The following is a 72089-nucleotide window of genomic DNA, read 5'->3' on the forward strand; positions in this document are numbered from 1 at the left end:
CATTTAGCTATGCGTATGGGGCTGCTGGTCGCATGTGTATGGGGCTGCACGCTGCTGGTCGCAGTTATCATGCAATAATGGTTTCGTACAATACGTGTACTACCTCGCCGCCGTACGGCGGCGGCTCTGGTATGAAACCATTATTGCATGATTACTATTAAAGACATGAGAGCACTTTGGAGCGAGTAAGTCTCACAGTGTTAGTTATATGAAAGGTACTTTAACCTGAAACACAAACTAAGACAAGAAAATTCAGGGAAACTTTTGAGGTAATACCAAAACTTTATATTATCTTTAAAAAAGTACTCCATATTCAAGATGTGATCACTCATTTTGTGAAAGTGTACGCAAAGTGTAATGTTTACAGTTTGAAGATAAAAAGACAATCACAAATAGTATCACTGCCTGATATCCTTTGCAAAAACTGTTAACTTCTCTCTAAATTCTACAGTAAGAAATGAAAATATTTCAACTCCCATTATATAAAGCATGTTTGATCTTATAGCAGCTACACCTTGTTTTGCAATAAATTTAAGTCTACTAATGAGTGCTAAGAATTAACTTCCACTGGATTTTGAATGCTCAGTGTACCTAAAGAGGCAAACCTTCTCATTCACTGACATGTGTATCTCCCTGGGGAAAAATAACTCTGAATTCATGGACGCCGTTGTTATGGACATGATGGGATATTTAAGAACTCGGTCAGGTAGCCTCCTGTTGAATCAGGGAGACTTTACTGCTCCGCATGCTGGTTCATCGTTACAGAGTACCGAAGCGTGATGTCACAGCCATTCATCGCCATGGAAACTGGTTCTAAACGACCTCACCTGACCGGAATATCTGCGAACACTATTGTCGTAATCAAAACCATGCTTGCACCTACGTAATTCCAAACCAAGCTACAATAAAAGATTGTGACATCATCACATAGGTATTCTACATTCTTTGATTTTGTTTACTCTTTCGGGGGGGGGGGGGGGGGAAGGAGAAACAGTCTTGGTCCTCTTCTTGGGCTTGGACTTGCTCTATTTATATTTAATATTAATTAATACGTGTGAAATCATAAATTTTGCTCTAATTCAGAAAATAAAGCTAATGACATCCTAATTTTTGGTGACATTATTCCTTGTAGCAATCCTAACAATGTATTTGAAAAAAAAAATTGGTATCAAAGTTAATTTCTCATGTATTCTATTGTTTTATGAATTTCTTATGTATATCTTTGTTTTTCAACATTTTTTTTCCGTTTTTTTTTCCACAAAATTTATTACAGAACCTATTTTAAGCATAATTATGCTAAAAATGCTAAAAAAAAAAAAAAAAAAGATGCTAAAAATCCCCAAACTTACGACGGTCTTGGTCCTCTTCTTGGGCTTGGACTTGGTCTTCTCCTTCTCCTTCCTCTCCTTCCTCTCCTTCCTGGCCCTCCTCTCCTGGTTCTCCTCCTTCATCTTCCGGTACTCGTAGTCGTCGTCGTCCTCCCCGCCGCTCCCCGCCGTGTAGTCCGAGTCGGAGTCGGAGCTGCTCGGCTCGACGTTGCTGTCGTACCTGTCGGTGTGATTGCAGAGTACACAATTTTTATCCGGAGGTTGATCTAGGCTTAAAAGGGATTTAACCCCAAGCATGTATGTCCATTCAGTGAATGCAGAAATATTGGTTTACAAAAAAAAAAACAGTGATGAAGTTAGAAGTAAATTTGACAATCCATTCAAAATTTATGAATTATAGCATTAAAAAAAAAAAAAAAATCTGTGTTGCCATTATTGCTGCATTAGAAGGCTGCAGTAATTTGTGATGTGACGCTAGTGGAGTAACATAATGGAAATACATGTATGTTGAAAATTCCACAAAATTTCATCTTTAGGAAAAATACACATTTTGTTGATTTGCTCCTGATATGCTGAGTCAGTCATATTAAAGGCATAATTTACCATTTGCAGATGAAACAGAATTCCAGCATTAGTGCTTTAAAATAGTTCTAAAATGTGAGTTAGGGATAGAAACAACCACTGTAAAAATTTGAATCCGTATAATCGATGTTAAGCATTGTCAAATACACAAAATGTGAACAATAGTTATAATAAGAATGCTTCCAGACTAAACCGTCTACAGTTATGGTTTGTTGAGAAAAATGCTAATATCTCCTCATATTTTAGTCTTTATTGCGAAAATTTTATATGGTAGGATGTTTTGTGATACAACAGATCTACACATATGTATCAAAGATGATATCTTGAAAATTTTTGAAATCACTGCTCCCAAAGGTAAACTGGACCTTTAATGTTATTTCCCCCTGCCTCCTGTAAGAGGCAACTTTCATTATGTCAGAAAAATTAAAAAAGAAACACGAAAGTTCATCTCCATGAAAAGTACACATTTTGTTGATTTGCTCCTGACATGCTAAGTCAGTCATGTTAATGATAATTCCCCATGCCTCCTGTAAGAGGCAACTTTCATTATGTCAGAAAAATGAAAATAGAAATACAAATTATTTGTCCAACATGACAAAGTTAAGATTCCAAATTTGGGGTCAAAGCTGAGGACTGCAATCGTTACAAGTTAATGGTGACTATCTGACTTTAAAAAGATTTATCAGGTAATTAACAATAAGTAAATAGAGCGGGTGTACAGGGTTTTACACTAATACCTGCATTGTCTACGTGGTATCATAAAGCTAACCCATGGCTGGGGGAAAAGATATGTGAAAAGAAGATTTTAGAATCGAGTGGCCAGTACACAGGGACTGCTATTCTTTTCCTCCATATGGTTCTGCCATGTATATGACATAATAATAACATAATAATATATCAATTTATAAAACGCAAAACCTACAGACATATATTTTTCTGCGTTGCAAAAGCTTCTGATGAACTTGATGGTAATAGACAGTAAAATGAAAAGATGTGTTTTGAGTCGTGATTTAAAGACTGCTACAGTTGGGGATTTCCTGACTTCTAATGGTAGGTAATTCCACAGTTTGGGAGCTAAAAGATGCAAGAACAGTATAGGTCCATTTAGGAAAAACGGGACAAGGTAACTCACTCCTCTGCGACATCGCTGGCGCTTTCCAGGGGGTTGAAATCCTCATCTGATGATGAAAATAAGGTGGAGTCACATGACCATAAAATACCAATGAGACAAGATATACAGGTGGTCTCAATTCAATCAAAGCAGTATAGAAGGAACACTAAAAGATCACAATAAATATGAACTCTTCGAGACAACAGGAATAAAGTGAAATCAACCATCCTTGTGCGGTCCATGTTCATGTATTCTTAAGCACATAGAATAACTGGCGAACACTTGAGGTGACTGATTATTGAAAAGTGTGGTAAATACTAAAAAGAAGAGAGTACAAAAAAAATGACTAAGAAATCTCTGAGGTAAAGACTGTCTGGTTGAAAAATGAGTACATTCAGTTTTATGATATTTCTTCTCCTCCACTAATGTGTATAATCAGTATCATGCAATAAACAGCCAATGGCCCAATTTGAAATAAATACAATCTGTTAAAAGGACACACTGTCCCTGGGGTGACAAGGCCTCATATCTCAAAATGACAAATTTTCAGGAGGGGGGGGGGGAATTCCTTGTTGCAACCAGAGTTTTTGCAAAATAGCACAATTATGTTGACATTAAAAAAATGTAGAAAACACTGTTTTAGATTACATTAAACAATGGTTCTGTTTAAAATCTAAATGGATACTTATGCTATTCAAAATTGAGTTAAATAAAAAAAAAAAAAATATACCAATTGAGATATGAGGTCCTGTCACCCCATGAATGATATGACAAAGAGTGAAATAAAAGTTTTCATCTGTTGGAACCTCCTTGTCTATAGACAGGTCCACTCACCGGATTCCGAATCGGAGTCGTCGTTTTCGTCGATCTCGCCCTCCTCCTTCTCGCGTCCCTCGGCCTTCATCTGCTCCAAGTAGGCATCGTGCGTGTTGTCGTCGTCGCTGTCACCGAACTCGTCATACTTCACCGTGTCCTGTGGGAAAGGTCATACGGGGATCAAGCATCGTCAAGAACAAGTGATGACCGAAAATGGACCATGTTCAATGTCAGAGACCACTGCTCTCCTTGAGTCCAAAAGAGTCAATAAAAACCAAGCAAATCCAATGGACGAGTATAAGACAGCCCATCTATTCCACTGGGTCGCCCAGCAATATATGCAAATGATCTAGATATTGAATTATTTGGAAAAGCTAGTTTTTGTCTTTGTTTCACAAATATCCCAATGTTGAGCTTGACACTACTTGCATCATTCAACAAATGTGCACATCACATTGACATAATACCTTCTCGGAAGGTAAGTGATGTCAAAATCAGTTTCAGGGATACAGCATATAATTATAAAAAAAGGTGTAATGCATTGCTTGTTGCCAGAAGAAATCAGTAGAAATAGAACAAGGAGCAGACATCCATTACAGGCAGTACATCCAAAAGTCTACTTACACTCTTCATGCCTCTGTTCTTAACCCTTAGCTTCTTGCCTGTCACAAATTCAAAGAGAGGTTTGTAGTCATCCCTGCAAAGAAAAAAACAAACAATGAGAATACATGCATACATATATTTAGATACTGTGAAGCAAGATTCTTCATGCCATGAGATTTTCATGAATTGGAGCTAAAAGCCTTATTTGTGAAATTTACAAAATAAAAATGCATGTGAACATTTCTGGTTTACAGTATATATATCTATATAATAAACATAATTATACATTTTTAAAATAATCCACATAAATACTGGTCTATGATTGGTCATAATGCAATCAAATGTAACCATGATCAGGATCATTATATTGTGAGCAGTGATGCCAAACCAGGTAATATAATAAGTGCTACTACTGCTTCTGTACTCCCTTAACACTTTATGTGCCACGTTCGCACGTCCGACTCAGTCGACGGCGTGCCAACTTCGCATATTCTGCTCAACAAGCAAAGCCGCCAAAACCGATCGATAAATCGCTAATCACTACTAATCCCGCGGCACAATGAAAGTGCCTATCATGCTTTTTTTCCTCTCTTATACGGTTTGCATTCTATGTGGTGATTGACTATCAAGCGGTGTTCCAAACTAGATTTGCACGTACATTCTAATTTTCTGTTACGGCTTTATGTGCAAAAATCATGCCTTTAGAGTAATGTAGCAAATAGTCATTCAAAAGAAACATTGAAAATAGATTCGTCATACAATTTATATCGAAATAATGGTTGGCAGTCATCTTTAACTTTGCCTACTATTATGCCCATCTTAACAGAAGTTTGTAGAAGTTATACAAATTGGATAAACATAATCCTCTCAAAGCATGACTACCTTCGAGTCTCGGAATAATGTGGCACACAGGGGGTTTCCACCATGGCACATAAAGAGTTAAAAAATAGTAGCAGTAAAAGATATGCAGTGAAAAGAACCAAAACTTAACAAACAAACTGGCCAAGAAACAGATGGAAAGGAAAGAGAAAAGTTGCCATGCCATGGCATTACAGTATTTCAAACTGCAAAATACTGGACTTACTTCTCTATGCTGCTGAATACAAAGATGGTGGTGGTCCGCGTCTCGATCTCGAAGTCGAAGTACCGCAGGCTGCCCGTGCCGGCGAAGTTCACGCACTGGATCTCGTCGAAGCGGATGTGCATGGGCGGTTTGTGGACGAACATGAAGCCCCTCTCGAGGGGGTAGAGGAACCCACTGTTGGACTTGTAGGAGCAGTTGATGGCATGAGCCCCCTTGTGTCTGTATCGTCAGCAGGTAGAGAGAAAAATTGCCTCATTGTCATCATATCAGAACACCTTAGCGATTACCATCAACATTGATAATGACAATAATATTTACCTATCATCATTGCTACCATAATCATCATCATCATCATCATCATCAATACTTTCTGCATTTATTCAGAGCGGCTTTTTTAGTATTCACGCCGTTTTTTTTCACAGGGCCCTGCTATCAACAACATCATTATTCATCACTGCTGGTGCGCCATTACATATACCTGGGTCAAGAAGGATATGCCGGGTTATCATTTTGGCTGTACACACTGGCTGAGACATGAACCACGCATCTTCTATTCAATAAAACATACTTTTTTTTTTCGATCTAGCTAAAAGTAGCGCAAAATACGCAGAAATTAATGTACCGCAAAAGTTTCTGTGTTTACCACACAACTGTACAACCTTACAGCAAATTTAGGGCATTCATGCTCTAATCTAAAAGGCAAACTCACCCTTTGAATGTACCAGGGACTGTGATCTTACGCGCCACGAGACACTTCATGAGTCGGCTGACTATCTCAAACATCGGACCAGTCATTTCTTTGGTTAGTTTGCCCTCATACTTCTCCTCCAGCTCTTGCCTGCAAGAAAAAATCACAAGAAGCAAAACAAATGTATCATTCAGTCTCAGCTCCTCATTCCCAACAAATGCTAATATTAATTACATAAACCACAAACATACTTAAATGAAAGCATTCATTTCCTACAAAAGCTCGTCCTTTAACAAATATTCCTGCAAATTGATTTGACATTGCCATGAGTATCTCAATAAAATGTATTGGTATTTGTTTTTCATTTGATATTGAACAAATTATAAGACGAGCTTGACAAACAATTATCTAATAACAGTATGAGAGGAAAAGCATATAAGAAATATAATATGACGGAGCACGATATACTTCCAGAACCCTGTACTAAAGACGAAATATATTCTTCATAGTTAAAGACTAAAAAAAAAACACCCAAACAAACACACACAAACAAACAAACAAACAAAAAACTAAAAAAACAAACTTATGTTCCACATGAATTTTACTTGAAGATGCAGTGGAAGTTATTGTTGTGTCTGTTCTGAAACATTTTACACTTTAAAGGACAAGTTCACCTTCATTAACATAAGGATTGAGAGAATGTAGCAATATCAGTAGAATACATCATTGAAAGTTTGAGGAAAATCGGACAATCTGCTCAAAAGTTATGAATTTTTGAAGTCTTTGTGCAGTCACCGCTGGATGAGAAGACTACTGCAGTGTATGATGTCACATGTGTACAACAATATAAGGAAAATATAAAGAGAATTTCACAAAATTTCATCTTTTGAAAAAAGTACACATTCCCTTGACTCGTTACTGACATATGTTATGGGTAATATTATTCCCATTCCCTTTAGAAAGAGGCAAGTCAAGTGCTCTTTTATTATGCGAAAAAAGTGAAAATATGTTGAATTTTCTTTACATTTTCTATATACTGTTGTACTCATATGACATCACGAGCCTTAGCAGTAGTCTCCTCATCCAGCGGTTCCAAAACAAAAATTTTAAAAATTCATAACTTTTGCATCGATTGTCCAATTTTCCTCAAACTTTCACTGATGTGTTCTACTAATATTGCTGCATTCTCTCAATCCTTATGTTTATGAAGGTGAACTTGTCCTTTAATAACAAATGAGAATGCTTCACTTCTCCTCACAGTGTTAATCCAAGAGAATATGTTTGCAGAAAGCCAGATGAGATGCTCAGAACAGATTAAAAAAAAGTTGTATGATTATTCAAGAAGACCTTGTGTCGATTACAAAAAAAAAAAAAAGCAAACACAGTTTTAATAATGTTGACTTTGTGATATTATTTCACACAAAGACAACCGGAAGCTATCATTCCTTGGATATAGAATTTTCTCACCATACACACAGACACACACTCTTGCAGCAACAAAACAAATGCTTACAACTCTTAGGCCCTACATTTCCCCCTTTTTATTTATGTGTTGAAGTAGAAATCAATGTAGTTATCAGTATCACTGAATACACAAAAATTGATTGATAGACACTTGATGCTGATAATGGACGCAGATTGGTACTATGTGATAGAAAAATCTTCTATAAATTGTTAATGGAGGGTTTGAACCAGCGACTCACTCAGTGAGGTTCAGCTCCAGCGTGATGGTGTCCTCCTTGTTGAAGCTGAGAATGAGGAAGTGGTATCGGGTCTGCCCCTGGACGATGGGCGGGTCAAGGCTCATCTGTGGATATGAGAGGAGTCATCACAATGCCAAGAATTGTGGGATATATCTTGCAAGGACACAAGAGGAGTCATAATGAGGCAAAGGATTGTGGGATATATCTTGCAAGGACACAAGAGGAGTCATGACAACATAAAGGATTGTGGGATATATCTTCTATGGATTTGACCCAACTGAATCACATCCAATACGTCATCACATAAGCTGGATTGTCTACCACATTATTACTTTCATGAGGTGATGTGACCACAATGTAAAGATGTGACCACATAAAAGATGTAAAGATAATTTTGCTGATAATAATATGACTGAACTTATATCACTATAAGATGCTCCCTAGTACAATGCATGCAATGAATTCAATTGTCTATATACAGTTAAACTCGCCTAAGTCGATGTCGCATATGTCGAATAATCGCGTAAGTCGATGATTTTAAAAAGTCCCGATTTTTCCCCATTGACTTACGTGTATTAATTCACTCACAAGTCGAATTTTTTAAGTCGAATACTCGCCTAAGTCGATGAAATTCCAGAACACTTTCACGAAAAAACCATTGAATTCTCTTTGCCTAAGTCGAATAAGATTTTATTGTGCAATAAATCACTGTCAAAATCACAAGACGGCAGTTTTTGTTTACATACAGTTTATATATACCAAAAGAAACTTCGCGTTAATAAACATTAACGTTTCATTAACGCAAGCGGTTTCACCTGAATCGTTAGTAACGCAAACTAACGATCGGGAAAATTAACGTTCGTAGTAACGATGAGTAACGGTCCCTAGCGCAAATTAACGATGTTTCGTTAACATCAACGATAGGTAACGCAAGAACTCACGCGAGATTTTGGTTTTGTAACGAGACCTGGTAAAAGGACGACGTAGCCCCTGCCGAGTGTAGCGATCTATGCCTTATATTAGCGGAGTCTTTTCGCGAATCGAATCACGATTTCGCGAATGGTTAATTTGCGACCGGGATCACCAAAAACTCACGCCGGGCCACCAAAAAAAGCCGGATGTTTGCCTTCAGTTTTGGAAATGAACAGCGGTAACAATCGGCTCCATAGATGCTTTAAAGGTCCAGTTTACCTTTGGGAGCAGTGATTTCAAAAATGTTCAAGATATCACATTTGATGCATATGTGTAGGTCTGTTGTATCATAAAACATCCTACCATATGAAATATTTGCAATAAAACCTAAAATATAAAGAGATATCAGGGTTTTTCTCAATAAACCGTAACTGTATACGGTTTAGTCTGGAAACATTTCTTATTATAACTATTGTTCACATTTTGTGTATTTAACAACACTTAACATCAATTATATGGATTTAAATTTTGACAGAGGTTGTTTCTATCCGTAACTCACATTTTACAACTATTTAAAGCACTAATGCTGGGTTTTTGTTTCATCTGCAAATGGTAAATTATGCCTTTAATAAATATCAGATGTTTGCTCTTAATTTTGGAAATGAATAACGGTAATATTCGACTCCGTGTGATACTAAAATAAATATCGGATGTTTGCTTATACTTTTGGAAATGAATAATGGTAAGATTCAGTTCCGTACGGTGCTGAAATTAATGTCAGATATTTGATTTTACGTTCGGAAATGAATAAGGATAAAATACGGCTCCGGAAGATGCTGAAATAAATGTCGAATGTTTGCTTTGACGTTCGGATATGAATAATAATGATATTCAACTCCATATACGATGATAAAATAAATGCCGGATGTTTACTTTTACGTTCGAAAGTAAATAACAATAACATTCATCTCCGGAAGATGCTAAAGTAAATGTAGAATTATCCCTTTGACGTTCAGAAATGAGAAATAATAATAATCAACTTCATACGATGATGAAATAAATGCCGGATGTTTGCTTTTATTTTCGAAAGTAAATAGCAATAACATTCGTCTCCAGAAGATGCTAAAATAAATGTGAGATAATTGTTTTTACTTTCGGAAGTGAATACACGTAGTAGTAATATTCTTCTGCATACGATGCTTAATAACTGTCGGATGTTTGCTTTTAAATTTCGAAATGAATAACAGTAACATTTAGCTGCGTTTGATGGTAAAGTTAATGTTTGATATTTGCTTTGACGTTTGGAAATGAATAACAATAGTTGTCAGACGATTCATTTCACTTTCGGAAGTGGACAGCAGTAACATTCGGCTCCGTACAATCATAAAATAAATGTCGGGTGTTTGCTTTTAAATTTGGAGATCGAATAACGGTAATATTCTGCTCCGTACGATGCTCAAATTAGTAACAGATTGTTTCTTTTACATTTGGAAATGATTAACGGTATCAATCGGCTCAGTTAGATGACAAAATAAAAAGCGGGTGTTTGCTTTCACGTTCGGAAATGAATAAGGATGATATTCAGCTCCGTAAGATCCTAGAATGAATGTCGGTTACTTGTTTTTACATTTGAAAATGATTAACGGCAACATTCGGCTCCAGAAGGTGTTAAAATACTTGTATATGGTGGATGATTGCTTTTACAATCAGAAATAAATAACGGTAACTTTCGGCTCTTTACGATGCTAAAGCAAAATTATGTCGGATGTTTACAATGTCTGCAAATGCTCCCACTTTCTCATTTCAAACGTAAATTTTGACCACGTAAATAGGTATCAACTTTTATAATAATCTATAAGCCTATTTGCTAAATCTTAGAACTCAGAATAACGGTATAAGATGATTAAATTTCCTATTCATTTATTTTAGATGTGGGTACCGTCCTGTATCGCTTCAGTAATACGTAATATTTATTTTTCTATGTTTAGTAGGACCGATTTAGTTTGCTTGGTTTTTTTTTCGGGCCACCAAAAAATAAAAATCAATCATTTTGGTGGCCCGATCGGGCCATCAAGTGGAGCCCTGGCCTGCATCAATGTGGATAAAGTGTCTTGCTGATGGGCAAATATCGGGTACACCGCTCCAGCTCTCGGCTCCAGAGTAGACAACATACATGTACATTATACATATGTACGTGTGGTGTAACTGTAAGTCGATTTTTTTTCGACTTACGCACAAGTCGAAAATCACCTAAGTCGATGTGTTTTGCTCAGTCCCGAGAAGATCGACTTATGCGAGTTTAACTGTACTGCATCTTTAGTTTGTGTCATAATTCCTGTTCTATACAACATAAGAATGTTACTGAACTTTTCACTGTTATTTTTTCTAAATCAAAGAGGGCTTCCCCATAACAGGAGACGAATTGCTGAGAAGTTGCAGACGTAACAAAGTACTGTCCCTCCCACCTCCTAAGGGTGACAGCAATAGAACTGTCCTGAAGTGCACTAACAGTCTTGTACTCACCACAAAGTACATCTGTCGATTGTCTTTGTGTGGCAGGAGGAATAACCTCAGCACCGTCGTGAAAGGAATCTTGTAATCAAATGTCTTTCCGTGAAGCTGAAGGAATGTCGGGAATATTTTGATTTCATAGCGACCTCTGTAATGGAGAAAAGAGAGAATGGCATCTATGTAAGCACTGATATCAAGGAAACATGTACAATGCATCTACAATGTACACAATGTGCATGATATATTATATTGAACGTCTCATGCATAAATTCATGTTAAGCAATACACAATCCAAAGATATGCCTTTTATAGTCCGTAATACTGTCTGCAATGAATCCTACTTGCATACTGCATGTCATAGTAGTGTGAAAGTAAAAACAAGTGAATGTTTGATTTACTACATTATGTCAATGTCAATTCAACGTATTTACAATGTGTCCACAGCATGATTATGATTCACCTAATGAAATGCACCTATCTGCATGAAGTTGAAAAATAATTCACATAAAAAAGTCACTCCAGAGTATCATGAGATGAATATTGCACATGTTAATCATCACCCACATACATTTACAAGCTTACAGCTTCCTTTCACCCTTATCCCACTGTCACTGATCTGTAACGTTTTACTGCTTCAATTCAAACATTCTTTTTCAGAGTAAATAATACACGAATGTCCGCTGTAGCTGGCAACTGCCATAAGATGCATCATATTGCCCAATCAACCACTTTTTTTTTTCTTTTTGTGGCAATGGTACATTTGTATGTTAAGGATTCCTTGAGCCCCCTTCCATTCAATTTTTGAGGTCTTCTGACATCTGATTATTGCATGAAGACAATGCTGCAGCTGTCATTTTTACAACCCAAATGAACTATGACCTAGAACTGACCTAGAAATGCTTCATGTCAATGCTCAAGCTAGTGGTTGAAACTGTAATGAGGCCCTCTATGTATGTAGTCTCTTATAATGCCCGTTGGCCCGAATTCACGAAGGTGGTACAAATCAAATCATGGTTTAAACTATGGACAAAAACCATGGAGCGCCAAGTGTCGCACGGAATATTTCGTTACGAAATTGGTCATTTTGTCGACAAAATGACCGTTTCGTTAATGAAATTATCATTTAGTGGACGAAATGTTCATTTAGTTACAAAATGTTGTCATTTCGTTACAAAATAATCATTTCATTGACGAAATGACTGATTCCGTAACGAAATATTCCATGCGACACTTGGCGCTCCATGGTTTTTGTCCATGGTTTAAACCATGGTGTCATTTGTACCACCTTCGTGAATTCAGGCGGTTGTGTTTTAGCTCTGAGCTACATAATGATATTGATACTGATATTGATCATTACGAGCTTATATTAAATGTAAGTGTATGAAATACACTAAAGCCACACTGAATCTTAACCCTATTCTAACTGGGGGGGGGGTCAAATTGACCCCCCCCTCAACGTTTCGCGCCATGATTCCGCAACGCGCAAAGATTTTGCCGCGTCGTTTCATGACTTTTTTCATTGAAGTCTCCCGCATATTTTGAGACCAAATTTGCGACGTCCGGGTACACCGTTCTGAAGTTATGCAATGTTTTGCATATGCATGTCAACCCCAAAAAACCGCTCAAATTCATGATTTCGTGTGCAAATCCAATGCAAACTGTGTTTTTTTGTTTAATTGATATAAATTAGATTATTTCAACTTTAAACCATTGAAATAAATCAATTCTAATGTAGATAAGCTTGAAAAAGTGCCTCCAACAAATTTGGCAAAAAACAATAGAAAACGAAAGATCGAAAAAACAATAAAATACATAAGAAATTAACAAAACAATAAAAAACAAAAGAAAATGATTTTGATTGCGCTATTTTTTTTACAAGAAAATTGTTTGATGTGTCTTGAGGAACTCTGACACAAAAATGTAATAATCCTTCAGTCTTTTTGATGGAGTTATAGGTGAAAATATGATTTCATGCGTTAATTAGCATAATGAATTTATTAAAAAATATGAAATCAACATTTTTCTTTTGTACGACCATGTAATCTTGTAGTTGACATCCGGTTCTATGTTAAGGCAAAATTTTGCGGCGATGGCTTGATCGGCGGCCAAGATGTGAAGGGGGGGTCAAATTGACCCCCCAGTAAAAACTTGGTCTCAAATAGCCCAGTTAGAATAGGGTTAAATAATTATATTGGCTCTGCAGGTCAGTCATATCTAGACTATCCAAAGAAGGATGAAATGGTGATGTTACCTGGGTGTGATGCAGGGAATCTCTTCCAAGGAGCAGATGGCATCCCCTGTGGCCTGGATGATGTCTGCCTTAGCTATGACATTGTCCAGGAATGCCTGTATCAGGTGAAAGGAATTGAGTTGAGATTTAAAACAATTGGGATGAAAAAGAAAGGTCTCAACATCTAGCATGAAATTATCCAATCAAGTCAAATATGTCAGGCAAAATTTGTTAAAACTCTCGAGTCTTGTACAAATTGTAGCAATAGAATAGTCATGTTTAATTATACTCACCTTTGAATGCAAGATTCAAATGGACTAACAGCCCAATTGCAACTCCTGGGTACTATTAACTATTAATCTTGCTGTGATCATATATTTCCCCTGAAATCGACATTTGAATGGGATTTATGAGAAATTTAATCAGTATAATTTGCTTATAATGATTTGACACTTTAAACTTTTTTTGTTTGTTCTCTCTTGTCAATGTCTGACAGGACAAATAGGCACCACACATGCATTTCTTCTTTCCCCCCTCATGTTCCTCTCTTTGTAAATACCCCCCCCCCCCCAACTCATCATTTAAACATTTGCAAACATATAGATTGTGTGCACGGGGGATGCAACGATTTTCAAGCTTTAAGCTTATGTTGCAATTCCTTTGCGTGTTCGTTACCTTGAATAATGTAGCTCTCTTAGAGTTGTATACTATTTCTGTAACTGCTTTTTATCAATGTATACTTATCGTATATATTCTGTCTTGGCTATATGAGATGTACTTGCATACATTTTGTATGCACTATTTTGTGAACACGCATGAAATCTTGAATAAATAAATAAATAATTAAAAAAACCCGCATTGAATGTAATCAGGTGAATTTCAATCAAAGCCATAAAACTGATGTTCTTTTGGGTCAATAGAATGGTTGCAAGGTAATTTAAAAACATAACCCTAACCCTATATCTAATCCTCACGTCAAACTTAACCCAAAACCCTATCACAACCCAAAGCCTTATCCTGTAAGTCCTCAGAGAAAATAAGACGGGAGCAATTATTGCAGGAGCAAATGTCTTGTCACCAGGTTAAACACACTCACACTGGCTGCATCTGTCGTGTCTGTGGAGGGAACATAGAATCTCATCTCCATCAAGGAGACCTCTGCGTCGTCGTTCTGGTGGAATTCCAGGATGACCTCATTCTTGGTGCTTGTGGCATGCGACACGTTGCCTAGGGGAATTTGAAAGGCAGACTTCTTCTCCACGTAGAAGTCCAGCTCTGGTCCTGCATATGCAAGCAGTGACAAAGCACATGGGAATTATTGTCAACAGGTATAGGAGTATGAAATTTGTCCAGCTAGCTCAACTACATGTCCACATTGACACCCTGTTGTAATGTCACAAGTTTCCTCATGAGCAACTTATAAGAGGTATCACTGTTAACATACAATACCCACACTTGCATCATCTCGCATCTAAAGGTTTCTATCAAACCCCACTTAACAGTTCTTGCAGATAGACTAGTACATTTCAATCATGATTCAAGTTTCCTTCCTTATTCAGAGAAGCAGGAATATCATGATGAGGGTTCTACTTGGCAATATATAAGACATGGGCTGAATTAATTCAAAACATCAATTCACTTGGCTTAAATATCTTGCACAATAACTTTTTAAATAGTACTTTTACTTTTACTTGTGCAAAAGGTAAGCTTACAAGAATTTATTCAGTTACCTAGTACATGAAACATTGAAGGCTCTAGGAACATAAAAGGCTACATGACTACTTGCCCTGGAATCTGGCGGTCCCCCAGTTCCATCCCTTGAGGGAAAGTTCCTTGTCTTGCAGCTCGACGTTGTAATTTCTCTGGAGAAAATCTGCCACCTTCTCTCGATCCTGGGTGAAAGAAAAAAAATTAATACCTGTCATATTTACAGTCACTGGACTCTGAATTGCTTCAACATAATCAAATGGACAATGTTGGCTGGGTCTTTGAAAGCAGGAAAGCAGAGCAACTCATTGCCTCGTTTTGCCAGCTCATAACATTACAGCTATTCAGATTACACAGCCTGAGCATCATCACTTAAGTGCAGGTCTTGCATCAAGACATGCACTGTCCTGCATACAGGGGGCAAATAAATATTGATGTATGAAGAGAATATTAGAATACAAGAGGTATTTGGGTGTCTCAGTTCTAGGGTAAGGAGGCTTTCTGAATGAAATTATTACTGGAGTCTGAATTACATACAATCTTGTACATATATAACAACTATGCAAATTCCTAGTTTTTTTTTTTTTTAAATCAAATTGAACTCTACCATACCACCAATCCAGTATTCTAACATGACTTCCAAAATAAACCGTTTGGGCAAATTCCCAGTTTGTTTCATCAAATTGAGCTCCATCATACCACACATCCAGTATTCTAACATGACTTCCAAAATAAACCTTTCTTCAGGCAGGCCTTTCTGTAAAATAAAGTTTACACTTACAGACTCCTTGAAACCATCATATTTGAAGATAGACCCTGATTTCAGGTACAGCTTGAGCTCATGACCTCTGGCGACCCGGATCCAATTGGTTTTCTCCAAGTCATCTGACTGGATTTGGTCTACCTTGCCAGTCTTGTTGTTCTTGAAGGTGATGCCTTGTTCACTTAACCTCAGTCGACCTCCATTCTGGAATGGGCAGGGGCAAAACATGGAGAAGAGGAAAAAACAACAACAAAAAAACAATGAAGTATTTCCAGCAAACTTTCAACTGTGTTAACACCAATTCATCAAATCACAGTTGTTGTGCATTAGGACTGGATTTGCATGAAGAGAATTTGGGAATGTTGGAGTGATTACTAGCACTGCCTTGCTCAACACTACTTTCTACATACTTTGAAAACGAGAAATGAAGTAGAAATAGATATCTATACCAGGTGTCTATGGAAAGCACAGGATTTTAATCTTTTTCTTTTTTCTTTCTATCTTTCTTTTTTTTCTTTTTTTGGAGGGGGAAGGGGCTAAATAACCCATGCAAGATGAAAGACTGTCCAGATAGGTGTAGGTAGACCTATATATCCCACAAATCACCTAAATCAACTGCAGCTCCCCCCCCCCAAAAAAAAAAAAAAACAAAACACAAAAAAAAAAACAAAAAAAAAAAACCTGTGAGGACACCCAATAAGTCAATCACTTGCAATGAAAACATCTCGACAGAAGAATATCATGAATTTGAATAATTCACAGACTTGTAGACACAGCTAGATATCAGATTCTGAGGGCCATTCAACAGATCCAAAACTGAGCCTGAGAAGTTCAATGTAATGTATCCACAGGTACTACTTAGGTAGTCAATTTATTATGCAATCTGGATAAAATTTGTGCTTGTTTCCAATTCCAGTGATCTTTACTTTGAGCATAGACTTGAAGGTGTTAATCAGTTAACTGATGTTGCCTAGACAGTATCACTCATATCCATATCAACATTCACATTGATACTCTACTCTCTTGTTAGTCTCGTCTCTACTCTCTAGCTGTGTGGATGGACATGATGGAGTTGTACCGTAGACTGTTTTCTATCTAACTACGGTATACACAGCACAGCCGCAGCCCTGTCACTGTACACAAGTGCCGTCCTGGCGTATTCCCACAGAGCTGCAGAGATGCCGTGATTGCACAGCGTCTGGGCAGGCTAGGGATGGAGTCACCAAAAGACTCTCAGAATATGACAATAATTTATTCATTAACTTCAGATATGGTAAAAAAATGGTATAGTAAGGGTACTAGGTCTCGCGCAGGGACCTAATGATCGCGCATAGCGTAACTGCGTATAGCAAGCGATATTACGCGTAGGACTAAGCGCAAAATTTGCCGATACGCCCATGGAATAAACATACCTGACTTACCGCTCAACATGAGAAGGAAGCAGGTAAGAAATTTTGATTTCCAACAAATTTTCCACTAAATTTCCAATTTTTTACCTTGTACAAACCTACCTTCCCTTAAAATCTGTTCTAAGGATGTTGTAGCCTAGATGTGTCGTCTCGCTTGTCTCGTTCGTAGTCGATAGAATTCGTAATTTGTTCGATCGATCGTTTACCACGTGACGTCATCATACATAAGAACAATGTATGCTGCCAGCTACGCTGAAATACTGTTAATAAATGTTGTTTTAAGTCAAATTTATACACAACGATTATAATATTACAAAGGAATAAATATTTCAGTCTATCGAAGTTGAAGTGTGATTTCAATTTGAATTTGCTTGTGATTTCTTGCGCTAACTTGTGATATATTTGTGACAGGGGAGGGCCATAATGATACTGAAGAAAACAAATTAGATGAGAGTGTGACAAATGTGTGACGAACATTTTTTTTTTTTTTTGAGAGGGTGACGAATGGGTAAGCACACACACAAACACACACACACACACGCAAAATATATGTTCATATTTTACTTTTTTCCATTTTATATTACGTGTATATTATTGGTTAAAGTGATTAGAAATATTGTATGAAAACTTTATAAATGAAAATCATTAACGATTATGAAAATATCGATGATAAAAATAATGATAATAAGAATGATAAAATGATGATGGTGGTGGTTCCAAGTGATAATAATAATAATGAAAATGATAATGATGATGATTATGATGATCGATGATGGTGGTGGTGATAATAGTAATAATGATAATAATAATAATAATAACAATAATGATAATAATAATAATAATAACAATAATGATAATAATAATAATAATAATAATAACACATATAATGATAATAACAATAATATACACAAGTAATAGGTAAAACTGCTGTTGCTTAACAGGGACAAATTTAATATCAAGTGAAAAAATATTCTACCCCTACGAAAGCCGGAGCACGTTACAGCCGCAGAGGGGCAGACACTTTCACGCATGAAACTACAGAGGGCAGCTGCGCGATCTTTACATACCCCTAGAAATTGAACGCATAAAAAAAAGTCCGACATACAAACGGCGACAGCGCACTACTCCGTCATCGTATCATCAGGAGATTCTGGGAGGTGATTTTTCTGCATTTTCGTGATATTCATTGAGAAATTCAGGTACGATTATGGAATAACTTATCTATTATAAGAGCATTTCAAATTTTCGTGCGCGATATCTAGACCCCTCAACCATACATCTATGGTCCACGGATCTACCGTACCATGCAGATGCAACTTGGTAACTCTCATCCGAATCCATTCAAGCCTTTTTTGCATTCAACAATGTTCAATAAACTTACTCTTTAACGTTAGTCTTTATATTCAATTCATTCCACATACTATACAAGAGCAATAATATTGCAAGATACTGAAAGATTTGAAAGTGAAATTAACTCAACACTGACAACAGGGCAACGTTGTTCTTTCAAGGCAAAATAGGTGGCCTGTTTTACTTATCCAGGAACTGAATCATCATATGATGGGAATAGGTTTAACGTTAGGCAGGTTGATAATATTATCACTCACCATAGCACCTTTCACTTCTTGTGATATATCTGGGAAATCCAGTGTTTCCATTGCGGCACGAACTTACGAGCCTAATTTGAACGAAAGTTAAAATAAAACCTCTTCTCGCTTTGTTTCAGTGAGAGATTCTAGCTAAGCACAATTTAACAGCAAGCAGCACGCACTGCACTGGTTCCACGATCCACCGACCGCTTTGATGCGGACTAGTTTAATACACACAATAAAACATGCAGTGCACTATGCATCGAGCGTATCCGTGTCGCGGGAAAATTGGAGAGAACATGCGCCATGCACGGTGCAATCTTTCTCATCGCTGAATGAATAAACACCGATTTACAGCGCCAGCCTACTGACCACATTTTCTTTTTACACCGATGTTGGGGGTGAGGGCTGGGTACTGCAAAAGCGATTAGATTTCAATTCCTGAAAAAAAAAATAAAGATAAAATGATGATGATGATGATGATGATGATGATGATGATGATGATGACAATGATGATAATAATAATAATAATAATAATAACAATAACAACAACAACAACTACAATAATAATAATAATAATAATAATAATAATAATAATAATAATAATAATAATAATAATAATAATAATAATAAAACAAGCCAGCCCACAGCAACAAGCAACTACTAGCATCAACATCAACTACTAGCATCAGCATCAACTAGCAACAAGTTAACAAATTTGCTCTTTGTAGAAGAGCGCACATATTAAAGGCTAACGAATGACCCATTTCTGAAGGATTCTTTTTTTTTTGATACCTCATGTAACAAATATATAGGCCTAGCTCAGAAAAAAAAAAACAACAACAACATCAAAACAAGTCTTACCATGTATAGTCTGGACACTTGATTTTTTTTTTTTTTTTTACATAGGGCCTAATGCTTAATATTTTTCCATTTTGTAGTATGAGTGGCTGACTTTCAAAATCTTTCAAGAGTTGTAGCTATATACTAAATGACCCTCATATGCCTACCATTCATATCACATGGTACACATCAATTGCATAGATTGATATTGATATTGTGCAGAGCTACAGGTTTTTAGTAAACACACACAACATCTAACTTTCCTAGATGCTTAAATATGCAGCACATGCCATATATCGTTGATATCCATCATATTCTTAATAGTGAAATTGTAGCTCCCTAAATAAAAATAAATGATTATTGGTACTGGTATAGGTCCTACCATCGTAATTGTCTATAGGCCTACTGTATAAATGATTTATACTATGATTAGGCCAACTTATCACTGCCTGGCCTCTGCTTTCTTTCAATGTAGAATGTAACATAGATGTATAGGATCCGATATTGTTACTTCAAATGCAACTTGTCAATATGTTTTTCTGTGTTAGCGCTTAAGGAACATTATTTTGTCACCAGTGCTATAGAAGCTCAACTATCATTATGATCATGATCATATAATCATAATTGTCATTGTTATCATTATCATTATTAATATTTATCGTTATTATCGTTATTATTATTATTATTGTTATTATTATTATTATTATTATTGTTATTATTATTATTATTATCGTTATTATTATTATTATTATTATTATTATTATTATTGTTATTATTATTATTATTATCATTATTATAATTAACACTAATATTACCATTATCACATTTAATGGGTGATTATTATACAGCGCTGCCAACATTGGAAACTAATTGGTTGAGAGTGAGACTCCCATAGGCCAATGCTATAATTTAGGAGTCAAAATGAGTGAGATCAATAGAAATGCATGCAAATGAAATAAAGTTTTAGAGTGAGAAAAGGACCAAAATGAGTGACTCTCACTCTCAATGAGTGAGAGTTGGCAGCTATGTGATCAAAAAATGAACTTGAAATCAACCATTGTATTACTAGTATTTGCGTACTAGTATTTGTGTGCTTTCGGAGTGTACTAACATCTGGTGGGAAATGTAATTCAGACTGAGAACACATGGGTTAAAATGGCGACTGCCATGAGCTTATTTCGACAGCTGGGAGCAGGAGCAAAATTCGACTTGAAACGCTTCAGAAGTGATGCTGAGAAATTTCATGTGAGTTTTGTTTGCCCACAATATGGATGATACATCTGTGTATGTAATGTAGCATAACGGTTATCTGTTGCGTGTTATTGTTATCCATAAATCTACTCGCATTTGGTTCTCTCTCGATAATAGTCCCAGGTATTAGTGATTGTGTGACTATATTGCTTTACACAGCTCTGATGCTGCACAGCAAATGCCGCGCCGTCTGCGCACGGCGTCTGGTTGGCATGATGGTCGGGTTAGCGATTGTGGTGTTTGCGAATGCATGCGTACGTATCAGACTCTGATGTAGACTTAAGATCTGGAGCTAGAGAATTAGAAAGCTCACTCATCTCCGCTCAGCTCAGGTCAGCTCAGAAAATTTTGTCAGTGTAAATTTACAAGTGTGATGTTTACATTCAGCAAAAAAAAAAAAAGAAAAAAAAAGAAAGGAAGTGAACAATTTTTCGAGTTCATATTTTTCATTGAAGATTTTGATGAAAATCAATGTATTATATAACATAGTAAAGGTAATATTGGCTATCAACCTAGATCTAGTAACTACTAGTGGTCTAGTAAACGGTAAAACTACGTCAATATAAAGGGATTTTTGTGCATGAGTGAACACATTCGTTTTTGTCCTCCAAGGCTCTAAAGTAAAAATTGCAAAAATTGACATGTTCTATTTGCAAATGCCCTTCAAGATAACAGTGTGCTAGAAGACCAGTTTAACACAATGAGAAACATGAATTAAACAGCAAAAATAAGTTTTTGTACTCCTTTTCTCTGTATAACCAGAAACAAAATCAAAGTGGGAAACTAAAGGCAGAAAATAAGAATTTTCTGTCAACTCAAACTTCAAATGACACAGGGAGTAAGGGTACATCAATGATTAAATGAACAGAATATTTTTATTTCATTCTTTAACTTAGTAATTCAAGAATTAATGAAACAAATAAAAAAACCCCCAAATATTATAATTTTCCTCATTTGAGAAATCAATTCAAGTTCGTACAGTACCACTTTTTATTAATATTGCATCCTCTTTCATTTCATTTGAATTTGAATTTGACAGAAGATTCATCATTTTCCTCCATTTTTAGCCTTTACTGATCTTTTGGTCTTCAAAGATATAGAGATCAAAGTTTTTTTTTTTGCAACCTAATTCATGTTTTTTTTTTTTTCGTTGTGTTAACTTTGTCTATTGTTCTTATTGTTACATGGAAGAGCACTTACGCATGGATGACAACTTGTTTGATTTGCAATTTTTACTTTTGTGCCTTGGAAGAGAAAAACAAAGGTGTTAATTTTCCCTTTTAATTGACCTACTAGGTTGATAGCCAATTAAATTACCTTTCATATGATATATAATACATTAATTTTTAGCCAGATATTCTATGAGAAATATAAACTTGGAAAAGTGTTTACTTTCTTTTTGCCGAGTGTACATACATAGTAGCTGTATCACTGTAGTATCAGTCGCATCAATTGTATCAGTTTTCAATGTACCAGGCCTAAAGACTAAAGTGAATTAGCTGTACACAGTATATATTCAGTGAATAGCCTACAGTCAATAACATTAATCTTATTGAAAGAATTCTTCAGAAAAATACTAGGTAATTATACTCTAGTTTGTACGAAAGCACCAGTCAAACCCAAAGAACAAAATCAGTGAAACCAATTAAAGAAGCAAAAGATGCCGAAACCTGTTCATATTTATTAGATATCTACAGTATACATCACATGTATGTGTGTGCATGTGCAGAGCCTAGTGTAGGTGCCTACAATGAAAATCTGTACTACGCTGTACTTGTGTTCTGACATTTTGCTATATTTCTAATTTCATTATGATGTCAGTTTCATTTTAAATCTTATTGGTTTTTGCCCTGTTTTTGTTTTATCTCTCTTTTTTTCTCATGAACAGTTGGTCAGGGCAAGCAGCAAGCAACTGCCCCAGCAGGATATCGTCAAGGCATTGGACATCTTTGGACAGGACAAAGAGGGGCAGTCCAGCCAGAAGTTAGCAGAGGAACCCCATGGAGAGAAGAGAAAGGCTGATGATGTCCAACAAGAGAGAGACAAAAAGAAGAGGAAGAAACAAAGTATGCAAAGTTTATTCTGTCGATGCTATAGTCAGACCTGTCTTAGTGGCTAGCTGTGTCTCTATGGCCTCTATCCCCCCCCCCCCTGATCCTTTGCAAGAATACAAATACAAATCTTTTTGTATGTTCTAGTTTGAGAGTAAGTGCATTGTTTGCTAATCTATATCAAAATGTACTTTTTTCTTCTTTTTTTTTTCAGAAGCTCAGGAGAAGATACCAGAAACATCTGATGGTGAGGAAAAGCTATCCGAAGAAAAAGTGAAACAAAGAAGAGTTGAAAAGGTATATTTTGGCACTCTAGGGGAGGGGAGGGGGTGTGTGAATAGGCATCTTAAATTTGCTTGATGTGTACATGACTGAAAGAAATAGGATTGTTCCCAAATTATAGGGCAATCATAAACAACAACAGCAAATTATCCCCTGTTTTATCAGAGAATTTGTTGATATCTCATTGTCACAAATGGGGATTGATTTTGCAATCGTGTGAAATCGTCTGAAGATCAAATGGCAAAAATTCTCTGAACAATACTTTCATCTAGCGATCTAAATGAATTGAAAACAACTGAAATATGCAGATATATTATGTGCCATTGTGGTACACTTGCTTACAATTAATTTGATGAAGACAAAAAGCCTCGGGCAAATTTCTTCCATGTTGCTTCAGGTAATTGCTCTCAAGTTTTGGCTTCTCCTGTGGTGAAGGTGAAAATTTAACATAATCACAAAGTGCTAAGCATGTTTATTGCTCTTCAGTTCTTGTTGATTTCATTTTTAAGTTGCTTTCAAAATACCACATTGCCCTTTCTCTGAAAGTACAATTTACTGACAGAATACTCACTTTGCTATATAACTCTGAGAATTCAGCTGATGCATACTATGTGTAAGATTTAGGTACTGTATGCACCATATATTTAGGGAGTGTAACTTTTTGCAAATCAGGACTTCTGACAATTTTGCGAGTAATTAAATTTGAGATTGTGGAGTACAGCACTGAACGGAGAAATGTATCTGTGGAAGTCACATTCATGTAAGGATCAGAGTTAATGTTTTCTTGTGTTTTTAAATTAGGCAATAGCCCCTGACTTGCAAAAGTTGTGAAAATGAAAACCTCATGAAAACAGTTTATCAGTGCACCACTACCAAACAACAGAGGTTTCATATGTTTATATATCGCACTTGTATCTCCCCATGTGCTGCCATGTTGGTATGTAAGAACTGTTACATAATATCTTCCTGCACTCTGTGTTCCATTGGTCCATGCTAAAGGTCAAGTCTATTCGGAAGAGGAACAGGATCTACGTTCAGGGCGAGGACATTCCAGATCCCGTGGAGAGCTTTGAAGAACTTAGCAGTGAATATCAGCTTGACCCTTATGTCATCAACAACATAACCCGAGCAGGATATGAAAGCCCGACACCTGTTCAGATGCAGGCTGTACCAGTCATGATGCATGTATGCTATCACAACTGTCACAACTACAATGTAGCAATCATGCATGGCAGCATATTTAAATTCTCTTTGCTATTAGGTTGTGGAATGAAATGTCTTTGTTCCATTTTTTTCTTCAAAAACATTCCACAGAAATGGGGAGAAAGTTGGCTACTTGACAAGCTAGAGGTCAAGAAAATTGGCTTTAAAGTCTAGATACTGTGCAGGAGCTGTAGGAGACATGGCATTTCAACACTGTAGGTAAATTAAAAACAACTTAATAACATGCTTTTTTGAAAGCCCAACTGTTACAAATTTTAAGACACTCTTGGAATTTGAAGTTTCAACAAAGAAACTGTAAAAATGTATGCTATGATGATTTGCCAGCAGACATTTACATTGGGTGATGAGAAGAGAACGTTACCCCCTTGTGTGCTGTGCAATAGACCATTGTGCAACTCTTCCATCTCAAGAGATATGGCATTAAAGCCATGAGACTTGTCGAAAAGACTGATTTTAATTCATCAGCAATATCAAATCAGTCATTTAGTTGTTGTGGGATGTAGTCTGTGGCACAAAATTATTGACGAATTGTATCGTATTTCGTCCTGATTTCAGCGCCGTGAGCTCCTTGCCTGTGCACCGACGGGATCGGGCAAAACAGCTGCATTCCTGCTCCCTGTCATGCATCACTTGAAGGTTAGTCATGTCACAAATTCAAACTCTTTGTTCAGTAGTGATGAAACTCCTAATAAACAGAAGATAGGTGTTGATTTTCAATATGAATGACTTGAGAGTAGAAGGCCATTTGATATTAATAGATTCTGCTATTAGAAACAAGACCTCAACAGTATTAGATTTTCTATGATGCTATTAAAAGACAACAACATTTTTTTCTTGTAAAACAAAAAGAGCTTGTTAATTTTGAAATGACTCTTCATTCACTTTCTATTTGAAAATGGTAATAATAAATATAATAGTAATAGTATTAATAATGATAATAATAATAATGATAATGATAGCAATAATGATAAAGTACATTTATAATAAGTACACTTTGCTGAAAAAAAAAAAATGCTCTGTTTCTGTCTTGCTACTATGTCATCACTGTATTTATGATGGGAAGTTAGACGTAGGAGGAGTAGATGTTTGTAAATAAATGTAGTGATCTAGTGACTTATTATTTTATTGTGCAGGGACCAAAGAAGAAAGGCTTTCGTGCCGTCATCGTGTCGCCGACACGAGAGCTCGCCCAGCAGACGTATCGCGAGCTGATGAGACTGTCTGAGGGCAGCGGACTGAGAATTCACACCATCGAGCATGGGGCGAAAGCAATGCAGAAATTTGGCCCTAAGACCGCCCAGAAATTTGGTAAGTTGTTCTGAGTGGCTGTCTCTGAAAATCAATTTCCCAAATAGCTTAAATACTATGAGCTTCAAATGTCTCATCCACATCTCATATGACAGTACTTGACATTAGTGATGGCCCGGTGGCCCCGGGGCCACTAAAATTGGTGTCGGGCTACCAAATTTATTTTTTGGTGGCCCAATGCGGCAACTAAGATTCAAAATGGGTTATAACTTTTGCTCTTATTTCAGGCCATTACATATATTTTTCAGGCCACCACAATTTCATATTTAAAGATTTTAGTGGCCCGAATGGGCCTCCAAGCAAAAAAGTTTTCGTTGAGCCCTGCATATGTTATCCTGTATCGACTGTTTCATCTCTACATTGAGGTAATACTGTAACTATATGTTATTTATTCATTGACTTTTGGACGACCTGAATAATTTTTCAGAGACCTGATGCTCTTTTAACGTTGCTCTACATTTTAATCCACTTCCTCATTTTTTGTGTCAATCTTGCAGATATTCTTGTGACAACTCCAAACAGACTTGTGTATTTGCTGCAGCAAGACCCTCCTGCCATCAACTTGAGCAAGTAAGTGATAGTGTAAAGTACATATGTTATTCGTATATATATTTTGTCAAGCGCATTTTTTTTTTTTTTGCATACTGGTATTTCATCACACAAAACCAATTGCATTATTAACCCGTTGAGGACGAGTCCCGAGTATACTCGGGCAGGTGTCTATGGGAAATGCGTGTTGTAGCAAAATTAAACCATCCTCAACGGGTTAAAGAAGCACCGATATTTAGTGTACTTCAAAACGATTACCAGGGGCCCGTTTCATAAAACTTGTCATCAGTGACATGTTATTGATGTGACAAGCTACTGAAATCCTTGCATCTGATTGGCTGAAAGCAAATTTGTCATAGAAATGTGGCAGTTTTCACTGATAACAAGTTTTATGAAATGGGACCCTGGTGTACAAATGAGTGTGCAATGTGCTAGTATGATGCTGATTACATTTTTATGGCAGAATTGCTGGCAATGAAAATTCATTAAAAATCAAGTTATATTACTAAAGATGTTTTAAATATTTGCTGTTGTTCAGACTAGCTATAAATGGACAAATTATTGCTCAAGAAAAGGAACACAACCAATATAATACATAACAGAAAATTTGATGCAAATTGTTTGAATATTTTAATAATAGTGCTATTGTAATTTTTTTTCTGTAGAAGTAGTAAATGAAAGAAATATACTAGATAAGAGTGTATTGGAATATCAAGTGATGACACATAAACACAGTACCTCAGTTATGAATGTCATGTTTTTTTTTTCATTGTTGCTCTTGCAGTGTTGAGTGGTTGATTGTGGACGAATCAGATAAGCTGTTTGAGGAGGGCAAGACGGGATTCAGGGACCAGCTGGGAACCATCTACCAGGCCTGCGACTCATCGCACGTCCGCCGTGCCATGTTCAGCGCGACGTTCGCCTACGACGTTGAGCAGTGGTGCAGGCTGAACCTGGATAATGTAGTCACAGTCAGTGTTGGGGCAAGGTGAGTTCAAACATCATCTGCATCTTTTTAACCCATTGAGGATGGTTTGATTTTGCTACAACAAGAAATTCCCATAGACACCTGCCTGAGTATACTTAAGACTTGTCTTCAATGGGTTAAAGGAAGGCTTCAGGTGATACTGTAAGTTTCATTATGTGATAAAGGAAGGCTTCAGGTGATACTGTAAGTTTCATTATGTGATAATATTATACACTTTCACTCATTTGAACTCACATTATTCCCTCCTACGTTGTGCATGTCTTCTCCGTGCTATAACTGTCCTTGCTCTTTGCTTTCATTTTGTTTTTTCTATCAATTTCTAATCATCCCCTTGTTCACAAATGTTTAATGTGTAAACTAACTCTCATTCACCACAAACTTATTTTATGTAGGATCTCCCATGCCATTATAATTCATCACATACATTGTGCACACTATAACTTCCAGAGAATATTGTATTATAGCCATGAAATGGATCTGTTGTTTCACTGAAATTAAACTTGAGGTTGAGAATAGAGAAATTACAATTTCTAAACAGATCTTATTTGTGTAGCATGAAATAAGAAAGTATTGTAATAATTCTTATCTTTTTTATGTTTTCCTACAACTGTGAAGGAACACTGCCAATGAACAGATAGAACAAGATCTGACATTTGTGGGTGGAGAGTATGGCAAGCTATTGGCAGTCAGAGACATTTTCAGTAAGGTGAGAAAGCACGGTGGCAGTAATGACCATGATCCCTTGTCAGAAAGCTATAAAACAGTTATCGTCTATTTCAAAAATTGCAGGTACTGTCCAGTTATTGAAATTGTTGCCGTTGCAACTGCAGTTGTTGTTACATGCATAATGAATATATTTCTCAGTATCATGAATTGCAAGGAACAAATTGTGCAGGAGAAGTAGAAAGAAAGAAGCCTCATTCACCATGCAATTCTACTTACTGACTGGTACTTCCTTGCCTGGTTTTGTTTCCTTCATAAGCATCGAATTAAAACAGATTTTGTCAATCCAAGTGACTAGATTGAAGATAATTCGTTATTCTGATTTCAAATTTTGATTCATTTTTTGATGCTTGTTGCCGCTTTGGCAACAAGATCTTGTATCTACAAAATGTCAAATGTTTAAGAGAACATACACACACACGCAAAAAAACAAACAAACAACAACCATGGCAGCCAAAGCACTATATCAAATGGGCTAGCCTTTCCTTTACATGAACATGCCATGGTGGTTTAATTTTTGGGGTAAGACAGCTAGGATTTAGACAGGATTATCTGACCATTAAACCAAAAAAGTCATTTTCACAAAAATTTCAGATACCAGGTCTTGTCACCCCAGCGACGTTGTGCTGTTGGTAATTAAAGTAATAAGTGATAATAATATTCACAGTAATTGTTGCATAAATTACAATGCTCTCCTGCAAGGCGCATGAAGAACTTTTCAATGTATAGCCCTTTATTCACCAAAAGAATGATTGAAAAATGAATAAATCAGCGGACCACTGATCAGTCAGTATGGATTCATATTTCTTTGGTGGAACAGGGCTTCACTCCTCCAGTCCTGGTCTTTGTGCAGTCCAAGGAGCGAGCCAAGGAGCTGTTCCAGGAACTGATCTATGACGGGTACAACGTCGATGTCATTCACGCCGACAAGACACAGACACAGGTAATAGGCTAATACATGGCCTAACCCGTTGAGGACGGACTGATTTTGCTACAACACACATTTCCCATAGACACTTGCCCAAGTATACTTGGGACTCGTCCTCAGCGGTTTAATGAAGGATTTTCTGTCTTGGGAAATGATGACTTCAAACTCTTTTTGAGAAAGTACCTGGTGATAACCAGTTCATCCATGCTCTTAATTTGCTTGTAGGATCTCTTTACTTAAACTTTAAACTTGCTTTAAGTATGTTAGCATATTTGTATATATGTATGTATGTATAAACCAGGCAGGTAGCCATGTATATTGTTTAAAGCATGTATTATTCCCAGATTGATATACACACTGTAATTATCTCAAGCCAGATGTGAGCATGTATTCCTTCACTTTGGTGTTTTTATTAGTAAACTAATATCCAAACACATTGCATTTCAAAATCCAACCCTTTAAATCATTCAGGATATTCTATAGCAACTAAAAGATGTGTGATCTGAGCCAGTTGCTTGTAAACGCTAATAATATGTTTCATCCATGTGACATACTTAAAGAGAGACAACATTGTGAAGGGTTTCCGCTCTGGCAAGATCTGGGTCCTCATCGCCACAGAGCTGATGGGCAGGGGTATTGACTTCAAGGGCGTCAACCTCGTCATCAACTATGACTTCCCCACCTCGGCCATCAGCTACATCCACCGCATTGGGAGGACGGGAAGGGCTGGCCGGACCGGGAGGGCAGTCACCTTCTTCACGGAAGATGACACAGTTCACTTACGAAGGTGGGGGATGCAGGGAAAGACAAATTCAGGGGGGGGGGGGAGGGGTAGAGAGAGAGAGTGAAAGTTATAGTAAGGGTGAGAAAAACAATGTTTAAACTGCTTCATGAGAACCGAACAATTTTATGAAAGTTTTAGAGTGGAACTTGCAAGTCATAGATTTTCATTTGTAGATTTTAAAATTGCTTCATTTTTATGAGTCCTTCCATTTTAAGTTTGTTTGTTTCCATCACGTTATTGATGTTAGCTTGAATGTAAAGTCGATTTCATGAATAAGGTGAGGGATATTGATTAAATGCTGGCTATAGACATTTGCTTACTGTTGTTTTTATCGTCTTCTCACAGCATTGCCAACGTGATGCGGAATGCTGGTTGTCCGGTGCCTGACTACATGCTGCAGATTAGAAGGCTGTCAAAGTAAGTCTGTTTGATATCTTCTTCCACCTAGAGTTTGAGATTCAGGGAGGAGAGAACATACAAGCAGACAAACAAATATATGTAAATACATACAGACAGGCAGACATACATACAGACATACGGACAGACAATTAAGCAAACCAGCCCACACAACAAATGCATAAACCAACCCACCAACAAATCAAGAAATATGCAATTGCAGAAATATAGACAAGCAAATGATGTACAACAAAAACCCAACAAACAAACTGCACACATGAAAAAGAAAACAAAACAAAACATGTTTGATTTTTTTATGTTCCCAGCTCCAAAGAAAATCTATCACATGAAGATTTCACAATAGATGATGTTAGATAAGCATGCTCCTACTTGTAGGGATGTGGTGTACAGTTAAGAATCAGCTTTGGAATTGAGAGCTTATTGTGTATGACCTTGTGTCTTTTACATCTCCATTCCAGGAAGAAGAAAAAAGCCTTGGAGAAACACCCCGTCAAGCGAGACACGATCAGGACGCTGCCCAAGCAGGACCTACAGAGAGCCAAGAGGAAAAGGTGAGTTTATGGGTTCACGCAGAAGCCCCTGTAGCTCATCATCCTGATTTTGTCCCTCCTAATGGGGGAGACTGGATTTATGTCACTCTGACAGTAACTGCTCATACACCCTTCTCGTCATCTCGCTCGAACTGGGACATCCTCCTTTCTCATTCCAACCTTCCCAAGCTACTCTTCCACCTTCTAATTCAACGCCTTCTTCTGTAGTCTTATTGTAGTCTTTTTGCACGTAGCGTAAAATTTCATGATTAAGTAGAAATTCATTCCTTAGTCTGGGAAAAACCATTGCAGGGGTGCACCCTATAAACAAGCTCGAAAACAATATCATCAGTCCTTGGATGAGCAAATAAAAAGTGCTACCTCATGTACCTCATGTGCCACTCGTTTTCAGTTCCATGACATTTGCTCCAGCAGTAATTGCTTCCATGAAATATCTACACGCTAAGCCAAACATAAATTCTACCCATAAATATAACCCTAACCCTAATCCTAATCTTCACATCACACTAAACTTAAAAACCCTATCAAACCCTAACTCTCAGTCCTTGGAGAAAATAAGACCAGAGCAATTGTCACAATAGCAAACGTTGTGTCACTCTTACTTTCATTAACTATTAACGCATGTCAGAGCAGCCTTGAAAGAGTGGCTCTGTCAGTCTCTTATTCAGTCATCTTTTGAATTTTTTACTGAAGGGAAATGATGAAGAAGAAGACGAAGAGGAAGAAAGCCAAGCCTTCTGGAGGAGGTCCACCCACGTCAGAGATGGAGAAGGGTGTGGCAGGAGAACATGCAAAAGGAAAGACAAAGTCTGTACCAAGCGGTACCACCCAAGCAACAACAAAACCCAAAGGCACAAATGCTACAGCAAACAAAAGCGCCAGCGGATCAAGGAAGGAGAGGAGGAAAAAGAAGAAGACGTCAAAGATGCCAGCTACGTGAGAAAAGTGGAAATCGTCTTTACATATGACATGAACGCAGTCTATGTCATAGGGCCGTGTGCTTGTATTGGACTTATTACGGAAGGGAGGGAAATTCTTGGTGGCACAACATGTCACACATTCTGACAACAAAACAAATCACCCCCACCATTTAAAGTAACAAGAAAACTTTATTCCTCCCTCGTGATCCATCTTCCATCTTCAACGTGGGGCGAACAGGCCACACCCACTTTGTACAAATGCATATTCATGACAGACAGACTGCAAAGTGGACTCTCCACCACCGTCGTGAAACAGCAATCGAATCATACTTTATGTTGCACCTGATGACAGATAAATTGCTGACTCTCCTAACTGAATGAAGACATAAATGTTCTCAGAGTATTTGTTGTTGTTGTTGTAACAATTCAAATAAGGATATGCAATTGATAAACTTCTGTTTGTAGCAACCAATAGCTTTGTATGAGTACACTAGTAGTTGGGGGAGTTGTACACAGAGACAAATCCTAGCTTTAATCCATCATAAAACCTTGATTATTTTGGGGATTTTTTTTTTCCCCTTGTCCTGTCTTTACATAAATCTTATTCATTGTCAATTGTCTTGGGCAAAATAGGCGTAAGAATGAAACCAGGAAACTGCTCAGTTTCTTCTTTTCTGACATGCTGTAGGTTTTTTTTTCCTTACTACATGTGTATCCTGTGAGAGGAGGGAAATGGGTGAGGAACCCTCATGACATTGCCATAGAAGGAAATGAGTCATCTTAAAACATTTTGCTAAACTTGCAAAAAAACTATTCAAAGATGAAACAAAAATGTAAACTTGGAGGAATTTTGCCAGGAAAAATAAGACCACCAAAGAAACAAATTCCTGACATGTCTGCATTATAGATTGTACACGTTGTATTGAGAAGACTGATGATGTACAAAAGGCTAGCACACCAACTCCAACTCATAGCCAATGAAAGAATTTTATGTTCAGCTCTTTGAATTCTATCACTGTAGACATTTTTATCAGTATTTATTCTTTTCAGTTTATAACCAATTGCATTTTAATGTGTGGATGCATCAATATGTTATGCTTGTCCAGATTTTGAAACAAACTTAATGCAGTTGTTTTAAACTCGCACATGGCTTAAAGGGATGGTACAGTATTGGTGGAGATGAGAATTGGGCTTTTAACTTTTTTCGAGGTACCAAGAAAACACTTATGATATAGTACAGAGCATACCATTTTAAGAGGAATTCAAAGTTTATTTGATGAAAATCGGGTTAGGAATGACTGAAACATCCAAAAACAAAGTAAAACAAAGCGATCGTAATAAAGTGTGGGTCCCACACTTTATTAGAATTGCTCTTTTTTGGATATCTCAGCCATTTCAAAAGCAATTTTCATCAAATAAACATTGAATTCCTCATAGAATTACGTGCTCTTTCATATTTCATAAGAGGTTTCTCATTATCTGACCAAAAAAATGTTAGAAACTAAAATTAGGTCTCAACCAAAACTGTATGATCCCTTTAAACCTCTCTGATGAACAATTTCTGTGCCAATGACTTTGGACAGTGTGTACACTGCTCTGTGGTATTTCTGTACTGATCAGCACTGAAAGTAACACAAAAGATTCAGTCTTTCATGCGTTGCTGCTCTTCACCATCCAATATCACAGTTACAGAAACTACACTGTATACTGTACTGGTATCACACTGCTCCCAGCAGAGTGCCTGGGAAAGTTCTGAATGGTGATCTGCACAGGGTGTTTCAGACTTGTGTAGCTGAAGACACTGGTAATGTAGGAGAGGCAGAAGAATAGAACAGATGGGGGGGGGGGGGGACTTTTAGGAGGTTGGACTACACTGTAAGTAAATCATTGCCACTTGTGCATTTTCAAACCAGGACATTGCTTTTGTTATTCCTTTTTGTGCTTGTGTCTTGTGTTATTTCTTGTCAATTTCTCTAATTCATTTGTTTGTTTTTTAAATAATCATTGAACATTGTATGTCTCATTACTTTTTGAGGGATACATCGCTATGCTTAGAGTTGCTGATGTACCCAAGTGAGAAAAGAAAAAAAAAAAAACAAACAAACAAACAAACAAGGTGAGACACTGATTAGTTGCCTTTGTTTTTTTTTTTTTTTTTTATTGGAGCAGAAAGGATTTCTGAAACTTTCCATAAGTGATTTCCATGTGATTTTAATCCTTAACATGACTCTAAGGCTTGAGAGTGTGGACAGATGTGTAGTATGTTGAGGATTTTTTTTTCTTCCTGAAAATAAGTTCTGAGCATAACAATTAATAGGAATGAGGGAGATGGAAAGAGAGAGAGAGAGAGAGAGAGAGAGAGGGAGAGCACCGCTATGAACCTTTAACTTTGGTTCTACTTAATGTTTGCTAGACGGAAATTGAGTCGGTAACTAGAATAAATGCATACGTTTTGATTATTGTTGGCAAATCAAAGGTATTGTAATTGAATACAATGTACCTCCATTCGCATTTTTTTTTTCCAGCATATTACAGAAAAAATGAGCTTACATGATGAATTGTCTTTTCAGCTCGTTATTTGAAAAACTGTCTGATCAAATTTGGCTGTGGCTTCAAGTTTGTGTTATATATTGAAGAGTAATTTAGAAACGCACAAACACACACCCACAGTCCCAACACCGACTGAGACAATGGTTAAAGGATCATTTATGTAGGCAGTATGAGGCACTACCCTAGTTATTTTTGTCCATATTTCCTGTATATTTTTTCTGCCCACTGTACACATCCAACACTGTAACGCGTCTATTTTGAGGGTAGATAAGCCTATAGACACTACTATGCAAGATGGTGTACTTTAAGTATGATTATGAAAGCAAGTGTCTATTTGAATGAAACAAACTCAGTGTGTGTGTGTGTGTGTGTGTGTGTGTGTGTGGACAGAGAGAGAGAGAGAGAGAGAGAGATCGGGAGAGAGAGAAAGAGCGCAAAGGAGATCGGGAGAGAGGAAAAGAGATGAATAGATCAATAACAAGATGGACGAATGCACTGCAAAACATACATTTTTACACCTATGTGTATTCTATGGGTAGGACACCGTCATCATCGTCAAAATTATTACACATACACCATTGTCATCACTGTCGATATCTTCATTGTTATCCTAGGTTACCTAAAAATAAACAGACACTGAATTTCGATGTCTGCATCCTGTAGTCATCACCAGTGTCATCACAACCATCACTACCATCATCAGCATCATCATTAGTATCGTTGTCCAAGTCAATGTTAAAGGACCTTGTCAATGAGGTAGACAACCTCGTGATCACACAGCAATTATTAATACGTTACTCGTCTATCGCATTCGGTGCAAAAGGCTTAAGTTCACTGCGATGAAAAGAGTTCTAAGATTGTAATGCAGATCAAAAGCCTGTAAATGCATGCTACCTGTATAACCGGCAACAGTGGAGTGATGATACGCACCAAGAACACACACAAACAGACACATACACACATGCACACGCACACGCACACGCACACATATACACATTAACACAAACACATACATGAAACATACATTGTGTTCCTAATTTCAACCTCCTGCAAACAACTCCAACTTGATACATGTGGAAGCTGTACAAAATGCAATACCAGTCGTGATTAACTTGTAAACGGTGTCAGGAAAACACGTTTATTCTTTTCCACGCATTGAAAGAAAAGATATAAAAAAAAAAGAAAAAAGAATACAACCATTAACAAAAATGTCGTATTCAATCACTTACGATTAAACAGCATAAAATTTGTCGTATTGAATAACTTAACGATCAAATAACAACTTTACAGGCATGCTAGTCTATGGTAGGAATAAATAGCGTATCATGACCATGTCGAGTGAGAATGACTGACGAGGAGTTCGAGCAACCAGTCTAGTCGGTGTCGGAAGTCTCTACGGACGTCGAGTCGGACGCCGACGAGGTGGAGTTCGAGGAATCATCGTCCTGACGTCGAAAACGGTATCCTGAAACGACGAGCAAAAACACATGAAGAATAAAGATGATAGAATTACATCTTTAAGCGAAAGTGCGGACTTTAAATTACAAAAGAAAGAAAAAAAAAGAAGGAAGAAGAAAATGATACGCAAACAGAGACATCACAGAACGGGAAAGAAGGGAAATTTAAAAAGTTTGTGCGTTTGAGTATGTAAGTGTGTATAATTATGTTTGTGTGTACAGAAGGTGAATAGGAGAAAACAACAAGGAACTACACAATTTGTATAGTATAGGAGGAACAGGACTTGAGCGAGAGAGACAGACAAGAGGGAAAGAGAGATAGAGGGAGAGAAAAAAAGATAAAAGCAAATAATGTATGCTGAGATAGAAAACGTGTCGACATGTACCACCAAGCAAAGTACAGATCCATAGCTTTAAGCATGTTTCGGTACAACATTCACCAATATATCGCACAGAAAGATTTGTCAATACTTTCATTCGTCATAAATCACAAAGCACAAGTATTACAACCAGGAATTGAAAGAATTCCACAAGAATTTGGCACTCAAAAAAATTGCAGAAACACCGCGTATGCTACTGTAAGTGGTAGATGGTTATACGTATCACCAGGGCGTGTCTAATTTTACTATCAACTTTGCTGTTTTTTTTTCTTGAATACTTTTCATCTTCAAAGTTGTACTAAAGTTAGAGTGGACTCTGGTTAAAACAAAAAACTAGTTAGGACAATCGAAATCATTTTGTTATATTAAGGTTGAGGAAAAGCTTTGCGGCAAGAAGAATTATTGTTATGACGAGAGTTTGTGATGCCAGTATACTTTAAAACGCCAGTCCGCTGTATCTTTCTTGAAAGAAAACTTTGGTGAAAATAAATCCTTCAGCTTCATCTTACCTGAAGTAGTCATATCTTTATCGTAATTATATCTTTTTCTTTAAAGTAGGCTACTCTTTAAATATTCTTTCTTATTTTCTTTCTTTCCTGCATATTTTCATGTGAACATGGTTGATTTGTCTTGCTGTGTGCAAGTGGAGAAATGAGATAATCCGAAATGAACTGAAATGAAATGACGTGTTCGTCTCTCTAGACTTACACGCGGGGGGCACTCCGTGACGTCACGCATAATCAAGACTTCAAACGTAGTACAACACATGGCAGGCCGAAACCTGAAGTAGTCATATCTGTATCACAATTATATCTTTTTCTTTAAAGCACTCGATTCTTTCCTATTTTCTTTTTCCCTATGATGCGAACAGGATTGATCTGTCATTTTAATTTAATTTAATTTTAATTTTTAAGTGGAAAAATGGGATAATCTGAACTGAACTGAACTGAAATGAAATGAAGTGTTCGTCTCTCTAGACTTACGCTGCGGGGGGCACTCCGTGACGTCACGCATATCAAGACTGCAAACGTAGTACAACACATGGCAGGCGGACTCCAGAGTTTCAGTGGTGGAACCCTTGCAGAACTCTGCTCCGTCAGCCCTGTACAACAGCTCCTGTAATTCTGGGGTTGTTTCGAAAGCTGTCGACGAACAACCCGTCTCGGTATACCCCTCGCACAGCGCGGTGAATTTCAGAGATATGGTCGTGTCCTTCGCGGGTGCTGCGAGTGAAGAGAAAATTCCAAATTATTTCCTTTAGCAATTTGCAATTTGTTGAGAAAAAAAAAAAAGGAATAAGCACCGTGATTGCCAACCAAAATTTTAGCCCAAATGCTCATATGGTTACAATTCTCCTAGCACGCATGATTCGGTGTTTAAAAGTCGCGTGATGAGAAAACTCTGTTTGTTTTTTTTTTTTAGGTTGACGGTATAAATTGCACATTACTCTTTAAAAAAAATTGAGTGAAAATATTCACTCTTAAAGGAGTGAATACAAAAAAAAAGAGTGAATTTAGAGTGAAATTGGAGTGAATTTTGAGTGAAAATGTTCATTTTCACTAGAGTGACCTCAAGGATCACTCCAAAATCTTCGAGTGATCCCTTTGGCCTTTGGTGGTGACTTACCTGACGCTGAATACGCAGAGAAATACGCCACCAGGCACAGGCAGACGGCGAGTGAGAGCTTCATCTGCATGGGAGATGATGGGCAAGAAGACATTAATGGAGGCGTTTCTAACAGAGAGTCCGTACGATACACAGTGCGATGTTATGATATATGAAATCACAGAAGATAACCATGCAGGTTAGGAAATGCTCTTAATCTTATCAACTGCACCTCGGTAAAATTATTCGATTCAAATCACTTTACGTAAGAACTTGATACAAACTGAACATGCTATAGGTGAATATGCATGGACATATAATACACACCTAGACAGTACTGTGCAGGATAGTATTCAGCTGAACTTTCATTTCAGCAAAAATACTTAAAAACAACATCAAACGCAGACCTTCACTTGCCCGCATATTTGCGCACACCCTCATTTACTATCTCAGTAATAAAAGCAGCATAATAGGCATAGTCTATATCATCAAAACGGCATAGAGTATTATCGGTTGAAAGTCTGAAACACAGATGGAACAATACTTTAGGCAGTGATTTTTAGTTTAATAGATAAGACAAGCATACACACGGCGTATAGGTTTTTGTAAGGCGAATATATTACTTTTGATCTCGATTCCAAGAGTATTCTCCGAGACATCCCTAAATGATGTCCATAAATCTTACCTTGCTGTTCTCCATTCTGCAGTGATGACTCCAAGACAGAATGCTCGGAAAGAAATTTTTCACAAAGTATACCAAGTCCGAGAGAGAAGACAGCAAAGTTGGTTGTGTACTTTAAACTTGACTCCTGGTCACTGCGATTAACGATTCAGCGAGTGAGCTAGCCGCTTATATAGAGATTTTTCGGCGCAATCTTCCAATTGAAGAGTTTGTTCGCAAAAACCGATAAGTCCATATTTGCCAAATGGAGATATTTGCGATTAAAGGTCAGGACAAATAGAGGGAATAATAAGAAAATATTTGCTTCTTCTGATCATAACTTCAAAAATGTACCCTTATATGTAGGGACCAATATCTCATTTAAAAGGAATTATTTTGTACTTTATGACCGAGACCGTACTTCAAAATCTTCAAAAATGGACTTATCGGTCTTTGCAAACAAACTCTTCAATTGTTTCTCTCCCAAACAAAATGATGAACACATCAAGGGCAGATGAGACAGGGTCTCCCAAAAGTAGTTATAAACAATACACAGGGATATTCATACCGTTTACCTATTTATTACATTATTCATTTATTTGTTTATTTATTTTTTGTTTGAGGTAAACAACATCATCACCCCCAATCACAAATTTGATAAACAGATCAAGGATGGGTAACCGACAGAGCTTTTGGCAGTGGCACATTGCTGCCAATCAGCAGAGAAATGTGACACTCAACATCATTGTTGATTTTGACCTCCGCTTAATTCTAGCCGTTGGACGACTGGTTTCAATGAGACCTTTCGACATTTTGTTTCCATTGATTATTTCGTGATACCGTTCGCAGCTGTTTGTGACCAAAAAAAAAAAAAGAAAAAAAAAAGAGAAAACAACTTATTATTTCGGTCTTCACCTATAATTGCCAACGGGGCCATGCTATTATGAAGGACCTAATGGTAAAGTCTTTTTTTTAAATACCTCTCAACTCTCTGAACAAATCTTTAGCTAATTTTGTGGTCCGCGGTTTTGGACCATGCGAATGAATACGCTGAGATATGTAGGTGCATTTTACGTGTTAAAAAAACTTTGTGTGAGTGTGAAGTGATCCTACCAAGTATCAATTAAATAAATGTTACTCTGCGTATGTTTCATGTTTTATGCAAGATATGACCCGTATATTTTGTTTTCATTAATGTGTCAAAGTGTAGGAGGAATGTGCGATGGAAGTATGACACTGTTAATATGTTGTCCCAAGTGTACATGTATGGCTGTACTCTACACTGTACCTTTAAGTTCAATCTATGGCTGTACTGTACCTTTAAGTTCAATTTCTATTAATTTATCATATCACTTTTTAATCCAATACACTAGTTTGTCAAGAGAGATGCCTTCCTTGCAGTATAACAACGCTACAGAAACAGTATCGTACTCCATATGTGCATGTTGATTTTGGGCGAGAGAGAAAAAGAAAGAGAGATGCGGAAACCCTTTGTTTTTTATTGTTTTTATTTTGATAGTTTTATTGTCATTTATATTAAAAAAAACACTTTAATGTCTATGCAGTTTAATTGCAATAAGTTAAGCGACGTACATCTTAAACAATTTTAAATAATAATTCCATCAATATTATGAATATGTTGGAATTTGCAGATGCGATATCGTTACATTAAGATTTCGGTTGTTTTTTATTGTTTTTTATTGGCTTTCATTGAAAATGGACAAAAGACAGAATGCTAATTTCATATTATCATATTCCACAGTATGTCTGAAATTTGTATGTGACATTTGAAGGTGATTGCTTGAATATGAGATGCCGTTGCTATGGAGTTTGTGTGAGCATGTAAAATGTTCTGTTTGTGTAGAAGTTCATTGAACTTTGAGAGCGAATATATCTCAGTTTCATGTTTTTACAACTTATCAACTTAAAATTATCATAACTTCGTCAAAATTAATTCAAAATTTACATACTATGTACCAAATGAAAGAGGATAAAATTCTCTACAAGATGAAATAATAAAATCATTTTGGGTTTTTGTCGAAAGGAGCCTGATTTTGCCAGAGCCGGTCACATATGTGTCCCCAGTTCAAAAGAAAATCTATCACATGACAATTTCATGATAGATAAACTTATATAAGCATGTTCCTACTTCTATGAATGTGGTGTATGGTGAAAAGTGAACATTGGCAGTGAGAGCTTAGGTATATTGTGACCTCCTGTCTTTTACATCTCCGTCTTAGGAAGAAGAAGAAAGCCTTGGAGAAACACCCCGTCAAGCGAGACACGATCCTGACGCTGCCCAAGCAGGACCTACAGAGAGCCAAGGGGAAAAGGTGAGTTTATGGGTCCACACACAAGCCCCTGTGGCTCATCATCCAAGTTTTGTCCCTCATAACGGGGGCGACTGGATTTATCTCACTCTGACAGCAACTGCTCATACTCCCTTATCGCCATCTCCCCTGAATTGGGATGTACTCCTTTTTTCAATCCAACCTTCTCAAGCTACTGTTCCACCTTTTAATTCAACACCTTCTTCTGTAGTCCTCTTGTAGTCTTTTTGCACATGGCGTAAAATCTCATGATTAAGTAGAAATAAATTTCTTATTCAGGGAAAAACCATTGCAGGGGTGCACCTTGTAAACGATGTCGAAAACGTTATCACCTGTCCTTGGATGAGCTAATAAAAAGTGCTACCTCATGTAGTCTCAGTACTGGATATCTGTGAAGTTTGCGTCTACACTTAGTGTAGGTTTAGGTCGAGGAGCCTTGCTCATTAAAATCCTTTCTCGTGAAGCAGGCTACAAACAAGACAGTGTGAAATTGTTGAGCTGATTAAGGCAGGCCCGGGAGTGTGCAGACTTGGAAATCTGAAAGCTGCTCATGCAATGAAGCAATTGAAAAGAATTTGGGACTAGCTAGTAAAATTTATAAGATGCTGACTTCTGGCAGTGAAGAAAATACACAGAATGTTGCATAGTACATTTTCTGGGTCGACTTTAGGATGCATTAGATTCATTTCAAAGCCAAGGCAACCTTTCATGGGAATGCCAGAAATCTCTTCTTGATACATTACAGGAGTAACTCATTATTATGGAGAAACACACACACACACACCCACACCCACACCCACACCCACACACACACACACACACACACACACACACTAAAGAAAGGTACAGCTTGACAGAGGGCTAAAGACAAAAAGCGAAGCAGGAGCATTATGACAACAAAAGATGCACTGGATTGCTAGTGATGGTTGACCAGTTGATCAGTCAATCAAGACCATGAAAATTTAGCCTTGGTTTCTCTGTGTACATGTAGCTCCTTTCCCCTCCACAGACGGCCTAGGACCACCTCCAGAAATGACATGAAATCATGGCACTCGCTTTGCACCTGATGACAGATAAACTGCTGACTCTTAACTAAATAAATGTTCTCAGAGCATTTGTTGTTGTTGTTGTTGTTGTTGTTGTTGCTGCTGTAAACATTCAAATAAGGACATGCAATTGATACACCTTTGTTTGTAGCAACCAATAGCTTTGTATGAGTACACTAGTAGTTGGGGTAGTTGTACACAGTGACAAATCCTATTGTTGTTCAGTATTCTTTTGAAAGGCCTAGGTTGTCTCCTGGATTGAACAGGGGGCAAAAGGCAAAGACAAAGGACAATACAGAAAAACATGTAAATACATCATACATTGTAAAAAAAAAACCACACACACACTCAGTTACAGTTACGTACTCACAAACAAATTTACCAAAGATACATTTATGCACAAACAAATTAAAATATGCAATTTTATCCATCATAAAACCGTGATTATTGATGGGGTTTTATTTTTTTCTTTTCCTCGTCCTGTCTTTACATAAATCTTATTCATTGCCAATTGCCTTGGGCAAAACAGGCGTAAGAATGACACCAGGAAACTTTTCAATGGTTTTTTTTTTATTATTATTATATCCTGCGATAGGAGGGAAATGGGTTAGGAACCCTCATGACATTGCCATAGAAGGAAATGAGTCATCTTAAAACATTTTGCCAAACTTGCAAAAAAACTATTCAAAAATGAAACAAAAAAGTAAACTTGGAGGAATTTGTAGCCAGGAAAAATAAAACCACCGACGAAACAAATTCCTGACATGTCTGCATTATAGATTGTACACGCTGTATTGAGAAGACTGATGACGTACAAAAGGCTAGCACACTAACTCCAACTCATAGCCAATGAAAGAATTTGAAGTTTGAAGTTTGAGTTTGAAGTCTATCACTGTAGACATTTTTATCAGTATTTATTCTTCTCAGTTTATAACCAAGTGCATTTAGTGTGTTGCTGCATCAGTATTTTATGCTTGTCCAGACTTAAACAAAACTGCATGCAAATGTTTAAAGCTGACACATGGCTGAAATCTCTCTATGGCCGATTAACCTTTTCGCTGCTGGGGTCCTTGGACAGTATATGCACTACTATGGGACTTTTTGGGCCAGTCAGCGCTGAAAGCACACAATGGTTAAATCTTCCACATATTGCTGCACTTCACCATCCAATATCACAGTTACTACTGGTATCACATTGCTTCCAGCAAAGTGCCTGGGAAAGTTCTGAATGGTGATCTCCACAGGGTGTTTCAGACTTGTGTAGCTGAAGACACTGATAATGTAGGAGAGGCAGAAGAATAGAACAGATGGGGAAAAAAAAATTCTTAGGAAGTTGGACGACACTAAGTAAAGCATTGCCACTCGTGCATTTTCAAACCAGGATATTGCTTTTGGTATTCTCTTTTTTTTGTGTGTGTCTTGTGTTATTTCTTGTCAATCTGTCTAATTTCTTTTTTTAAAATATATTTATTGAACCTTTTATGTCTCATTATTTTTTTTTTAGAGATACATCTCAATGGATAGTGTTGCTAATGTACCCAAGTGAGAAAAGAGAAAAACGTGAAGAAAAAAACAACACAACAATATAGGTGATACAATCATTAATCCATCCAATATGTGCCTTTGCTTCTTTTGTTTTTGTTTTTGTGGAACTTCCCATAAGTGTGTAGTAGGTACAAAGTTCTCGTGCTTCACCATGTGATTTAATCCTTAACATGACTGCAAGGCTTGAGAGAGTGGATAGATGAGCAGTATGTTGAGGAAAAGTTTTTATTCTAAAAATAAGTCCTGGGTGCAGCAATTAAGGAAATGGGAAGAGAATCATGGAGAGAGAGGAGGGAGAGAGAACACAACTAGTGACCTTTAACTTTGCTTCTGCTTCCTGTTTTGTCAGACTGAAATGTAGTCAGTGACTAGAATAAATGCATACGTTTTAATTATTGTCGGCAGATCATAAGGATATTGTTATCGAATACAATGTACCTCCATTTACATTATTTTTTTTTTGAGCATGTTCCTGAAAAGCTGAGCTTGCGTGATGAACTGTCTTTTCAGTTTGTTACATGTATTTCAAAAAAAAAAAAAAAAAACTGTCTTATCAAATTTGGCTATGGCTTCAAGTTTGTGTTATGTATTGAAGAGTAGCTTAGAAACACACAAACACACACCCACACAGTCCCAACACTGACTGAGACAATGGTTAAAGGATCAATCATATGTAGGCAGACTGACACACTGCCCTTGTTATATTTTGTCCATATTTCCTTTGTATTTCTTTTTTTCCAGGCTGCTGTTGATGGTAGGCACCCATGATCATGATGTCCAATGTACATGCAAGATTGTGTATTTCGTGTGATTATGAAAGCATGGGTTTATTTTGATAAGAGAAACAGGATTGTGTGTGTGTGTGTACGTGTGTGTGTGTGTGTGTGTGTGGACAGAGAGATGGAAAGAGAGAGAGAGAGAGAGAGAGAGAAGGAGAGAGGGAGAGGGAAAGAATGAGATGGACGGATTGCAGGGGCGGATCCAGGAATTCCGTAAAGAGGGGGCGTGTTTACAAAATTAAAGGCCCCTCACACCTGAGCGAATTGCCTGAAATATGACTTGCGATGGCTGGCGAAAGGCATTTTTGGAAAAATCGTTTTCAATGGTAATTGATAGTAAGTCATATTTACCCTTCGTGTTTGGGTTCGTACACCTTCTGAACTAACAGTTGCGATTATTCAAATTCGCACGGGATTTTTGAACATGTTTAAAATTTCCCGACGAATTGAAAAATCGTCTGCCATTCGCATCTCTTATTTAGTCTGCGGTAATCGTTCGTTTATCGTTCGTGTGCTATTGTCACGCATAGTCCCTCATCGCGCTTTTGCCAAGGTGGACCGATCTCGAAAGAACACTAAACGAAGCAACACGATGAGTAATTATGACTTGCGCATAGAAACGAAGATACTATGACAAACTTATTTTCGCTTGCCATCTTCTATGCGAAGGGAAACTAAGATTGACTTTTACTAAATTTGAAAGGCGATGCATACACGAAGGCAAGTCTAAGAGATACTATGACAAACTATGAATTGCGAAGTGATACGAATACGAGCGAATGACCTGACGAAAAAATTGGCGAATGCTGAGCGGCTCTATGTGACCAGCCACTCTCCACGCAACTCATGTATTTTTATAAACATTCCACCTGAAAGTTTCAAAGTATCTTCAGAAATGTGGAAGATGCAGCCCGCCTCAGGGTCCAGTATTTACTGGCAATGGCTCAGAATGATATTATACATCAGCAGCTGAACCTACACCAGTTCATCAGAGGCCGCTTCAGATGGAGACGAGGCTTCAGACGACGTCGTATCTGGAGAAGGACGTGGCTGAACCTTGCCAGAAGAAGGGCTTTTGGAATCTACGTCCAGCTGTTGGTTGAGCTCCGAAGAGAAGACCCTTCGACTTTCAAGAAATTTCTCTGCATGCCTCCTGAACTCTACGATGAAATCCTGGAGACGGTCAGAGGAAGAATCAAGAGGCAGTAAACCTGGTACAGGGAGCCGCTGGAAGAAGGTCTCAAGTTGGCAGCTACTCTCCGTCATCTTGTGTCTGGCACCAAGTACTCCTACATGCAGTATGGGTGGAGGGTGCCTGAAAACGCCCTATCTGTAGTGGCCAGGGAAGTGTGTCAGGCCATATGTGACGAGTATGCAGATGAAGTCATGACAGCCCCTTCAACCCCTGATGGATGGAAACAACTTGTTGGAGGTGGATTCTACAAGCGGTGGAATTTTCCCCACTGTGTGGCAGCTATTGATGGCAAGCATGTGGCCATCAGAAAGCCTCCTCTGTCCGGCTCGCCATGCTGCAACTACAAGGGCTTTTTAGTATAATCCTGTTGGCTATAGTGGACAGTGACTACAAATTTATCTGGTGCGATGTTGGTGGTAGGTATGATACAATAGGGGAAAGGGGGTAGGTCGAGTCAATTTAGGGGTACGTCAGATTTGTTATCACCTCACCTCCATTGCTACTGTTTCAATATTTATTTTTCTTTTTTTTTTGCTAAAATGATAGCAATTGGGGCAATTCATTTCAGTTTTTGTTTGATACCCTTTTTCTTCTTCAAAAACGTGCTTTAAGAATAATTAATAATATTGGATGTTTATTTCAGACAAATGATCTTTTGTGTAGAAGCAAAAATCTGAAACTGATTGATTGATTTTATTATTATTATTATTATTATTATTATTATTATTATTATTATTGTTGTTTTATTTGGCAGAAAACATGCAATACATAATCAATTACAAAGCTCAAAACAATCAATCAATACAACAACACAAAAATACCGTAACACTGAATGCACCTGACAGGGCTGCCAGGCGTTGGGCAAGTTAACTAAATAACTGTACTAGTAGTCTGCGGACCGCCCTAACCTATATCCCTTCCAGATGCATCCAGCGTTACAGATTTATGTGCCACTGATTATTCAAGAGTCAAGGTTCAAGGTTCAATCATAGTTTATTTCCAATCAACGAAAATCAAAACGTAATACAAAGTATACATATCATAAAATGATATTGTCTACACTTTTACAAAAGGTTCATGTAATATACGAAATAAATTATATACATCAACATATGTATATACAATAATCAGAAGGAACGATGCGTATACATGTATACTTCGCGAGTTTTCAGAAAATAACTTCAATTTTGGAAAATAGCGATCCACAAAAAAGCTAAGCTTGTAGGACGTGGATCCCTAGATAATTGATGAGTAAGCAATATATTATTCAAGTTTGTTTTATTATTTTCTTACAGCATTCATACTGAATATAGATTACTTAAGTCGTTTGTAAAAATATAGCTATACGCTGGCTTCGACAATAATAGGAAATAAGTATCAATGCTAATGCCCAGACGGTGTTCATTGAACTGGTGTACCGGGAAACTGGTGTACCGGGAAAAAATCTTATTATCATAAAATATTCATAACTGTACTTTTTAAAATCTCTTGCAAAAAATACAAACTATGTAAAAATTTGTTTCATTATAATGTTGGTATTTTTATGTATAAATTGTCAATTGATGAGCTTCCTGACATTTTTGCACTTATGTTCATAAGAAATAACTCTTTTCATATCTACCCAACTCGTCATCGCGATGACTATCACCTTCCACGTACTCGCACAATTTTTGCGAAAAAGAAAACATTAATGTTTACAGTGCCAAAAATACTGGAATCTTCCGGCTGATTTTACTGTTTATCTTTGACGTCCTTTAAATGTAAATGTTGCGTACATGATTTCTCTTGCCGCACTGAAATCTGGACTGGTCGCTTTTATACTCCCCGAGGAGCGCACACACACGTACGAAAACGCCTGATCTATATTCTTTTGTCTTCGTTTCCAATCGCACGCCATATCAAACCATTGCTCATTGTTCGTTCGTGTTATCGGGTCATATCAACCCTTCGCTCGCCTTCGGCCGCAATTTACTCAAAGAAGTGAACCGAAAAATCGCTATCCTTCGCATGTCATATTCATCCTTCGCTTACCGTTCGTTAATCATATTTGACTTTAGTTTATAATCGGATGATTTGAAGACAATTTTATTTGAAATCGTTGAATTCGCGCGCATTTCGTGCGTTTTTCCCATTCGTCCCCCTTCGTCCCCGTACATTCGCTCAGGTGTGAGGGGGCTTTTAAGGGGGGAGGGGGGGGGGGCGCACGCACCCCTCCCCCATTTTTTTCTTTTTATTTCTTTTGTTTCAACAAAAAAATAAGGGGGGGGGGGCGTGCGCCGGTTGCGGTCCTCCCTGGATCCGCCCCTGGATTGAATGTCAGATGGATGAATGCACTGTAGGCCGATATACACTTATGTGTATTCTATGGGTAGGACATCGTTATCATCAATATTATTAATGAAAGTTGCAATGAAAACATCTCGACGGAAGAATTTCATGAATTTGAATATTTTTAGACTTGTACTATTGTCATCACTGTCGATGTCTTCACCGTTATTCTAGGTTACCTATAAACAGATACTGAATGTCGATGTCTGCATCCTAGCCATCACCAGTATCATCACAACCACCACTACCATCATCGGCATCATCATCGGTATCGTCATCAAAGTCAATGTCAAGTGACCTTGGCAATGAGGTAGACGACCTCGTGATCAAGCAGCAATTACTAGTACATCTTGTACGTTACTCGTCAATCGCATTCGATGCAAAAGACTTTAACTTCACCGCGATGTAAAGAGTTACTACCATTTTACTGCAGATCAAAAGCCTGTATATGCATGCTACCTGTCTAAATAGCCGACAGGAGTAGAGAGACGGTGCAGAGCATACACACCAAGAACACGCACAAACAGACACACACACACATGCATTCGCACACATACACATAAACACAAACACACGAAACATACATTGTGTTCCTGATTAACCACCTGCAAACAACTCCAACTTGATACATGTGGAAACTACAAAATGCAATATCAGTCTCGATTAACTTGTAGACGGTGTCAGGAAAACATGTTTATTCTTATCCAGGCATTGACAGAAAAGGACCAAAACTATAAAAAAAAAATACAACCATTAAAAATTTCGTATTCAATCAGTTACGATTAAATAGCACATTGTCGTATTCAATAACTTAACGATTAAATAACACAACTTTACAAGCATGCTAGTCTATATGGCAGGAATGAATAGCATATCATGACCATGTCGAGTGAGGATTATTGACGAGGAGTTCGAGCAACCAGTCTAGTCGGTGTCGGAGGTCTCTACGGACGTCGAGTCGGACGTCGAGTCGGACGCCGACGAGGTGGAGTTCGAAGAATCTTCGTCCTGACGTCGGAATCGGTATCCTGATACATGAACGAGATGGCAGGAAGAATAAAGATATATCATGATAACATCTTTACTCGAACGTGTGGGCTTCATAGGGAGAAAAGGACGAAAAAAAAGGAGGAAGAAGAAAATGAAAAGTAAGCAGAAAGAGACATCAAACAACAGGATATAGAAGGGAAATTTAGAAAGAGTGCGTTTGAATATGTAAGCGTGCGCGTGTGTACGTTTGTGCATTGTGTACATGCAGAAGGTGAAAGAGAGAAAACAGCGAAGAACTGTACAATTTGCATAACCGACACAGGAGAAACGGGACTTGAGCGAGAGAGACAGACAGTGATAAAGAGAAATAGGAGAGAAAGAAAGATAAAGCAAATAATGTATGCTGAGATAGAAAACGTATCTACTTCCAAGAAAAGTACAGATCCATAGCTTTAAGCATTTCAACATTTACAACATTTACCACTATATTGCACAGAAAGATTTCGATACTATGTAATTATTCCCGTGATTTTTGTCGACAGTAGTCACAATTTTGTCTTGGATACTATTTCTTGATTGCTATAAGAATAGCCCCTAACACTACCCCCCCCCCCCCCAAAAAAAAAGGGGGGGAATGAAAAGAGCAAATTAATGCGCACAGCTTTCGCTGATGAGATTTGGTTTTTGTTTTGTAACTTCGGAAATAATTATAATCATTATAATACTTTTATTCGTCATCGAACACAAATCACATTGCAACTGGAAATCGACAGGAATTCCACAAGAATTTGGCATTGAAAAGAATTGTAAAAAGACCGCGTATGCTACTTGTAAGGGGTAGATGGTACGCATCACTAGATTGTGTCTGATGTAAAATCATATTATACACTCTTACTATCAACTTTGCTGTTTTTCTCTAGAAAACTTGTCACATTTAAAGTTTTACTACAGTTAGAGTGGACTCTGGGTAGAACAAACAAGTTAGGACACATCATTCTGTTAGAAATTATTAAGGTTGAGGAGAAACTTTGCGGCGAGAAGAAATATTGTTATGTCGGAGAGTTTGTGATGTCAATATCTTTAAATCGCCAGTCCACATTATCTTTTTTTGACAAAAACATGGGTGAAAAATAAATCCGCCAAGCTACATGCTAGCTACTGTAGTTATATCTATATCGTGTTTATATCTATTTCTTTAAAGTAAGCCTACTCTTTGAATATTCTTTTCTATTTTCCCTTTTTTCTATATAATTTTGATGCGAACATGTTTGATTTGTCATTTTGATTTCCTTTGTGCGAGTGGAGCAATCAGACAAACTAAACTGAATTGAACTGAAATGAAATGAAGTGAAGTGTGCGTCTCTCTAGACTTACGCTGCGGGGGGCACTCCGTGACGTCACGCATATCAAGACTGCAAACGTAGTACAACACGTGGCAGGCGGACTCCAGAGCTTCAGTGGTGGAACCCTTGCAGAACTCCGCGCCGTCAGCCCTGTACAACAGCTCCTTCATCTCTGGGGTTGTTTCGGAAACAGTCGACGAACAACCCGTCTCGGTATACCCCTCGCACAGCGCGGCGAATTTCAGAGATATGGTCGTGTCCTTCGCGGGTGCTGGAATTGAAGAGAAGAGAAATTTCCAAATTATTTGCTTAATATAGTTTGTTGAGCAAAAGCACAGAGAAAAATAAGCAACGTGATTGCCAACCCGAATTTTAGCCAAAGTGCTCATGTGGTTACAATTCTCGCAGCAACGCATGATTCCGTGTTTAAAAGTCGCGTGATGAGACAACTTTTTTTTTTTCTTTAAAACAGGTTGACGGTATAAATTGCACATTACTATACACACAGATCGCATGCTCTTCTCCCCTATAAAGCACTGTGTATTCATGAAAAAACGCCCTTCTATATAATACTGTTGGGAAATTGGTGTGTTGACTGAGAGATGCTCATAATATACCCCAAACATGTATCGTTTGGCCGGTTTATGTTGTTTAAATCAGTGAAAAAAGACACTATAGAAGTGAAACGTTGAAAAATTTAAAGTCCTTCAAATAAATATCCAAAGACTCCCCTGCCCAACACTAAGTATAAGAGGAGGCATCCGTATTGAACATACACTATCAGACCATAAACAGCACAGAATTCTTCTATACTATACTAAAGATATTGAGAAGATCATTACTGAAAACAACACAGAATTCTTCTATACTATACTAAAGATATTGAGAAGATCATTATTGAAAATCAGCATTAGCATGGACCTACCTGCTCATGGACTAAGCGTTGACTTCATTAAATCAACTACATGTACTGGGGACTTTCTACTAGGAAAAAAAAAGTCTGAAAACGGATGCAGTCAAGTGCTGTGAGCTCTTTAATCTTGACATCCGGGATATTATTTTTGCAAAGGCCCTTGGTGGTGACTTACCTGACGCTGAATACGCAGAGAAATACGCCACCAGGCACAGGCAGACGGCGAGTGAGAGCTTCATCTGCATGGGAGATGATGGGCAAAAGAAGAAAATGGAGATGTTTCTTTAGAGTCTGTACGATACAGTGCGATGTTATGATCATATGAAATCACAGAAGACAACCGGGGCTAGGAAATGCTCTAAAGCTTCAAAGTTTAAAGCTGAAATTTGTTGTAATTTCCATCAAGTAAACAGAAAAAAATTAAATACAATGTATAGGCAGAACATATTTTGTAATAATTGCGAAAACGTAAATTAACAGAATACATGTGATGATGAATAACAAAATGAAGAAAACATTAATGTATTTTTGATACAAAGTACAAATTAAATAAGGATGGGAATGGAGACCCTAAGTAAATACATAAGACGACGAATGATAAATTAATGAAACTACAAACAGATTTAAAACAAAATTAATTATATCAAATGACATGAGTTCAAATTAGGAAAGAAAATAAAGAGAAAAAATGCACAATTTATCAATTGCACCTCGGTAAAATTATTCGATTCAAGTCACTTCATGTTTAAATGTGATACGAACTGAACATGCTAGATGGGTATAGATTTATAGTGCACACCTTGACAGGACAGTGTAGAATATTCAGCTAAACTTTCATTTAAGCAGAAATACTTAAAAACAACAACAAACTTTCACTTGCCTGCTTGGCACACCCTGATTTACTGTCTCATTGGTAAACGCAGTATATTTAGTCTTAATATTATCAAAGCGGCATGGAGTATCATCGGTTGAAACACAGATTGAACAATTTTAGGCAGTGATTTTTAGTTTCATAAATAGGATATGCATGCACACAAACATACAGGCTTGTAAAAGGTGAATATGTTATATTACTTTTGATCTCGATTCCAAGAGTATTCTCCGAGACATCCCTAAATGATGTCCATAAATCTTACCTTGCTGTTCTCCATTCTGCGGTGATGACTCCAAGACCGAATGCTCGGAAAGAATTTTTTCACAAAGTATACCAAGTCCGTGAGAGAAGACAGCAAAGTTGGTTGTGTACTTTAAACTTGACTCCTGGTCACTGTGATTAACGATTCAGCGAGTGAGCTAGCCGCTTATATAGAGATTTTTCGGCGCAATCTTCCAATTGTTTCTCTCCCAAACAAAATGATGAACACATCAAGGGCAGATGAGACAGGGTCTCCCAAAAGTAGATAAAACAAAATAGAGGGATATTCATACCGTTTATCTATTTATTACATTATTCATTTATTTGTTTATTCATTTTTTGTTTGAGGAAAACAACATCATCACCCCCAATCACAAATTTGATAAACAGATCAAGGATGGGTAACCGACAGAGCTTTTGACAGTGGCACATTGCTGCCAATCAGCAGAGAAATGTGACACTCAACATCATTGTTGATTTTGACCTCCGCTTAATTCTAGCCGTTGGACGACTGGTTTCAATGAGACCTTTCGACATTTTGTTTCCATTGATTACTTCGTGATACCGTTCGCAGCTGTTTGTGATAAAAAAAAAAGAGAAAACAACTTAGTATTTCGGTCTTCACCTATGATTGCCAACGGGGCCATGATATTATGAAGGACCTAATGGTAAAGTCTTTTTTTAAATACTTCTCAACTCTCTGAACAAATCTGTAGCTAATTTTTGTGGTCCGCGGTTTTGGACCATGCGGATGAATATGCTGAGATATGTAGGTGCATTTTACGTGTTCAAAAAAACTTTGTGTGAGTGTGAAGTGATTCTGCCAAGTATCAATTGAATAAATGTTACTCTGTATATGTTTCATGACATAATGTTTTATGCAAGATATGACCTGTATATTTTGTTTTCATTAATGTGTAGTGTAGTGTAGGAGGTATGTGCGATGGAAGTATGGCACTGTTGATATGCTGTCCCAAGTGTACATGTATGGCTGTACTCTACACTGTACCTTTAAGTTCAATTTATGGCCGTACTGTACCTTTAAGTTCAATTTCTATTCATTTATCTTATCACTTTTTAATCCAATACACTAGCTTGTCAAGAGAGATGCCTTCCTTGCAAGTGTAACAACGCTACAGAAACAGTATCGTACTCCATATGTGCATGTTGATTTTGGGCGAGAGAGAAAAAGAGAGATGCGAAAACCCTTTGTTTTTTATTGTTTTTATTTTGATAGTTTTATTGTCATTTATATTAATTAAGCACTTAAATGTTTATGCAGTATAATTGCAATAAGTTAAGTGACGTACATCTTAAACAATTTTAAATAACAATTCCATCAATATTATGAATATGTTGGAATTTGCAGATGCGATATCCTTACATTAAGATTTCTGTTATTTTTTTATTGGTTTTTGTTGGCTTTTATTGAAAATGGACAAAAGACAGAATGCTAATTTCATAATATCATATTCCACAGTATGTCTGAAATTTGTATGTGACATTTGAAGGTGACTGCTTGAATATGAGATGCCGTTGCTATGGAGTTTGTGTGAGCATGTAAAATATTCTGTCTGTGTAGAAGTTCACTGAACTTTGAGAGCGAATATATCTCAGTTTCATGTTTTTACACCTTATCAACTTACAATTATCATAACTTCATCAAAATTAATTCAAAATTTACATACTATGTACCAAATGAAAGAGGATCAAATTCTCTACAAGATGAAATAATAAAATCGTTTTTGGTTTTTGTCGAAAAGAGCCTGATTTTGCCAGAGCCGGTCACTATTATGTATGCCCAGCTCAAAAGAAAATCTATCACATGACAATTTCATGATAGATAAACTTATAAGCATGCTCCTACTTGTATGGATGTGGTGTATGGTGAAAAGTGAACATTGGCAGTGAGAGCTTAGGTATATGTGACCTCCTGTCTTTTACATCTCCGTCTTAGGAAGAAGAAGAAAGCCTTGGAGAAACACCCCGTCAAGAGAGACACGATCATGACGCTGCCCAAGCAGGACCTACAGAGAGCCAAGAGGAAAAGGTGAGTTTATGGGTCCACACACAAGCCCCTGTGGCTCATCATCCAAGTTTTGTCCCTCATAACGGGGGCGACTGGATTTATCTCACTCTGACAGCAACTGCTCATACTCCCTTATCGCCATCTCCCCTGAATTGGGATGTACTCCTTTTTTCAATCCATCCTTCTCAAGCTACTGTTCCATCTTTTAATTCAACACCTTCTTCTGTAGTCCTCTTGTAGTCTTTTTGCACATGGCGTAAAATCTCATGATTAAGTAGAAATAAATTTCATATTCAGGGAAAAACCATTGCAGGGGTGCACCTTGTAAACGAGCTCGAAAACATTATCACCTGTCCTTGGATGAGCAAATAAAAAGTGCTACCTCATGTAGTCTCAGTGCTGGATACCTGTGAAGTTTGCGTCTACACTTAGTGTAGGTTTAGGTCGAGGAGCCTTGCTCATTAAAATCCTTTCTCGTGAAGCAGGCTACAAACAAGTGTGAAATTGTTGAGCTGATAAAGGCAGGCCCGGGAGTGTGCAGACTTGGAAATCTGCAAGCTGCTCATGCAATGAAGCAAATGAAAAGAATTTGGGACTAGCTAGTAAAATTTATAAGATGCTGACTTCTGGCAGTGAAAAAAATACACAGGATGTTGCATAGTAAATTTTCTGGGTCGACTTTAGGATGCGTTAGATTCATTTCAAAGCCAAGGCAACCTTTCATGGGAATGCCAGAAATCTCTTCTTGATACATTACAGGAGTAACTGATTATTATGGGGAAACACACACACACACACACACACACACACAATAAAGAAAAGTACAGCTTGACAGAGGGCTAAAGACAAAAAGCGAAGTAGGAGCATTATGACAACAAAAGATGCACTGGATTGCTAGTGATGGTTGACCAGTTGATCAGACAATCAAGACCATGAAAATTTAGCCTTGGTTTAGGTTCTGTGTACATGTAGCTCCTTTCCCCTCCACAGACGGCCTAGGACCACCTCCAGAAATGACATAAAACCATGGCACTCGCTTTGCACCTGATGACAGATAAACTGCTGACTCTCTTAACTAAATAAATGTTCTCAGAGCATTTGTTGTTGTTGTTGTTGTTGTTGTAAAAGTTCAAATAAGGACATGCAATTGATACACCTTTGTTTGTAGCAACCAATGGCTTTGTATGAGTACACTAGTAGTTGGGGGGAGTTGTACACAGTGACAAATCCTATTGTTGTTCAGCATTCTTTATTATATCAATAAACAATGTAACATGAAAGGCCTAGGTTGTCTGCTGGATTGAACAGGAGGCACAAGGCAAAGACAAAGGACAATACAGAAAAACATATAAATACATCATACATTGTAAAAAAAAAAAAACACACACACACTCAGTTACAGTTACGTACTCACAAACAAATTTACTAAAGATACATTTATGCACAAATAAATTAAAATAGCCAATTTTATCCATCATAAAACCGTGATTATTTATGGGATTTTATTTTTTTCTTTTCCTCGTCCTGTCTTTACATAAATCTTATTCATTGCCAATTGTCTTGGGCAAAACAGGCGTAAGAATGAAACCAGGAAACTCCTCAGTTTCTTCTTTTCTGACATGCTGTGGGTTTTTTTTTTATGCCTCCACCACGAAGTGGTGCCGGAGGCATTATGTTTTCGGGTTGTCCGTCCGTCCGTCCTTCCGTCCGTCCGTAATGAATTTTGTGGACAAGGTAACTATCAAAACCTGTTGAGGTATCCTAATGAAACTTGGCATGTATGTGTATTAGGGGGTGAAGTTGTGCCTATCAACTTTTGGGTGCACATGCTCAAGGTCAAAGGTCAAGGTCAAATACATAAAATTTCACTATTTCCACCATATCTATTGAATGCCTGAAGATATTTTCTTGAAACTTAGTGTATACATGTATTACCCAATTAAGACTCTCTGGTGAAAGTTTGGGTCATGAGGTCAAAGGTCAAAAGGTCAGGGTCAAATACATAAAATTTCACTATTTCCACCATATCTACATGTATTGAATGCCTGAAGATATTTTCTTGAAACTTAGTGTATACATGTATTACCCAATTAAGATTCTCTGGTGAAAGTTTGGGTCATGAGGTCAAAGGTCAAAAGGTCAAGTAAAAATATTCAAACTTCTTTTTTTTTCTCCATACCTTGGAAAATTGTTCAAGGTATCTTCATGGAACATAGTATATACATATACTGACTGGAAGTGATTATCTAGAGAATGTAGGGTTCATGGGGTCAAAGGTCAGGGGTCAAAGGTCAAGTGCAACACTTCACATTTTTACTTTTTCCCTCCTATCATGCAATGCCAGCAGGGTTATTTTTTTTTACACTTGGTGTATGCATACATGTGTAACCTAATAGAAATTCTCTGGAAAGTTTTTTTTTTCTTCTTTTTTTGCCTCAAAGGTCAAAAGGTCAAAGATCAAGTGAAAGTGCTGAACTAACTTTTTCCTCCATATCTCGGAAGTGGCTCAAGTTATCTTGAAACTTAGTACATATTATGCATGTTCTACCTGAAAGTGATTATCTTATGAATTTTAGGGTCAAGGGCCAGATGAAAATGTTAACAATTTACTATTCAATTCAGAAATTGCACTTTTTCTCCACACCTGTACCTTGAAAATTACTCAATGCCTAAATGTATGAATGGGTCAAAGTCGAGTTAAAGTCCTTAAATCCCTAGATACATGCTCTCCTATTCATCCAATTAAACCTAGGTCAAGGAAGGTGAACATTCAACACATTTGTGACAAACTTGTCATTTCAATATTTTGCCAATTTTGTGAAAATGTAATCACACATTGTCCACATGTACTATCTAGACCTATTGGGAAAATCATGCATTATGGCGGAGGCATACCAGTCGCCAAAGCGACATTTCTAGTTTCTTACTATATCCTGTGATAGGAGGGAAATGGGTGAGGAACCCTTATGACATTACCATAGAAGGAAATGAGTCATCTTAAAACATTTTGCCAAACTTGCAAAAAAACTATTCAAAGATGAAACAAAAATGTAAACTTGGAGGAATTTTGCCAGGAAAAATAAAACCACCAAAGAAACAAATTCCTGACATGTCTGCATTATAGATTGTACACGCTGTATTGAGAAGACTAATGACGTATATACAAAAGGCTAGCACACCAACTCCAACTCATAGCCAATGAAAGAATTTTATGTTCATCTGTTTGAAGTCTATCACTGTAGACATTTTTATCAGTATTTATTCTTCTCAGTTTATAACCAAGTGCATTTAGTGTGTTGCTGCATCAGTATTTTATGCTTGTCCAGACTTAAACAAAACTGCATGCAAATGTTTAAAGCTGACACATGGCTGAAATCTCTCTGTGGCCGATTAACCTTTTCTCTGCTGGGGTCCTTGGACAGTATATGCACTACTATGGGACTTTTTGGGCCAGTCAGCGCTGAAAGCACACAATGGTTAAATCTTCCATACATTGCTGCACTTCACCATCCAATATCACAGTTACTACTGGTATCACATTGCTTCCAGCAAAGTGCCAGGGAAAGTTCTGAATGGTGATCTCCACAGGGTGTTTCAGATTTGTGTAGCTGAAGACACTGATAATGTAGGAGAGGCAGAAGAATAGAACAGATGGGGGAAAAAAAAAACTCTTAGGAAGTTGGACAACACTAAGTAAAGCATTGCCACTCGTGCATTTTCAAACCATGATATTGCTTTTGGTATTCTCTTTTTTTTGTGTGTGTGTGTCTTGTGTTATTTCTTGTCAATCTGTCTAATTTCTTTTTTTCATATTTATTGAACCTTTTATGTCTCATTAATTTTTTTTTTATTTTTTAGAGATACATCTCAATGGATAGTGTTTCTAATGTAGCCAAGTGAGAAAAGAGAAAAATGTGAAGAAAAAAACAACAACAATAAAGGTGATACAATGATTAATCCATCCAATATGTGCCTTTGCTTCTTTTGTTTTTGTTTTTGTGGAACTTCCCATAAGTGTGTAGTAGGTACAAAGTACTCGTGCTTAAACCATGTGATTTAATCCTTAACATGACTGCAAGGCTTGAGAGAGTGGATAGATGAGCAGTATGTTGAGGAAAAAGTTTTTATTCTAAAAGTAAGTCCTGGGTGCAGCAATTAAGGAAATGGGAAGAGAATCATGGAGAGAGGGGAGGGAGAGAGAACACAACTAGTGACCTTTAACTTTGCTTCTACTTCCTGTTTTGTCAGACTGAAATGTAGTCAGTGACTAGAATAAATGCATACGTTTCAATTATTGTCGGCAGATCATAAGGATATCGTTATCGAATACAATGTACCTCCATTTACATTTTTTTTCTTTTTTTTTTGAGCATGTTCCTGAAAAGCTGAGCTTGCGTGATGAATTGTCTTTTCAGTTTGTTACATGTATTTCAAAAAAAACTGTCTTATCAAATTTGGCTATGGCTTCAAGTTTGTGTTATGTATTGAAGAGTAGCTTAGAAACACACGAACACACACCCACACAGTCCCAACACTGACTGAGACAATGGTTAAAGGATCAATTACAGTATATGTAGGCAGACTGACACACTGCCCTTGTTATATTTTGTCCATATTTCCTTTGTATTTTTTTTTTCAGGCTGCTGTTGATGGTAGGCACCCATGATCATGATGTCCAGTGTACATGCAAGATTGTGTATTTCGTGTGATTATGAAAGCATGGGTTTATTTTGATGAGAGAAACAGGATTGTGTGTATGTGTATGTGTGTGTGTATGGGTGTGTGTGCGTGTGTGTGTGTGTGTGTGTGTGTGTGGACAGAGAGATGGAAAGAGAGAGAGAGAGAGAGAGAAGGAGAGAGGGAGAGGGAAAGAATGAGATGGACGGATTGAATGTCAGATGGATGAATGCACTGTAGGCCGATATACACTTACGTGTATTCTATGGGTAGGACATCGTTATCATCAATATTATTAGACTTGTACTATTGTCATCACTGTCGATATCTTCACCGTTATTCTAGGTTACCTATAAACAGATACTGAATGTCGATGTCTGCATCCTAGCCATCACCAGTATCATCACAACCACCACTACCATCATCGGCATCATCATCGGTATCGTCATCAAAGTCAATGTCAAGTGACCTTGGCAATGAGGGAGACGCCCTCGTGATCAAGCAGCAATTACTAGTACATCTTGTACGTTACTCGTCTATCGCATTCAATGCAAAAGACTTTAACTTCACCGCGATGTAAAGAGTTACTACCATTTTACTGCAGATCAAAAGCCTGTATATACATGCTATACCTGTCCATATAGCCGACAGGAGTAGAGAGACGGTGCAGAGCATACACACCAAGAACACGCACAAACAGACACACACACACATGCATTCGCACACATACACATAAACACAAACACACGAAACATACATTGTGTTCCTGATTAACCACCTGCAAACAACTCCAACTTGATACATGTGGAAACTACAAAATGCAATATCAGTCTCGATTAACTTGTAAACGGTGTCAGGAAAACATGTTTATTCTTATTCAGGTATTGACAGAAAAGGGCCAAAATTATTTAAAAAAAAAAATACAACCATTAAAAATTTCGTATTCAATCAGTTACGATTAAATAGCATGCACATTTGTCGTATTCAATAACTTAACGATTAAATAACACAACTTTACAAGCATGCTAGTCTATATGGCAGGAATAAATAGCATATCATGACCATGTCGAGTGAGGATTATTGACGAGGAGTTCGAGCAACCAGTCTAGTCGGTGTCGGAGGTCTCTACGGACGTCGAGTCGGACGTCGAGTCGGACGCCGACGAGGTGGAGTTCGAAGAATCTTCGTCCTGACGTCGGAATCGGTATCCTGATACATGAACGAGATGGCAGGAAGAATAAAGATATATCATGATAACATCTTTACTCGAACGTGTGGACTTCATAGGGAGAAAAGGACGGAAAAAAAAAAGGAGGAAGAAGAAAATGAAAAGTAAGCAGAAAGAGACATCAAACAACAGGATATAGAAGGGAAATTTAGAAAGAGTGCGTTTGAATATGTAAGTGTGCGCGTGTGTACGTTTGTGCATTGTGTACATGCAGAAGGCGAAAGAGAGAAAACAGCAATGAACTGTACAATTTGCATAACCGACACCGGAGAAACGGGACTTGAGCGAGAGAGACAGACAGTGATAAAGAGAAATAGAAGGAGAGAAAGAAAGATAAAGCAAATAATGTATGCTGAGATAGAAAACGTATCTACTTCCAAGAAAAGTACAGATCCATAGCTTTAAGCATGTTTCGGTACAACATTTACCACTATATTGCACAGAAAGATTTCGATACTATGTAATTATTCCCGTGATCTTTGTCAACAGTCAACAATTTTGTCTTGGATACTACTTTTTGATCGCTGTAAGAATAGCCCCCCCCCCCCAAAAAAAAAAAAAAAATGAAAAGGGCAAATTCGTGTGCAGAGCTTTCACTGATGAGGTTTTTGTTTTGTAACTTCAGAAATAATTATAATCACTATATTGATACTTTTATTAGTCATCAAACACAAAGCACATTTATTACTACAACCAGAAATTGACCGAATTCTACAATAATTTTGGCACTGAAAAGAATTGTAAACAGATCGCGTATGCTACTGTACGTAGTAGATGGTGCTCACCACTATAGTGCATGTCAGATGTAACATCATAATACCAGCACTCTTTCGATAAACTTTGTTGTTTTTCTCTATAAAACTTTTCATCTTTAAAGTTTTACTACAGTTAGAGTGCAGTTTGGTTATAACGAACAAGTTGGGACATTCGAAATAATTTGTTATAAAGTTGAGGAGAAACTTTGCGGCAAGAGGAATTATTGTTATGACGAGAGTTTGTGATGGCAATAATATATTTCTTGATTGCTATAAGAATAGCCCCTAACACTACCCCCCCCCCCCAAAAAAAAGGGGGGGAATGAAAAGAGCAAATTCATGTGCACAGCTTTCGCTGATGAGATTGCAACTAGAAATCGACAGGAATTCCACAAGAATTTGGCACTGAAAAGAATTGTAAAAAGACCGCGTATGCTACTTGTAAGGGGTAGATGGTACGCATCACTAGTATGTGTCTGATGTAAAATCATATTATACACTCTTACTATCAACTTTGCTGTTTTTCTCTAGAAAACTTGTCATCTTAAAGTTGTACTACAGTTAGAGTGGACTCTGGGTAGAACAAACAAGTTAGGACACATCATTCTGTTAGAAATGATTAAGGTTGAGGAGGAACTGTGCGGCGAGAAGAAATATTGTTATGTCGAGAGTTTGTGATGTCAATATCTTTAAAGCGCCAGTCCACAGTATCTTTTTTTGACAAAAACATGGGTGAAAAATAAATCCGCCAAGCTACATGCTAGCTGCAGTAGTTATATCTATATCGTATTTATATCTCTTTGAACATTCTTTTCTATTTTCCCTTTTTTCTATATAATTTTGATGCGAACATGTTTGATTTGTCATTTTGATTTCCTTTGTGCGAGTGGAGTAATCAGACAAACTAAACTGAATTGAACTGAAATGAAATGAAAGTGTGCGTCTCTCTAGACTTACGCTGCGGGGGGCACTCCGTGACGTCACGCATATCAAGACTGCAAACGTAGTACAACACATGGCAGGCGGACTCCAGAGTTTCAGTGGTGGAACCCTTGCAGAACTCCGCTCCGTCAGCCCTGTACAACAGCTCCTGCATCTCTGGGGTTGTTTCGGAAACAGTCGACGAACAGCCCGTCTCGGTATACGCCTCGCACAGCGCGGCGAATTTCAGAGATACGGTCGTGTCCTTCGCGGGTGCTGCAATTTGAGAGACGAGATATTTCCAAATTGTTTGTCGAGCAAAAGCAAAAACAAAAATAAGCAACGTGATTGCCAACCCGAATTTTAGCCAAAGTGCTCATATGGTTACAATTCTCGTAGCAACGCATGATTCCGTGTTTAAAAGTCGCGTAATGAGAAAACCTGCTTTTTTCAGGTGGACGGTATAAATTGCACAATATACTGTACTTACTATACATACAGATCGCATGCTCTTCCCCTTATAAACCACTAGTATATTCATGAAAAATCGCCCTTCTATATGTTGTTGGGAAATTGGTGTGTTGACTGAGAGATGCTCATAATATACCCCAAACATGTATCGTTTGGCCGGTTTATGTTGTTTAAATCAGTGAAAAAAGACACTTATAGAAGTGAAAAGGTGAAAAATTTAAAGTCCTTCAAATAAATATCAAAAGACTCCCCTGCCCAACACTAAGTATGAGAGGAGTCATCCGTATTGAACATACACTATCAGACCATAAACAACACAGAATTCTTCTATACTATACTAAAGATACTGAGAAGATCATTATTGAAAATCAGCGTTAGCATGGACCTACCTGCTCATGGACTAAGCATTGACTTCATTAAATCAACTACTGGGGACTTTCTACTAGGAAGAAAAAAAAATCTGAAAACGGATGCAGTCAAGTGCTGTGAGCTCTTTAATCTTGACATCCGGGATATTATTTTTGCAACGGCCCTTGGTGGTGACTTACCTGACGCTGAATACGCAGAGAAATACGCCACCAGGCACAGGCAGACGGCGAGTGAGAGCTTCATCTGAATGGGAGGTGATGGGCAAAAGAAGAAAATAGAGATGTTTCTTTAGAGTCTGTACGATACAGTGCAATGTTATGATCATATGAAATCACAGAAGACAACCAGGGCTAGGAAATGCTCTAAAGCTTCAAAGAGTAAAAATTTGAAATTTGTTGTAATTGCCATCAAGTAAACAGAAAAAGATTAAATACAATGTATAGGCAGAACATATTTTGTAACAATTGCGAAAACGAAAATTAACAGAATACATGTGATGATGAATAACAAAATGAAGAAAACATTAATGTATTTTTGATACAAAGTACAAATTAAATAAGGATGGGAATGGAAATGGAGGGTCCAACTAAAAACAAAGCTTGTACGATATGAGACCCTAAGTAAATACATAAGACGACGAATGATAAATTAATGAAACTACAAACAGATTTAAAACAAAATTAATTATATCAAATGACATGAGTTCAAATTAGGAAAGAAAAAAAAAAGAGAAAAAATGCACAATTTATCAACTGCACCTCGGTAAAATTATTCGATTCAAGTCACTTCATGTTTAAATGTGATACAAACAGAACATGCTAGATGGGTATAGATTTAATATAGTGCACACCTTGACAGGACAGTGTAGAATATTCAGCTAAACTTTCATTTAAGCAGAAATACTTAAAAACAACAACAAACTTTCACTTGCACAAACTTTCACTTGCCTGCTTGGCACACCCTGATTTACTGTCTCATTGATAAACGCAGTATATTTAGTCTTAATATTATCAAAGCGGCATTTAGTATTATCGGTTGAAACACAGATTGAACAATTTTAGGCAGTGATTTTTAGTTTCATAAATAGGATATGCATGCACACAAACATACAGGCTTGTAAAAGGTGAATATATTATATTACTTTTGATCTCGATTCCAAGAGTATTCTCCGAGACATCCCTAGATGATGTCCATAAATCTTACCTTGCTGTTCTCCATTCTGCGGTGATGACTCCAAGACCGAATGCTCGGAAAGAAATTTTCACAAAGTATACCAAGTCCGTGAGAGAAGACAGCAAAGTTGGTTGTGTACTTTAAACTTGACACCTGGTCACTGCGATTAACGATTCAGCGAGTGAGCTAGCCGCTTATATAGAGATTTCTCGGCGCAATCTTCCAATTGTTTCTCTCCCAAACAAAATGATGAACACATCAAGGGCAGATGAGACAGGGTCTCCCAAAAGTAGATAAAACAAAATAGAGGGATATTCATACCGTTTATCTATTTATTACATTATTCATTTATTTGTTTATTTATTTTTTTTTTGTTTGAGGAAAACAACATCATCACCCCCAATCACAAATTTGATAAACAGATCAAGGATGGGTATCCGACAGAGCTTTTGACAGTGGCACATTGCTGCCAATCAGCAGAGAAATGTGACACTCAACATCATTGTTGATTTTGACCTCCGCTTAATTCTAAAAGTTATTGGATGACTGGTTTTGATGGGACCTTTCGACACCCTTCGCAGCTGTTTCTGACAAGATTAAAAAAAAAGAAACAACTGAATAACTCTATCCATCTAAGTCTAATGTTTGCATTAGACTTAGATAGTCAACGGGCTCAAGTAGGACCTAAATTAATAGTAAGGTCTGTTTTTTTTTCCCCTTTTTTTATCACTTCTCAAAATAACTCATGTCCATAGATTTGTGAGCTCTCTTACTTGCAAGTAGAAACTCAATTTAATATGTACACTCCTCTCGACGAAGGCGAGTTTAACAGCCTCAGTCCCACCCACCCACCCACATACACACACACACGCACACACACACACACACAGTCAAAGCTGCAAACAACAACAACAACAACAACAACAAGAAACAAACAACAGAACGGATGGAGGGGAAAAATGAAAATGAAATTTGGCACATGGTGGTTTGAGTTACTAGTAACGTAGAGTGAACGATATTGGCATTACGTTGGAAACAGCTGGACGTTGTGGTAGCTGGCCCTGGGCTTCCAGCCCAGATAATCTCAATCACTTCTCGATGGTGGATCAACTGCCAGGACAGGATTAACGTACAGCCGGAAGGTTGAGGTAGACAAGCGCGTCGCATTTCCTGATTCATCCTTTGCAATAATAATATGAGCAACTGTCACTGCGGGATCAACTTAGCCGGACAGAAAGTGACAGACAGGCACACGAACTCATTCGGGCAGGCTGTAGCATTGTCGAAAACCATGACAGGGATGCAACGCGCGTATTTTGAGAGCATTTCCATGGTAACGACACTCATCGCTCGCACATGTCAGCTACGAAAGGATGAGAAGAGGACGATACGGTGGGGGGGGGGGGGGTGGTGACTGAGGTCATTAGCTGGAACTCTCACTACCAATCATGGTTGTCAGGTTTTGGCATTCGTGGCTTTGCCGTCACAGTAGCTGCTTGATTGATTGATGTATACATGAACTCACGTGACCTCCAGAGCAAATCAAGTTTACTCAGGACCGAGTACATACGTTTGTGCGATGAATTGACCATTCCGTCTTAGGACTTTCCTTTTTTTTTTCTCCATTTCATTTCACTTCATTTATTTCCCCGATACGAAAAAAAAAAACAAAAAAAAAAACAAAACGGCGAAGTGTTACATAAATTAGGAAGTTTTCGTCTCACCTCCCTGCATAAGTTCAAGTGAAATTCGTAAAGTACATAGCGTATTAAAGTTGAAAGAACCAACAAGCAGGGTAATCAAATCATATAATATACTGAGCATATGACTCTCATAAGGCATAACGAATAAGCCAGTTAATGGCAGTTGCGTTGTGTAAAATTAAGATAATGAAGAGCAGAGGTTTGTATCTAAGCCCAAATATTGTTTAAAATTTTACAATGCTCAAAGTGTCGGTTGCTGAAGTTCTTAGATAAACAACAATATCAAAAACAATAAAAACATAACAGAAACAAACAAAAATGTACTATTTCATTTTCACTTAACATCAAACAACATCATAATTGTTTGAATCCTTTATTAATTAATTAAATCGATTTAATTACCTTATATTTAAGCCATGCTTTTTGTTGTTGTTGTTGAATAAACCATTATCTATCATATCATACGCTTATAATCACGTTGAAGGTAACATAATTGCTTTAAACTTTCCAAAAATTTTAGTTCATCCTACGAAGATGAATGACTTTACATTGTTACACAGATCCCGTATGAAACGGCCGACATCTAAAAATTTTGTCTCAAGATCCTTATCAAGATTATTTGTCTTGGCTGTAGCTAAACTGTTAGTCAAAAAATATAACAATTCAACTGTCAAACTAATATCTTTGCAAATGTCTAAATCTTTATCTGCGAACATTTTCTTTCAAATCTTTGTTTACATCTGTCTCGCAATCTTTATCCACTTTCTGTCTTTCAGTCCCTTAATCATTTCTTTTACACCATTATCTATATTCTTCTTTATGTTTCGCTGAGCATGTCTTAAACTCCCCTTTAATCATTATGGTAAGTATCAATCTATCAGACCCTTGCATGTCACCCACTGCAACGGTTACAGCTCGTTATTCCGAAGGTTCGTTATTCCGAAGGCTCTTTATTCCTAAGATTCGTTATTCCGAAGGTTCATTGTTCCGAATTTCATTTTCGGATTAACCAATCTTAGGAATAACGAACCTTCGGAATATCGCCACAAATTTTCGGATTAACGAACCCTTTTTCATTTTCGGAGTAACGAACCTCTAGGTATAGGGAATTTGCGTGTTTCGGATTAACGACCTTCAGAATAACGACCCTTCAGAATAGTGAACCTTCGGAATAACGAACAGCACCCGTATTACCCGTATTTTCTTTCAAAAACGTCAACGTATTTCAAGCTTCTGCTTACGTTGGCGGTTTCCTGCATTGTTCTTTTCTTCATCCCTCGACAAATAATTATGTAAACATTAAATCCTCCTTGTAATTGGGTTATTTATTTGTGACAAGGTTGGTCTGTCTTCATGATATTAAATGGTAATTAACCCCCACAATACATGTTGATTGAGTGAATAGAGCAATATTAGTAGAATACATCAGTAATAGTTTGAGGAAAATCAGACAATCCGTTAAAAAATTATGAATATTTTAAGTTTTGGTGACGATCGAGGCCGCTGGATCAGAAGACTATACGGATCATGAGATCACATATGGAATAACATATAAAGAAGATATAAAGAAAATTAAACATTTTTTTTAAAACTTTTCTAGCATAGTGAAAGAGCACTATCGTTACCTCTTTAAGAAAGCAGGGAGAATAATACATATAATTATGTATGTCAGTTCAAAGAATGTGTACGTTTCGTCTAAAATTGTATTTTGTGGAATTTTCTTTATACTTTCTTTATATGATAGTCATGTGATATCATGATCTGTAGTAGTCTTCTGATCCAGTGGCCTCGTCACCAAAATTTAAAAAATTCATGACTTTTCAACCGATTGTCCGATTTTCCTCAAACTTTCACTAATGTGTTCTTCTAATATTGTTGCATGCACTCAATCCACATGTATGTTTCACAGACATTTTATCATAATTTGTCGACTGTGTTGATCTGAGAAAGAAAATGCAGAAATAAAATCGAATCGAATAAGAAAATAGAATATGTTGTTTGAAAAATTGATATTTGCTTGTTGATTTCCCAGTGACACCATCTCACTTACCTGCTTTTTTTTATTTGGATTCTGTAGAAAAAAATTAGTTAATTTTGCTTTCAACGGAATTGAAATGAATATCTTTATGTCTATATCTCTCTCTATAATATACATATATATTATGATATAACATATGACTTATGCAAACATAATTATGTAATTTTTTCATACCTTGTTCTCCGTTGTAACAATGAGGACGTTCCCTGCAATATGGGCGTGCTGTACTTCTGCAAACTGGTGCTTTCTTTTTATGTGGTCAAATTACAGCAGTTTCTAGCTCCTACTGGTATATCACCTGTGACTCTGTACGGACTGCCACCTTCTTTTATAAGATAATCCCCGCAAAGTCTTGTATAGTGCATTACCTTCATAGTAAGGTGAAATAAATCGAAGTAGACAGTGACACTGAGTGGTTACCGATTTCAGATAATTGGTAGCAAATATCCTTCTATACATGCGAATATTTTGGCAAACACACCTATTTTTGCATCTTCTGACGAGCAGATCAAGGATGTCTCGTGTACAGGGGTTCCAATATTTGGAGAAAAATACATGACTTCTCTTTTCCTTACTTTTTGTTCTGTTCACTTTAGTTTGTCTATCTTTTCTTAACACCATTGTTATCATGACTTTTTTTTGTTCATCGTAAACGTGTAATTCTTGTCATTTCTAATGACATTTGAGCTACTGTATAGTCTTACTTCACATGCAACTCCACTCCATTTTACGTAGGCCTATTATAGTCTTTACTGAAAGAAAATTCATCAAACAGAGTGGTAAAGGTGTCATTACGTCGCACAGACCACATCTGCCCCCACTCCGAGATCTCAGCATTCACTTATGTAAAACGCTTTAATTCATTATGGCATCTCTATCCCCGTTCCAGCACGAAGAAGAAAACTAAAGATAATAACAACAAAAAGAACGAGAGAGAGAAAAAAAAACCCAAAACCAAACCATTCAACCAACAACCCAACCAAACAAACGACCAACAGTACAACCCTCGTCATGAGTGTTATATAGCGTGATCACCGCCAAAGAGCCGAAGGTGAGCCTGCCATTCCATGTCTGAGCGATGATCAATCGATTCAACCCCCATTAATCAACCCATGCTTCTATACAAACTCAGGATAGAGAGAAGGTCAAATCGGTGATGATATTGGATCCATGCATACTACAGTATAGTTCTCTTGGCAGCCATTCTTTCACCGTGTCCTTTTCCCAACATCCTCCCACCCCCCCGCAAAAAGAAGAAAAAAAAAATGAAAATGAACGAAAAATCATAATAACAATGGCGTTAGATAAAGACAGACGATCCAAGGTGAACAAAGCAACAAAAACAACGAAAAGAGAAATCATTTTTTTTTTTCAATATTGAACCACTGTGCACGAGTCATCCTTGATCTGCTCGTCAGAAGATGCAAAAATAAGTGAGCTTGCCAAAATATTGGCATGTAGAAGGCTATTCGCTACCAACTGGAATCGGCTTAGATTCGGTACCACGCAATATCACTGTCTGCTTCGATTTATTTCACCTTACTGTTTAGGTAAAGCAGTATACAAGACTGCGGAAATTATTCGATAAAAGAAGGTGGGAAGATTGGCATGTATAGATGGATAATCGCTACCAATTAGAATCCACAGAAATCGGTAACCACTCAATGTCACTGTCTACTTCGATTTATTTTACCTTACAGTGAAGATAATACACCATACAAGACTTTGCGGGGATTATCGTATAAAAGACGGTGGCAATTTGTACAGAGTCACAGGGGTGATATACCAATAGAAGCTAGAAGCTGCTGGAATTTACTGCAACCACATAAAAAGAAAGCACCAGTTTGCTGAAGTACCGCACGCCCATATTGCAGGGAACGTCCTCATTGCTACAACGGAGAACAAGGTATGAAGTTTTCTTTGAATCAGTTTGTATTCTTTCCAAAATCACAGTTAGATGATGAAACTTTCACGAACAAGAAGTCAAAATGTATAAACGCTGTGACAACCACTTCAGAATAATGCGTGTGTATGGGTGCGTGTATGTATATGTGTACTCTTTAGTAAGAAGGTATAAAAATCCATTGACTATTCTATCACCAATTGGCAATTCTGCTTTAAAGATTTTCTTTAATTCGGGAAAAGCTAGAAAATGAACAAAAAAGTTTGAGCACAGTGTCATTACGCTTTGATAATTCAGGTTAATATCATCAATATTTTGTAACAAATGAGGATCCTTTATCTTTAAAAACATACTATGAAGATTATAAAACATATGCATAAAATATAATTAAGATTATTATATAAAATAACAAAAGTGACAATTTGTTTTTCTTTTCCCCAGAAAATGCAAGCGACAAAGTCTTAAAGTATTTTATGATCCCAGACATGGATCATAACTCTATCTCTCCGATACCAGAGGGAGACGTAGAAAATATCTCTCTTTCGAGCGAGATTGAACTATCAGCCTCTACATAATGACACAGAAAAAATGAAAATCTTGTTATATGCTTTTTTGAATGTTCTTTGAATTAGAATTCAGGGGAATTGTATTTTACAGATATCTTTCATTATGTATACTGATATGTGTGCATTTTTGTGCGTCTATTTTTTTACAAACTCACGAAAACAATATCGAGTGTGAAATTTGGGATTCAAAGTGGTTTGTCTTTACTTGACCTCTCTTAAAAAGTATCCTTTTATGCAAAAAAAAAAGAAGAAAAACGAATAATCAAAATACAGACAGTTCAGTGAAGTATTAATTGTGTTTGATAAATGACCTTTTTCCCTCCTTTGAAATTTCAATTCTTGCAATCCTTGTATTATCATGGTGCATAAGATTTACTTAGTAAACTCTTTCTCAACTCTCGTCTTAATCTTCATCTTCAGATGAAGCTATCCACCGTAGTCTCCTTTTGCTTTGTACTCTATATCGCTGCCTCCGCGACATCCGGTGAGTTTGATTAGTCTACCTCTCCAGCCCTCACTCTTTTTTTTGCTGGACCCTTTTACTTGTTTTATTGTCCTTATTCATGGGCAGTGGAGGGGAACATAGTTCATTATCATTTTTTTTTTAAATAAATAAATCTTAACACTCAACGTGCTTAAGATGAAACGATATAGAGTGCCACCAAAATGTGTGTTTTTTTTTTTAAAACGAAATTATTGTTCCCACATAATGTACTTTTTAATAAAAAGAACAAATCCCTGCTTATTTCTATCTCTATATGGGTGTATCTTTTGAAGAGCAGGTTCACGTCATCATCATGATCATGTTCCATTGATTTCGGATGTAATACCTTTTTTGAGATATTAGTGTGACTTCTTGATAACACTCAACGTAAAACAAAACAAAATAAACAAAAACTAGATTTACAACTAATATGACCAGAAATATTTTGTGATCAAGTACTGCACAGAAGCCCGATTTCTATCTTGCTGTAGGGGCCTCGGTTCAGCTGGTTATGGACACGTTCTTCAGTTTATGCGATGAACATTCGAAGAGTGGTTGCGCCTTGTCATTGTACTCCGAGTCGCCGGCAGAGACGCGGGCTCTTCTACTGGAGGCCGACGAGGGTGCGTTCTGTGTCACGGGCGAAGAGGAGCCGCTGGACTCGGCTTGTGACGTGTTGTACTACGTATGCGAGCTCGACGGGACCGATGTTGAGAGATGTCCGGTGACCCGTGAGTCTCCCCCCCCCCCACCCCCAATACCAACAATCATTGTTTGAAGTCAAGACAATCAGCTCATTACCAACAAAACAGGCTCAAGCATAATTATTGCAACAGAAAGACGAGATTGTCATGAGAAAAATAAAAACGTACATCAGGTTTCTATCATATCCATCCCATGAAGTTTGGAGTGTTAATTTTTTTTTCAATAATTTTTCATCTATACATGATCTTTAATTCTGCAAATCTCCCCCAAAAAGGAGGTTGATTGTTATCATCAGGATTGGTCTGTCTGTGTGCAAAATATCCAAAAACAAAAGTTGTGTATGGATATGGATGAAATTTGCAGGAAAAGTTAATAATTACACAAGGAAAAGATGTGTAAATTTTGGTAGTTATCAGGAAATTTGTGTTGATTTTTTAATGTATTTATGATCTTTTGGTAGATAGGGTAAACGAACTTGGGATTTTAAGCCAGTAAGCAGCGCGTATTTGAGGCTTACATCAGACGCGCACTAAAGCGAGTATTCTTCTCGGTGAGCTGCGAAGCTGGAAGCTAATTAAGTAAACAAAAGACTTCTATACAATTGGACGATTTTCAGCATGCGCAATTACTCTCTGAGTGCTTTTCTGTTTAGTACATATTTCCCTATGCATTCATTTACGTTCTTGCTGGACCCTCTTTTCATTTGCCCCTTCTTTGACATTAGTTAGTATTGATATTTTTTTTTTCGCCATGATCGCTGTCTTTATAGCTTGTTGTCTCACTGAGCGGTAAATGCTTATGAACGTTATTTTTCTGACGAATGTTGGCAATAATTAGGGTTCGCCTCTGCCATTAGCGACATTTAGCGAGTTTTAGCGATGTTTAGCAACAACAATAGCTACATTTCAGCAAATGTATGCGAATATGTTTGCGAAAGGCAGTTGACGACTATTAG

General features: G+C 37.3%; 3 protein-coding genes across 4 annotated transcripts in view; 1 reads left to right on the plus strand and 2 right to left on the minus strand.

The window, feature by feature from the left end:
• The window catches only part of LOC140227613 (FACT complex subunit SSRP1-like), a 38534-nt gene extending 19230 nt beyond the window's left edge, over positions 1-19304 (minus strand). Inside the window, exons 1-13 of the mRNA XM_072308030.1 lie at positions 19055-19304; positions 16057-16242; positions 15355-15460; positions 14665-14849; positions 13590-13684; positions 11351-11486; positions 7916-8019; positions 6234-6362; positions 5525-5743; positions 4462-4534; positions 3856-3994; positions 3043-3088; positions 1350-1548 (exon numbers count right to left, since the gene is read on the minus strand). Coding sequence (XP_072164131.1) covers positions 1350-1548; positions 3043-3088; positions 3856-3994; positions 4462-4534; positions 5525-5743; positions 6234-6362; positions 7916-8019; positions 11351-11486; positions 13590-13684; positions 14665-14849; positions 15355-15460; positions 16057-16242; positions 19055-19105 — 1668 coding nt within the window. The 5' untranslated portion in view covers positions 19106-19304. The remainder of the gene's footprint in view (positions 1-1349; positions 1549-3042; positions 3089-3855; positions 3995-4461; positions 4535-5524; positions 5744-6233; positions 6363-7915; positions 8020-11350; positions 11487-13589; positions 13685-14664; positions 14850-15354; positions 15461-16056; positions 16243-19054) is intronic.
• Positions 19305-21034: 1730 nt separating this feature from the next.
• On the plus strand, positions 21035-34348 carry LOC140227561 (probable ATP-dependent RNA helicase DDX52). Of its 2 annotated transcripts, XM_072307975.1 has the most exons (14): positions 21035-21124; positions 23019-23196; positions 23396-23478; positions 24463-24648; positions 25243-25323; positions 25821-25995; positions 26493-26565; positions 27329-27532; positions 28148-28238; positions 29076-29198; positions 29744-29970; positions 30313-30384; positions 30843-30935; positions 31629-32015. In XM_072307975.1, exons 1-14 carry the CDS (start codon positions 21035-21037, stop codon positions 31873-31875), a joined length of 1923 nt encoding a protein of 640 aa, XP_072164076.1. In that variant the 3' UTR covers positions 31876-32015. The 2 variants fall into 2 exon arrangements, with proteins under 2 accessions (XP_072164076.1, XP_072164077.1); XM_072307976.1 differs by lacking the exons at positions 29744-29970; positions 30313-30384; positions 30843-30935 and having other exon boundaries at positions 31629-34348.
• Positions 34349-59884: 25536 nt separating this feature from the next.
• On the minus strand, positions 59885-63780 carry LOC140227615 (uncharacterized). Its single transcript, XM_072308031.1, has 4 exons — positions 63766-63780; positions 62742-62805; positions 61759-61998; positions 59885-60027 (listed from the first exon to the last, which is right to left on the minus strand). The coding sequence occupies exons 1-4, from the start codon at positions 63778-63780 to the stop codon at positions 59924-59926; spliced, it is 423 nt and encodes a 140-aa protein (XP_072164132.1). The 3' UTR covers positions 59885-59923.
• Between the last annotated feature and the right edge of the window lie 8309 nt (positions 63781-72089).

Source organism: Diadema setosum, chromosome 4 (genome assembly GCF_964275005.1).
Source record: "Diadema setosum chromosome 4, eeDiaSeto1, whole genome shotgun sequence".
Classification (NCBI taxonomy): Eukaryota; Metazoa; Echinodermata; class Echinoidea; order Diadematoida; family Diadematidae; genus Diadema; species Diadema setosum.

What these genes read in the sequence shown, in the direction of transcription:
- LOC140227615 (XM_072308031.1), bottom strand. An exon ending in CTCTGCGTATTCAGCGTCAG is followed by an intron (nt 61,999 to 62,741) that starts GTAAGTCACCAC and finishes CTCAAATTGCAG; the next exon opens with CACCCGCGAAGGACACGACC. An exon ending in CACGGAGTGCCCCCCGCAGC is followed by an intron (nt 60,028 to 61,758) that starts GTAAGTCTAGAG and finishes TTCATGTATCAG; the next exon opens with GATACCGATTCCGACGTCAG.
- LOC140227561 (XM_072307975.1), top strand. Translation starts at nt 21,035, where the DNA reads ATGGCGACTGCCATGAGCTTATTTCGACAGCTGGGAGCAGGAGCAAAA. An exon ending in TAAGACCGCCCAGAAATTTG is followed by an intron (nt 25,996 to 26,492) that starts GTAAGTTGTTCT and finishes TCAATCTTGCAG; the next exon opens with ATATTCTTGTGACAACTCCA. An exon ending in CAGAGAGCCAAGAGGAAAAG is followed by an intron (nt 30,936 to 31,628) that starts GTGAGTTTATGG and finishes TTTTTACTGAAG; the next exon opens with GGAAATGATGAAGAAGAAGA.